Here is a 72089-nt window from a genome sequence, read left to right on the forward strand (position 1 = left end):
CAAAGACTCCGCTAAAAGGGGAACATAGCTAAGCAACACTTTCAAGTCTTAATGGAAAAGAGTTTTTTTAAAAGCCCTAAATTTAGCTATAAAATGTATATTCATCAGCACAGCTAAAAAAGTAGTTCATAAACTGATTTGTAGTATCTCAGAAAATGAACAAATTTCAAAACCAGAGCAGGGTTGTAATAATTAGGGTTGTGTTCTGGGTTCTACAGAGAAACATAATTGACAGGATACACACACACACATACACACATATATACATACATATATATGTAAATATTATAGGAATTGGCTCAGGCAACCACGGGAATGGGCAAGTCAAAATTCCATAGTGCATGCCACAAGTGGAAACTCCAAAGGTTTCAATGAATTCCCCAGGAGAAGCTCAGTGGCTGAAATAGAGATAGAAATTCTTTCTGTCTGCTGAAATCATCAGTTCTCGCTCTAAGGCCTCCAACTGATTGGATGAGACTTCTCTCTTTGTTGAAGGCAATCTCCTTTGTTGGTTATAGATGTAATCAGCCATAGATGCAATCAACTTACTGATGATTTAAATCCACAAAATATCCTCACAGTAACAATCAAGCCAGTGCTTGCTTGACCAAACAACTGGACACCACAATCCAGCCAAGCTGACACATGAACTTAACCCATTACAAGGGTATATTGAAATTCTCAAAGCTAAAATAATCTGTGATAGAGCTACAAGTCCTCTCTCCTTCTGGATCATCTACTCCATTACTTTCTACCAAACTGTGTCCCTCTTTCGCCTTCAAAACTTGTTTAATAACCGGGCTGGTGCTTACCTGGATGTGTTCATTTTATTGATCACTGAGCTACTCACTTATGATTTGTGCTGTCTACTTCAATTAAAAGAAAACCCAGCTTTATTCAAAACTCACTTTCAAGAGTCATTATCATACATGCTGATCTCATACAGGTCGCTGTATCTTCCAAATGCTTAAATATACTTATCTGTATATATTATAAGATATGTGTGTTGCCTTTACCGAAAGTTACTATACCTTCTTTGTCAACCATCTGTGTATTTTTAGTTTGTATTTATTCAGTTTTTCCTGTGAAACCTTAATTTCTTTGTCATCGCATTTGTAACTCTCCTATGTTGAGGTACTCAGTGGTGTGTTTGTTAACCAGCTCTCAAAAAAAAAAAATAAAAACAAAAAAATAGTAATACCCCTGATTTGAAATAATTGCCAATTTCTGTGGTGTAACTACTACTGCCATGGTTAATTTCAAAGTTCAAGGTTTAACAATCAGCTCAAAAAATTCCTGAGTATTTAATAATCGGTTCTCATGAACCAACATGATCCAGCTCTAGTCACAGAGCTGACAGACCAACATTTTCACTAACTGCTTATTCATTCATACCACACAAAGTTCTTCCAACTGAGGGCACAGACAATCATAACATATTTCAGTGTGGAATCAATGATGGGTGAAAATTGTTCACTCTGTGCAGCCCTGCAGAGCTAAAGCTAAATAAGCCAATTTGCTGAACTACTAAGAACAAACTATTTATTGCATCTACAAACAGCTATTTCCCACTTGTCAAGAAACGTAGTAGATCCAAGACACCAGTTGCTGTTTGTTCTCTACCACAAGTGCAGATTAAACAGAATGGTTATTCAATAAGCTGTATTAAACTGAAGAAGAACGCATTTTGAAAGGGTGAGAAGGCGATTAAACAGGCAATATTAATGTCAGAGGGAATTATGGGTATGAATAAGTTCTGCTAGTGTGTAAACCTGTCCCTGCTACAAATGTTCAGTGGCATAAACAATGACAACATAGATGGGTTTTGTTCTTAGAAGCTCAAAAAAAACAGAAAGGCGACTGAAATTTTCAATTTCAACATTTTGGAGTATAACACTTTTCTTAATCTATGGGGATGCCTATTATTTCAGCATGGACTGATTATAAAAGAACACCCACAAGAGATATAAAAATTAAAAGATCTGAAATATGGTGGGGAAAACCCTTTTCAAAAACATTGATTCTGCTAAAAATAAAAATCCACAGCTATTCTATTGTTCTAATTAAAATGGAAAATGGAGGGAAGGAATATTCTTAAAATTCTCTCCCCAAATTATTATCACTTGAAGTTTCCTCAGGCCAGAGGACAAGACTGGAACTGAATGTTAGCCCCTTCTTCTTCTCCCTTTCCTGTATCCCCTTCCCCACAATTACATTATAGCTTGAAACTGGACAATCATTTCTATGGCTTTCTTCTTGATCTTAGTCAGGGCCTCCTAAGGAGTCATGAAAACTTAGAAGGCTATCAGGTACGAATGAACCTGGGTATTATTTCAAGGGTCATGACTTATCTGATTTTTGGTCACATGTTGGAGAGATTTGGACCTGTTTTACCTACAGTGTTGGAACTGTGGTGACAGAGAAGGTTACAGCATTATGCAACTCTTAGTATATTTCACTTGTAATGTCCTTTTTCTTTCTCTTACATACATGTCTGTGCTAATCCTACCACCCACATCTGCCCTTTCCCTACTTTTCAGCTTTGTTAACCTCTTTTGCCATAGTGGGTTATGACAGTAGACTTCTTGGTGAAAGTTTCTCTGAGGTAACTAAGTCCTATTGTAATGGTATATAAACCATCAAGTTATAATTCTTTTACCATTCTTAATCCAAATTTCATGTGTATAATTAAATAAAAATGAAAACAAGTGTCACAGTTTGGGTTCTCCAGAAAGCAGTATCTGAGACAGAGTTTAATGTTCAGGGAGTGCCCTGGAGATCAACACCTGAGGAAAGGAGGTGTTCTAGTTTGCTAATGCTGCTGGAATGCAAAACACCAGAGATGGACTGGCTTTTATAAAAGGGTCTTAAGGCCATAAAGTGTCCAAGGTAATGCATCAACAATCAGGTACCTTCACTGGAGGATGGCCAAAGGTGTCTGGAAAACCTCTGTTAGCTGGGAAGGCATGCGGCTGGTATCTGCTCCAAAGTTCTGGTTTCAAAATGGCTTTCTCCCAGGATGTTCCTCTCTAGGCTGCAATTCCTCAAAAATGTCACTCTTAGTTGCTCTTGGGTTGTTTGTCCTTTCTTAGCTTCTCCAGAGCAAGAGTCTGCTTTCAACAGCTGTCCTCAAACTGTCTCTCATCTGCAGCTCCTGTGCTTTCTTCAAAGTGTCCCTCTTGGCTGTAGCTCCTCTTCAAAACATCACTCACAGCCGCACTGAGTTCCCTCTGCCTATCAGCTCATTTATATGGCTCCACTGATCAAGGCCCACCCAATGGGCAGGCCAACACTCCATGGAAATTATCCAATTAGAGTCATCACCCACAGTTGGCTGGGGCACATCTCCACAGAAACACTCCAAGAATTACAATTTAATCAACACTGATAACGTCTGCCCACACAAGATTATATCAAATATAATGGCATTTGGGGGACACAATATATTCAAACTGGCACAGGAGGGGAGAAAGTGAGATGGGGGAGAGGGAGAAGTTGAGCTGTGATACAGACTCGACAGCCTCAGCCACAGAGACTGGTATAGAAATGGCTCATCAGAGTTGTCTGACTCTGGGTCAAAATTACTGGGCCTTTATACTTTGCCGCCATCAGTCATTATATATAGGTCTTACCCTGAAGGTCATGTTCTTAGGTGAGGTTGCTCTCTGGAGCTGAGGCATTTCTTGAAGTGACTGAAAGACGGAAGCTGTTCCACTGAAACACTCACAGCAGCTGAAACAATTAAGTCTCTTCTTGATTTGAGCATTGCATCTCCATGTCCACCACATGTCTCATTACCATGAAAAATAGCTATAATGTTCCACACATCTTACATCCTTTATAATAGCATAACAGTCTACTTGGCAACATGTTAAAAACTATTTGTGACTTCAACAAATGGTGCTGGAACAATTGGACATACATAAGCAAAAAAAAAAAAAAAAATGAACCTCAGCCTAAACCTCATACCTTATACAAAAATTAACACAAAATGGATCATGGACTTAAATATAACATGTAAAACCACAAAACTTTTAGAAAAAGACATAGAAGAAAACATTGGGGATTTAAGGTTGGGCAGAGAATTCTTAGACTTGACACAAAAACATGATCCACAAAAAGAAAAATCAATAAATTGGGGTTTGTCAAACTAAAAACTTTTGTTCTTCAAAAGCACATGTAAAGAGGATCAAAAGACAAGCTACAGATGGTAGAAAATATTCACAAACTATGTATCTGACAAAGGACTAGTATCTAGAGAACAAAAGAATTCTCAAAACTCAACATTTAGAAAATGGGCAAAAGACACAGACATATATTTCACTGAAAAGGATATACAGATGGCAAATGAGCACATGAAAAGATATTCACATCACCAGCCATTAGGGAAATGCAAATTAAAACCACAGAATGACTAAAATTAACAATAGAGACACCACCAAATACTGATGAGGTTGTGGAGAAACCTGATCAATTATACATTGCTGGTCAGGATATAAAATGTTAAGGCCCTTCTGACAAACAGTTTGGCAGTTTCTTTCAAAACCAAATATGCAACTATCATATGACCCAGTAATTGCACTTCTGGGCATTTATCCCAGAGAAATAAAAACTAGTGTTCACACAAAAACCTGTATACGAATGTTTATGGCACCTTCATCTATAGTATCTGAAAACTAATGGAAACAACCCAGATGTCCCTCAACAGGTGAATGGTTAAACAGACTGTGGTACATCTAACCATGGAATACTCAGGAATAAAAATTAACGAACTATCGATCAACACAACAACTTGGATGAATCTCCAGGGAATTATGGTGAGAGGAAAGAAAGTCAATCCCAAGATTACAAACTGTATGATTCCATTTATTTAACTTTCTTGAAATGGAAAAATAATAGAAATGGAGAACAGATTGGTGGTGGCCAGGGGTTAAGACCTGAAGGGTGGTGGTATGCAGGAGGGAAGTGGGTGTTGTTTTAAGGGCTATCTGAGAGATCCCTGTGGTGAGGGAAGTGTTGTGTATCTTGATTGCATCAATGCAATATTCTGGTTGTGAAATTGTATTACATTTTGGCCAGATGTTACCACAAGGGAAAACTGGTTAACAGGTAAATGGATTTCTCTGTATTATTTCTTACAACTGTATGTGAATCTGTAATTACCTCAAATACAAAGTTGGTTTTGTTTATCCTCTCTAGCGTGTACTTATTTTTTATTTCATTAATTTCTGCTCTTATAATTTCTTTCCTTCTGCTTTCTTTGGGTTTAATTTGCTGTTCTTTTTCTACTTTCTTAGGCTTGATACTTAAGATATTCAGATCCTTAACCGGATACTCAGCCAATCTTCTTTCTTAACATAGGCACTTAAAGCTATCTATGCATTTGTGCATAAGTTTAGCTACATCTCACAAATTTTGATAAACTGTGTTTTAATTATCATTCAATTAAATTGTTTTCTTATTTCCTCCATAATCTTTTAGTTTTATTTTATTTCAAGGGTTATTTAAAAAGGTATTTCTTAATTTTCAAATATTTGGTAGTTTTCTGATTATTTGTTATTGATTCTTGTTTAATTCCACACTTTTATTATTTATTTTAATCCTTCAACATGGAGACTTGTTTTATGGCTTAGCATATGGTTAACTTTTATTACATGTTATATGCGCACTAGGATTGTGGATTTGCCTATTTTTCATCTTAGTTGTGTCAATTTTGTGTTTTATGTATATTGAGGCCATACTATTAAATACATAAATATTTGCCTCCCTTTGAGCTGGTTTCCTTTATCATTCATTATCTCTTGAAATGCTCCTTACATTAAAGTCTATTCTGTTTGATGTTAGTATAACCACATGCATGGGTTATGCATGAAAAATAAATAAATAAATAAATAAATAAATAAACAAACAAACAAACTTTTCTCACATATTGAGAAATCCAATTGTGGATAGTCCAGGCCTGGCACAGTTTTTTAGCTGAACACATTTATATCCTGAATATAATTGGGATGTTGTTAATAAGGAAAAGAGGAAAACAGACATTGGATATAACTAGCTGTGTTTGCTGTATCATTTATTCGGGAACGTGGAAAAGTTTCCTGCTTTGGCTGGGAAGTTGGTGCAAGAGATATTTAAGACGTCAACACTATTTCTATGCTGTACCATGTTATCAGCAGAGCCACACTGATCAATGAGATAAGAAGAGACCATGACAAATCTATTCTTTTCCTTATGCCCCTGTCTTATTGGGCAGGGATCTGCCAATGTATGGGGTCAGATCTTCAGTTCTCCTTGGGAGTTCCAAATTATAACAATGACAGCATATTAATCTGATTCCTTGGATTGCAAATGACAGAAACCAAAACTGAACTAGCTTAAGCAAAAGAGTGCAATTTATTGGCTCCTAGAGGAAAAACACAGCTGGGCTTCAGCGATGACCTGAGCCAAGAGCTTGAACACTGGTTTTCCCCACTGGTTTGCAGGCTAGAATCTCCCTGAGATCAGCCTAGGTCTCTCAAACCAGCTGTCTCCATCAGGCCAGCGGCTGCAGAACTAGCAGATCCCCAGTATTAGCAGCCTTACCTTCTTCTCTTAGGCTCAATTTGAAACCCTTTTAGAAAGACTTCAGTTGGCCTGGCTGAGACTATGGGCCCCACCTATGGGTACAAAGGTTGGGATGGGTTCTGTGGTTGGCAGACCTGGTTGAAATGCAAGGGGAATGACAGTTAAAAAGAGAGGAAAGGTGCTAGGGAGACTGAATAGCAACTGTCTGCTAATGGTGGTGATATTCCTACCAATTCAGGGCCAGTGAGGATGTTTGTACTTTGCAGGAGCAAAGCAGACCACAAACTCTCCATCTTCGATTTCTTTTCCTCATACACTTTCCTTAAACCACTGACTGTCCAGTCCCCAGCCTCTTTCCAACCCTTTTCTGCCAGCCTTGGAATCCATGATGCGATTCCTGGATACAGACCTCACAACTCCTTTGCTTGCTTTTCTGACCTCCTGCTATTTGCATCCTGAAATATCTATCTCTGGCTCATCCCTCACACCTATTTCTTTTCTAGAGCCAATGGCGAAAGACATGGCAACTGCAGTTGGGGATCCCAACAGGCTCATTCCCTGCAACTACAACACTACAGAAACCACGAGAAGAAAATCTTCTATTCATCTCTCTTTGACTTCTTAGCTCTCTCTATCCATAGGCTCTTCAAAACCTTCCCTCCTCTCCTCAAATTTCATCTTCTAGACAGAACAGTTCCAGACTTCTTGAACATATGAAACTTCTAGAACATTTCCTCTTTGCATACAGTTCTAGTGAACAGGGCTGCTCTGGGGCTTTACTAAAGCGTAGTCTGCTGACTGGCAGCAGGAACATGTGCATCACTAGGAGCTGGTTAGAAATGGAGAATCCTAGGCCACACTCCAGAACTATGGAGCCAGAATTTGTAATTTAACAAAATCCTCAGGAAGTCTGCATGCAGACTAGAGGCTGAGAAGCCCTAATCATGTAATTTACTTCAAGGTCCTACAGATGATTAGTGTCCAGGTCCTTTCCCCTATCATGCCTTGTCTTTTCTATTATCTCTCTGCCACATGGGCTTTCCACCTGTTTGAATACATCACTTCTTTATAACCATTTTTAGAGCAATCAAGCCATAAAGGATCTCAGAAAACTTCCCTTCCTTCATGCGCTTACCTTCATTCTGGTGTGCAAGTTCTTACTTGGCAAACCTGTGATAAAGGCCCATGAATCTGTGATGGTGGTGGTGGTACTCAGCATTTCCCCTGGGGAACCACTGTTGGGGTTTAGAAACAAAACCCAATCCTGAAACCATTGGGGCACCAGTCAACCAACTGTATGGCACACTTGATCTTGGAGGTATAATGGCAGTTTTCAGTTCTTTGTGGTCTAGAGACCATGGAGGACAGCATGCAACTTGCCTTGGTGAGGGTGTAAGGGTAAATACAAAAACAAAAGAAAAAAGAAAACAGAAAAGAAAAAAAAATAATTTTCTTTGATACAAAAAATTTTCTCTGGTGCATTTACTTTAGAAAACTTGTAATTATAAGTTCTTTCTCTGAAATATATGTAAATCTTTTTCAAAGGTTAAGTAAACCTCCTGCAAATTTCACAACTCAAGAATGTTTCCTTAAGGATAGGAGCCATTTTGTGAAATGTAATCATGAAGTAAGACAATGCCCCTATCTCCCAGTTTCCTGAGAGGAGGTGACTTCAGGTGAGCTTGGCTCCAAATTGCAAACCTATCTCCAGTCATAAAGATATATTGAGAACATGTATGTAAATGGGTTGTATCTGCTTATCTACACAAAAAAGGTGGTCCTTCTTTCTGTCTTTGCAATCTCTTTAGCTTGTTGCTTGTGATGTGTCATTCTAGCTTAATGCTAATTCCATAATAAAATTGCTTTTCTTTCTCTTCTACCTCTGTGGAGAGGTTTTCTGAGTTGGGAGAAGATTTTGTTTTTAGTTATATTTCCCCCAAAAGGGTCACACCTGACTATCAGATTGGAGAGTTCAAAGCAAGTGCTGGTGATTTCCCAACATAAGTATGGTTCAACCAAAGTGACTGGTCAGTAGGTCAACTAAAGGAAGTGGATTTGGAGGTAGGGCACCAGGTTGGCTCGAAACTCTGAGAGGTCTGCTTTCTGGGCACCATCAAAGTGCAGGGAGGCAGTGATGGAGGTCTGACTGAAGCAGTGGTTGAGGTTGGTGTAGGTGGGGCCCTCAAGGCATAGGTTGCAGTGACAAATGTTATAGTTGCCCTCAATGTCTCCCAGGAAGGCACAGTCCAAGGGTTCCAGGGTGGTGTGGTGGTCAGGAAGGAACTACAGGGCTTCATCACTGACGGCAACACATGGGGGCCGGTGAACAGCCAATGGACTTCTTGCCATAGTCAAGGACAGCTCCTCTATCAGCAGCAAGGTAAAGCCTGGGCCAGAGCTACCCCCAGAGTTTGGGAAGATCAGGAAATCCCATTGCCCTATGCATAGATCTGTCAATTTCTGAATAAACTCCAGCACTGTATCAGTGATCTTTCCTTTTACAGTGCAGTGGTCACAGGCCTAATTATCTGCAGATCTTCCCTGTCAGGGATCAACTGGTCTGGATGGAAGAACTCATCTATAAGAGCAGATTCCAGGGCCACAAAGACCTCTGGAGGGTATATGTTTGCCAGTCCAGCTTTCCAAAGGTGTTGCAGGAGTGGCTGCACTCAGTACCACTGGAACAGATACTGCGCTCCAGGCACTGGAGTACTCAGCAACTTTTCTGGCCAGTATAGAGGTGCTCCCAACATAGGTATGCTCTGAGAGGTGAAATTTACAGGGGTAGTTTCTACAGATGCACTACAAGTCTCTGGCAACACCATGAATTCACAGAAACATGTTTTTATATGTCCTGCTGCTAAGATATTTTATGTATTGGATCAAATGCAATAAAAATATTTACTAGATACTACTATGCTCAAGAAATAATGAGTGGCTTTTTTTTTAAAACCACAGAAAACACCATCCCTATCCTGAAGGAACTTCCAGTGTAGTTTAAGGGATACTTGATAATACCCATTAAAAAGCCATGACAATTATGCAAGGCTGAGAATCTGAGTGCCACATGGGTGAGAGACAGGATTACAGGGGCTCAGAGGAGAGAAAAAGAGGCTGCAGTGAGGGAGGAAGAGAATCAGGGTAGGGAACTGATGAACTGAGTCTATAATAAAGGGTAATATATGAACATTAGCTCCATTAAGGCAGGACCCCTGTTTTAAACCACTGCTTCCCAGTCCATGGAACAGAGTGGGTACATAGTTGGTACCCTAAATATGAATGGATAAATGGTAGGGGCTAATATTACAAAAGCAGGTTGTATCTGTTGCCTCAAAGGCTTGAAAACAGAACAAGAAATGCTGAGATTTATAACAGATTTAAGAACTCTTAAATACCCAAACAGGACTCTTTTCACCCCTTCCCACCCCCATATTTAGAGAGAGCAGGGTGGGGGACGAGGAGGGAAGGGACTGCGGAGCGAACTGCTACACAGTGAGTTGTAGGAACATAGGCTGAGGCACCACAGAACCTTTCAGCAAATGACCACTTTATTACTTATGCAGCACAAAGGGTCCAAAAGAGCCAGGAAGAGAGTTCATTGTAGCCATTCTCCTGGGGAGGCCAAACTGCTCAGGTCAGGGTTGATGGCACCCCACTTTAAGGAGGAGAAAGACAAATCTGTGCTGCCAGGGATCGGGTATTTATACCCCGGAGAAGGGGCTGTGCCACTGAGACTTCCCACTCTGATAAGCAGCCGGGGTTGCCAGTTCTGAGTTTCCCGGTTAAAGGCATGGTCAGGCCCTTTCATCATGCCTAACGTCTCCTGTGGGCTGGGGAATGGAAACATACTGAAACAGAAAAGGAGGCTGGGAGTTGGCCTTTAAGCATATATGTCTGTGGTTTCCCCAGCAGGGGCTTTGCTGGTTTTGGTAACATCTGTAACCCCAGCTACTAGACCAGTGCTTGGCATGTCAGTAAATACTGACTGACTAAAGGGTCCTGTGAGTGGCCCTCTCCCCTTCGCCACCCACCGGTCAAACAGCACCACGGTTACCTCATTTCCATTTGCCATTGCGGAATCCGTCAGATAATACCATGACTCTTTCAGGGAAGGGTCGCACTTCAGTTCCCAGGGTACTGCCACATACCTGGCCAGTACCCAGCACCAGATGGTCAATACCAGCGGGATTATGCATTAACACAGTTATTACTGAAATTACTACACAACCCTGCCGGGCAGGTCACACCAACACCTCTAAGTTTTGACTGTCCTAACCCGTGCTCACGCCAGAAGCACGTCGGGCGTGGTGACGTAAGCTTTGCTGCCGGGCACGCGCACCGCGCGACCGCGCGCCCCGTGAGCGAGTAGGCGGAGGACGCATGCGCGGGCGAGCAGTCTTAAGAGCGGCGGCAGCGCCTGGCAGGCCAGTCGGCCTGTCAGCCGGCTTCGAGGTAGCTGTCTCCATTCGTGCAGCGACAGCGGCCATGGCAGCCGAGGAAGAGGTGGACTCTGCGGACACTGTTGAGAGGTGAGTGCGGCCGGGTGCGTTGTAGTACTCGGTCACGCGCCCTTCGGACGGGCCTGGGTCGGGTCCGGCGGGCAGCAGCAAGAATTCGTAACTCGCCTGGCGGCTAGTGGCCGCTCATGGGTTTGGACCCAGCGCAAGCCCGGCGCGGCGGCCCAAGAGAGGAATAACCCCCGGCCCGCTCTGCCCCGGGCGGCGGTCGTCAGAGCCGGGGACCCAAGGTATCTGAGTTTAATTCCGGCCGCGCTGGCAGGCCGCCTCGAGCCCCGCGTGAGGGTGGGGGACCGCCCCGTTGTTGTATAAGCGGCTCTGCGGGGCTGGCGGCGGAGGCAGGGGTGACCAGGCACCCAAACCGGGGTTTGTTACCTGCGAAGGGTCGTCTTGGTGGCAAGGGCGGCCTTGGACCCCGGCTGTGCCCTAGCGCGTCCGACAGGCGGTGACCGGCCGCCCCTGCACCTGACTGCGAGTCACGGGAAACGGCCGAGTCACGTTGCCCACTTCCGAGCCTGGCTTCTGTCTTCAGGTACGCGCCGCGCTCTGTCCGGCCTCAGGCAAGACAGCAAGTGCCTCCGGGGCCGATCCTCCCCAAAGACTGGAGGTAGGGGCGGCGCTGCCTTGGGGGAGTATTAGATGAAGATCCCAAATTCACTCTAGAAGCAGTCGCAGATGAGAAGGTGTAGAGGGGAGGAAAAGCCCAGCGTGAGGGAAAGGGGGGTATTGGGGATGTGGGTGTATGACTTTGGGTTTCAGAAAACGTTTAACTTATAGAACATTACAGAAAGAAGATGTTATCGTGGATAACAAGGTCAAAAGTAATCTTTCAAAGGGAGATGTTCCTTTGCTTCCAATTCTCCCTCTCCTCCACTCCGCCCCCCCCCCCCCGTTTTTTTGTGGATCCGGGATTAGTTCTGATTTTACTGGAGAGAGAGGAGAGAAAGAGACTCTTAAATGACACATACATGTAGAAAACCTTATGAAAGTTGGAGAATAGATGTCTAATATGACACTTATTTTATATACAAATACAGTGTGTATTATCTGACATACAAGTAGTTTACTCTTTTTTGTTTTTACATGTAACTTCATGCCCTTATTAGTTGAATATTAGTTAATCATTGGAAGAATTAAATTGCTATGAACATTATTGCCTTATTTCTCAAGGCTAGTCATTTATTTTGGAAGGTAAGCTTATGTGCTTCCCCCATGTTTGTTTAGTTTTTGACAACAATTCTTCAGATGTCTAGAGAAGCTTGCATATGAAATATAGCCTAAATGATAGAAAATAATATGGACTACCATGAAGACAGGGGCATTTGGAATGATGCCATAGAGGAAAGGTTATGAAATATAGAAACTAGGTTCTTCCCTTGAGTTTTAATTGGATGATGAATATGTGTACTGTTTTGGTTTGTTGATGAATTTCCATGTCACGTTGATGTGGAATGCCGAATGTCATAAGGACACAAGTGGGAACCTAACTAGTAGCTTTTTCCTCGTTTGGTTTGTCACAGCATTTTTGTCCCTGTCTGAGCCTGCTTTCAGTTGAACTCTTTGGTCTCAGTGTTTCTGTGGGCCTTGGGAATTCAGGGCTCAACCTTGAAAGGAATTTTTGGCTTTGAATGATGGCAGGGGGGCCATTGGGGATAGACCATACAGATCTTTAGCAGCTGACCAGCATACCCTCTAGACAGAGATGATTCTTCTTGGGACTGTCGGCACTACAAACCCAGCAGGCAGTCTTGCCTTCAATTTGCATGCTCACAATCATTTTGCCATGTGCCATACCGCCTCTGTTTTAATACTTATCACTTTATATTGTTTGTGTTGTCAATCTCCTCCACTACACTGTGTGCTTTTTGAAGTCAGCGACTCTGGGTTGTCTGCAGTAGCAGTCCAAGTGCCTAGAACAGTGTCTGGCAAGCAGTGCATACTTAACGCACTCAATGAGTTAGATAATTCCATTGAGAAAAAGGCAAAGTGTAGATAAATATGAGTAATAGGATAGCCAACAGGTACATTCAGTTATGGCCAGCATTCAAGGTTTTTTGTGTGGAGAACATTTTTGTTTTTTTATTTGAGGATTAAGAATATATTAATATTCACTGATTGAAAAGTTTTTTAGGGCACATACTATAATCTTTTTAAGGAAGAGAAATTTGATAAATAAACCCAAAAAGGGAGCTCACAGACTTTGGGGTGCAGTCACTACCAACTTTTTAAACTGCTTTAAAAAAAGCACTCAGATTGTGTTGTAGGGCCCAATTTGTACTTGAGCAGTATCCAGCATCCAAGCTGGTATGGCAGGCAAGCAGAGATGGGAGGCCATTGCCAAGTCCCTGCTGCTGCTGGGAGTTCCCCATACTTCGTTGGATTAAACCTAAGGTCAGTCCAGTGTGGTAGATACTATTGTTCACATTTTTCTGGTGAAGCTGTGACTGGGAAGCCTGCTAGCACCATTCCAGCAAGTAGCTGAGCTGGATTGGAGCTCCCCTGGTGTCAGGAGCTTTCCCCATAGATCTGCTGCCTCTCCCTGGGATCAGGACTTGTGTAGGATGTGTTTGGCTCTTGTTTCTTTTGCTTACCCAACTGACACTTTATTATTTAATCCTAGCATTGACAAAGAACTCACAGTTTTTTAAAAATTTGGTTAACAATAGAATTATCCCAAGAATGAAATGGGTTGTAGAAAAAAAGAGTCTTGGAAGTTCCCTGTTCTTAAGACATTTCAGGTTTAGATGGGCAAACGATATTAACAGTGGAAAACAACTATAAAACTGTCATCTCAAGGCTTTCTGGAGCATGTTAAGTATTGTCTTTTTCTTTGTGACTGTCAGTTAAGACAGATCGGCCATTTTGCTTTCAACATCCTACCCTTTTCATTTGCAATAGAGTTGAGAAAGCTAAATGGAGCAGGAGTAGGTCAGACTTCTGTGAATTGCTGCAAGGTTTTCTCACAGAATGATTAAGTATCAGTTGAGTTTAGAGGAAAGCTGCCACATAATAAGAGTTGCTCTATTGCAGAGTAGATCATAAAAGAAGTGGTTTCTAGTATGCTAGAGTTGGCTTGTACTGGCAAGCCATTGCTAAATTTTCAGAAATTTTGCCAACTGTTGGCTACTTGAAATTGGCCATGGTGCGAGTATTTACATCATGGAAATCATCAGATGCTATAAGCAAAGGGATATTCTGTGTTATTATTTTTTTTTTTTCTGAAGAGTCAGTATACCATCACATTAATGGGTTTACGTTAGAATTTCAATATAGTTCTATGCGTTGGAGATTTCTCTATCTTATTAGCCCTTTAAAAGACTGCCAGGCTTCTGGGAAGATAAACGTCTTCCTCCCTGCTGCCATTGCCGCTTCCCAAACTCTTGCCACCTGACTTCTTAAAAATCACAGAACTCAATGCCAGAACCCATGGCCTTTTATTTTTCTCAGTACTTACCCTTCTTGGGTCCTTTTCTGTGTTTGACACTGTAATGATAGCTCCTCCTTTTAAAACTCTTTATCTAGCTTTATTAGCATTTTGGTTCTTGCCCAACCTCAGACCAATAGTAACTTCCGTTGGGTCATCTTCTTTTTCCCATTCTCTAAATACAGTCATTCTCCAAAATTCTGTCTTTACCTTTGATTTTATTCTTTGTCTTATTTACTCACACTCTGAAAACTCTCCCATCTGGAGATGCCTGAAATCTTATCCTCATTCTAGAGTCATCTTCTGTTCTCTAGTGATGTTTCTAATTGTATGTGGATATTTAGATCTAATATATCCAGACCAGGATCTTATTTGTAGCTTCCTTCTTCCAAACTAATCAGTACAAAAAGCTCAATTCTTCCCCTGAGTTCCCTGTTTTTATTAGGGCACTTATGTTCTTCAGGTCATCCAGATTAAAAAACCATGGCATTCTTTTGACTCCTTCCCATCCCTTCATTGCCCCTAAATAACAAATCCTGTAGATGCTATGTCTACGACATTTCCTTTCCATGCTCACTGACTCCTGTTCCAGACTTTCCTTATTCTCTTTCCTGAATTATTATTTCCTGTGCTCTCAGCATAGCTCATTTCATTAATTACTTTTATATTCCCACAAGTCATAGTCTTATTTGTAGTACAGCCACACACAGTGGCTTTATTATTTGTCCTCAGCCTGCCTTCAAAACCCTTGGCAGACAGTGTGGCCCCAGCTTAGCTTTGGAGTCTTATATTTTCTCTGTGCACTGGACTCTAACCCAGCTGTATCTTTCATTGTTTCTTAAACATGCTCCTTGTTCACCCTCATCTTCCCATTGCTTGGATCACATTGTTTTCCCTGATCCAGACAGATTGCATACTCTCTTCTCTAAAGGTCCATGATATTTTTCTAAATTTTCTTTATGGTACTTATATTAGATTGGTTTTTTTTTAATTCAATTTTGTTGAGATATATTCACATACCATACAGTCATACAAAGCGTACAATCAGTTGTTCACAGTACCATTGTATAGTTGTGCATTCATCACCAAAATTAATTTTTGGACATTTTCATTAGCACACACACAAAAATAATAAGAATAAAAATTAAAGCGAAAAAGAACATGTGTTAGGTTTTGTAGTATAGTTATTTGTATATTTATTTTGTCAGTTCATTGAGGACAAGGTTTTGTCTTGCTCAAATATCTATAGAGCGTAAAGGGACTTTATAAATAGTAAGCTTCAGTAATTTTTTGTTGAATTAAGTAATTATTTAACTATTAAATTTATGCACAAACATTAAGATCAAAAACTTAGTAGTTGATTATACATTTTGTGGCTCTGTGACTTATTTTTTTATCATGAGATATTTTGAAAAGTTTGAATTGGAGTAGGGCAATAATTAGGTTCATGAACTTAAATTTGAATTGTATTGGGGAGCTTGGGAGTAGGATTCTATTTCTTGACCTTGGATGAAGCATTCCATGCTTCACTGTTTAACCTTTTCTTCAAAATGCTAATCACAGACCATCAAGTGAAGATTTCAGTCATGTGACAATGAACTTGTTAACAAAAGATTGTAAAGTCCCAGTACCCAGGTATAGTCTACTTAATTGAAAATGACAATGGAAAATAAATTTCAGAATTACCAAGTCTCTGAATGAGTCCTTAAAGATTTGATCTATATTATTTGTAATAGCTGTTTTGAAACATTATATTGGTTTCAACATAGTCTTGACTAATTGCTATATTTCAGTCTAGTCACCTGGTCCTATAATTCTCCACTCTTGGTTCTGAATCACAAAAATGGTGTGAAAATATGATTTTATTAAAATGATTATTTAGTTTGAGACCTAGGATTTTTAGTCATCTGTTTTTTACTCTTTATTGTTTATATAGATGAACTTACTTTAGAGCTGACACAAAGAAATGTTCCTCTCACTTGTTAAGCTTAAGCAGTATAAATCTAAAAGTACACATACAGCTTTTTTTAAGAGAAATTGTGAGTTTACAGAAAAATTATGTATAAAATGCAAAAAAAAAAATCAGTGCATTACCACCTGTTATTAACACTGTGCATTCACATGGTACATTTGTTAAAATTGGTGAAAGCACATTTTTTAAATTGTACTGTTAATTGTAGTCCATGATTCAACTTAGGGCTCACTGTGTTGTGAGTTTCCATGGATTTTTAAAAAAATGTTTATTCTAATAACATATATGCAACGTAATATGTCCCTTTTTAACCACATTCAAATATATATTTCATTTCTGTTGATTACACTCACCATGTTGTGCTTCCATCACCACCCAAACTTTTCCATCATCCCAAATATAAATTCTGTTCATCCTTAATTCATATTCCCTACCCCAGTCCCATCCCCTGGTAAACCTGTATTCTAGATTCTGAATCTATGAGTTTGCTTTTTCTGATTATTTCGTATCAGTTAGATCATACTATATTTGCCCTTTTGTATCTGGCTTATGTTACTCAACATGATGTCTTCAGGGTTCATCCATTTGTCACATGTATCAGAACTTCATTCATTTTTATGGATGAATAATATGCCATTGTATGTGTATACCACATTTTGTTTAGCCATTCATCAGTTGATGGACACTTGGGTTGCTTCCATCTTTTAGCACTTGTGGATAATGACACTATGAACATCAGTGTACAGATTTCTGTTCATGTCCCTGCTTTAAATTCACTTAGGTTTATACCTAGAAGTGGGATGCCCAGGTCATATGATGATTCTACTCTTAACTTTCTGAGGAACTGCCAAACTGTCTTCCACAGTGGTTGCACCATTTTACATTCCCACCATCAATGAATGAGTGTCCTATTTCTCCACATCCTCTCCAACGCTTGTAACGTTCAGGCTTTTTAATAGTAGCCATTCTAGTGAATGTGAAATGGTATCTCATTGTGGTTATGATTTGCATTTCCTTAATGGCTAATTAACGTTGTGCATCTTTTCATGTGCTTTATGGCTATTTGTATATCTTTTTTGAAGAAATGTCTATTCAAATCACTTGCCTATTTTTAAATTGGGTTGTTTGTCTTTTTGTTATTTTGTTGAAGAATTTCTTTATATAATCCAGATAGTAAACCCTTATTGGACATGTGGTTTCCAAATATTTTCTATTTGCTATTTAGTCTTTGTAAGTCTTATGCCTTTTTTTCCGCTCAAGTTTTTCATTAATGCCTACTTTCATATTTATTTTATTTTTTTGTATTTTACCATATTGAGACCCTTCACATTTCTATCTGCATATATTTTTCATATATTTTCCTTGTGGTTACCATGGGATTAAAATTTAACATCCTAAATCTGTAACAATCTATAACAATTTGATAGTACCGTCGTTTATAATTTACCTTTACGGGAAATCTTTATTTCCTTGTGCCACTTTGAACCACTGGTGTCCTTTCCTTTCAGTCTGAAGAACTTCCTTTTGCATAGCTTGTAAGTAAGGCAGATTAGTGTTGATGAACTCCCTCAGCTTTTGTTTATCTGGAAATGTCTCAATCTCTCCCTCGTTTTTGAAAGTAAGTCTCACTGGATATAAAATTCTTGGTATTTCAGCCCACTGCCTTCTTGCCTCCATGGTTTCTGATGAGAAATCAGCCCTTAATCTAATTGAAACTCCCTTGTACGCAACACATTGCTTTTCTCTTGCATCTTTCTGAACTCTCTCCTTGTTCTTGGCATTCGGCAATTTTATCCGTATGTGACAGAGCATATTTTTCTTCAAGTTTATCCTGTGAGGTGTTCTCTGGGCTTCCTGGATGTACATATTCACATTTTTTACTAAATTTCGGACATTCTCTGCAATTGTTTCTTTGAATATTCCTTCTGCCACTTTCTCTTCTTCTCCTTCTGGGACCCCCATAATGCATGTATTGGTATACTTGATGTTGTCTCAGAGGTCTCTTAGGCTATTTTCATTTTTTGTAATTATTTTTTCTTTCTACTCTTTGGCTTGACTCATTTCAATTGTCTTGCCTTTGCCTTAGCTGATTGTTTCTTCTGCCTGCTCCCATCGGCTGTTGAAACCCTCCTGGGAATGTTTCATTTCAGTTATTGTAGTCTTCTACTCCAATAGTTCTGTTTGGTTCCTTTTAAAATTTTCTATCTCTAATAAGATTCTCATATTCTTCATTCATTGTTTCTTGATATCTTTTAGTTCTTTCTCTATATTTCCCTTCATTTCCTTGCACATATTGAAGATCATTTTTTTAAAGAGTTTGTCTAGGATGTTCACAATTTCATCATCTTTATTGATTTTTTTGTTTTTATTCTCTTCCTTTGGATGGGTCATCATTTCCTATTTCTGTTTTGGTCTTGTAATCTTTTGTTGCACACTGTACATTTTAAATTTTAAAATATTAACTGTGGAATTTATTCCCTGAGATTTCTGTATCTTGAGTTTGTAAGCAGCTGGTGATATGACAGATTTTCTTGAGTGTCAGCACTCCTATCAGAAGGCAAATGTAAAGTGCAATATCCTCCCTTGCTTTCTGGACCTGTGTCTTTTCCTGGGCCTGTGCTTCCTAGTGGCCTTAGGAGTTCCTCTGTTTACAGGAGTTTGAATACCCCCTCTACTTCTCAGGAAACAGACTTGCCTCTCCTGGATGTTCTATTTCCAGACTTAGAGCAGATAAGCTGTTGCCCCAGGCTGTCTGCCTCAGTTGCTTCTTAAGCTGCTTTTATTTTCTCAAGCAGTTTTTGCCTGGAAGGTAAATTCTGGGAGGGGGGACGTTCCTGAGAGGAGTTTCCCAGGTCATTCTTTCCCAGCTGGAACAAGGCCAGGGACCCACAAAGGGAGTGCTGGGCTGAGGGAGAGGCCAGGAAGGGCACTAGCAGCTTCTTTCATGGTTCCCCAAAGCTGTGCTTTCTTGACTCAGCCCCAGTCCAGAAAATGCAGCCCTTCACTTGTTCTCCGCAGCTCTAAGGGGGCACACCATCTTTAAGTCTCCTCTTCCGCCTTTGTCCGGGATGGATTGGAACAATGGCCACCCTCAGAGTCGTGCCTCCAGCAATCCAAAGTGGCCAGTCCAAAAGCTGTGATCAGTGACTGCCCGTGCCCACCCCAGGTGTTGGAAAAGTAGATCCTTATGTCCCTCTCTAGTACCAGCAAGCTGTGCCAGGGGCCGGACCCCACTGCTGCCTGCTACTTGAGTGGAGGTTGGGAGACAGTAACCACCGCAAGTAGAGAGCAATTTACTGGAATCATTTGTCATTTATCAGCCTATTTCTCCTACTCTTCCCTGGATGCTGTACACTGTTTTACTGGACTCTGGAGTTTTGAAATAGTCGATTCAGATAGTTCCTGCCTGTTTAATAATTGTTCTGGTGGAGGGACTGACTCCTAGAGTTTCCTACTCTGCCCCATCTTCCCACAGTCCTCCCCCATGTAGCTTTTTTAAGTGTGTTTCATGATGTACTCATGTAAATGTCTGACTCCAAAATGGTTTATTAACTGTGTGAGGGAAGGAAGGGAACAATTGTGGGAGAAATATTACTGGCACTGACTGTCTAAAATAGTGATTCTCTAACTGTGCGTTTTAAAAGTTATGGGTTAGAAATGAAGAAAAACAAGTTAAGATTACTGATTAATTTCTTAAAATATACTGATTAATTTCTTAAAATATATTATCATTAATTATACTAATGATTAATGATAATTTGAGGCATTTAATTATCACTTATCTAAAAGAAAGTGGATTGCCAGTCACTTAAATTGTAGTTGTATGAATTTTTTTTTTTAATCTTTCTCAAGAGTGAAATTTAAGAAGTCAGTGTCTGGGAGAGAAGGCCTTTATTTGCCCAAGTGTTATAATTTCCAATTCAGAAGTTTTCAGTCCTTCATTGTTTGAGGAATTATTTCAGAGGAATATATGTATTCATACCCCTAATTAATTTGGATATTTATAATAAAAATCTAAACTTCATAGTTTCTCTACATGAGATAGAATACTATGCTTAAAGAAGTTTATAGAGAGCAGTGATAAAATTATTTACCAATATATGGATGGAGGCCACTTTAAAAAAAATTGTAATATAATGAAATATTCTTTACTTATAACCTAATTAGAAATGTTATTTAAGTAGCCGAGAGTGTGTGGAAATTGTCCAGACTGCTGTACATATTCTTCAGAATACTTTGAAACCTCTTTCACTGTTTCACAATATTTATGGATTGTGCAATTTAGGTTTAGTAATACTATAGATCGTCAAATGCCCTTAGAAAACAAAACAGAGATTACCAGTAAATGTTAATGGCATAGGATATAAGTACAATATATACTTATATGAAGATATTCTTTAGAATGATATTCTTTTTTAAAATTAGATAGAAATTTAAGGAAAAAAATTCAGAGTCTTATCTCAAACTTGGGATTCTTAAAATCAGATTCTTAGGTAAAGTCTATTATGTAAGCACAATTTGTCTTTTTTTCTATTAGCGTCCTTCTGAATTGCCACCTCTATCTGGTGTGGTGTTTTAAAGCTTTTTTCCTTCAAAGCCTGCTCACTAAAGAGATTCTTTCTCTTTACTTCTACAGTGGTTATAAAGCACAATTCCTTTTATTTAGTTTTGAGATTCCATGCTTTAGGGCTTGGATCCTCAGCCTTGCTAATAACGCAGTGCCCAAGTAATGGAGCTGTGTAAAAAACCTTTTGAGGCACATTGGTAAGGTAAGCTTTCCTGTTGTCATTTCTGGAAACAGTTATTCCCTTTGGTGAGTGGCTTTTCTTTATATTACCATTGACATTTTCTCTTGTGAAGTTAGGGCCTCAGCAATGTATGATAGTGTTCACTGATGATCTGTTTAAAAAAAATAGAAAAATTAGGTTTTGTTTTTCTGTTTATTCTCCAAAGCTATGGGGAGGAAGCTGTGTATCTTGTTTATTGTTTTGTAATTTTTTCCTTGGATTTTGTGACTTCAGAAGAATGGCTGGATATCTGAGAGGCTTTAGTCTCAAATCCTTAGTTCATTTCTCGTGTCCTTAGTTCCAGTCTTCCCCACACTAAGCCTAGGAATGCAGAACAGCATTGAATGGCATAGGAGACCCTGGGGAAGGTCCCAAAGACAGGAGATAGGGTTGGATGGATAAATTTTAGAGGGTTGAAGTAATAGGGGTGGCAGGATAAGCTTTGGGAACTCTTACACAAAGAGTAATCAACTAAAGAATGAAAAAGAAGGACCCCTGCTTTTCACGCTTCAGAAATATTCCTTTGAGCCTATTATGTGCATAGCACCCAATTCTGCCGAGTATGTCTAGGAAGTAGCAGAGAGTTTCTGTAAAACATTTTGTCATATGGTTATGGTAAAATTGATTGGACAGAAACGTTATCAGGGCTTAGGTGAAGAGTGTTATCTTTACAGCTTATTAAGAGTGAAAACAAAATATTTTACTATGTTTTTTGGGAGGGTTTTTTAAAGTTACTTTAGAAAATCTCCACTTAAACAAATTATCCACTTTGATGAAAAGGCTTTTGTGAACCTAAAGAGTATTGGTTCCTGTGGTTAGAGCCCTAAATTTTGACGTAATGCACTAGCTTGCAGATATGAAAACATTATTTTGCCCTTTCTCTATGAGTTCAGTGGGTCAGTAGGAGGCAAAAGTCGTGGACAAGACAATCCTCTACTTTGAAAGTTTGTTTTGTGATAAGTGGTAAATTGGTAGAAATAGGCATAATTCCTGTATTATGTGCTGCTATATAACATTTTAAACACTAGTGCCTTGTACATAGTAGGTATTCAGGTATTGTTTTGAATGTAATAGGTTTTAGGGTTTTTGTTTTTTTGCTTTTCATAAAGACTGAAACAAAGATTGCATTTGTGTTTTCTTTGCCCCAACTTATCAATGATCTCTTTTGGACCAATAGTAGATTATGGTTCAGTTCGCTTTATTTTTTGTACTGATCTCTGATTCTCTTTGGCAAAGAATCTGCTATGATTTGAGGAATATATAAGAAAAAAAATGATGAAATTGAATTGTAAGTAACTTCCCATAGGTACTAGTTCATATTCTTGTGGTCAAACATAGTCCTTGATGACCATTCCTGGTCAAGGACAAAGAGTTTCATCTTAATAATAGTTTACTTTTTATTTTAAAGCTCTAAAGATCATGAGCGTCTCATACTTTAATTACCTCTAAACTAACTGCCTTTTTCAACAATTCAAAAATTCATTGTTGAAGGCTTGAATCATTTTTCCTTGATAATTTGTAAACAGGTTTATAAGTTTACAAAGAGAGTAACATCAATAATGTTTTCAATTATGTTTATACGTTGATAATAAGTTATATGTAACATTTGTGCTGGATAGCCAGAGGTGTTGTCATCTAATAATGCTGGTTTGAAACTGGTAGCAGAGACTATTAAATATTAAAGTAAAGCCTCATTCATTATAATACAGGTTATGATGTATCTGCAACCATTTTTTTCTTCAAATAATATCTCCAAAATATAACCATGTCATGAAAACCTGACTGAATACATAGGCTTGCTGTTCTGTCCGTTAATCCTATTTATGAATTTGTGTGTTTGTATGTCTCTGTATATGAATGTGTGTTTATACTTATTAGGAAATTTTTATGTTTAATGACAAAAAGAGACGGGAAGAAAGTTGACTCGATAGATAAAAAGTAATAATTTATATGAAAAAAAGTGTGGGCATTAGGTTACTGTGCTTTTGACCTACCTTACTTTATTATTCATACTGTTGATTACCTTTTCCTGATTCACCTCTTTGCATTAACAATTAGTTTTTTCACTTTTCGTGTTTTGGGAGGAGATGTTCAGGTCTTTGTCCTGTCCGCATCCCATTTGTAGTTCTGTAAGTGCTTTCTGCCTATAGAAACAAACTCCATCTGCCTTACTTCTGTAATTGCTGCTGTTTCTTATGACCAGGGCCTTTAGTTCAAAAACAGTCATCAAACCCTCACATGGCCATCGGCCCTTAGTGTGTTTGGTATTGGGGAAATAAATATTGGGGATATAAGGATGACTTACGCAAGTCTGGCATTCAGGGTGCTCGTGGTGTGGTAGGGCAGATAAATTTGTCAACAACCACAGCATTAGTAACTACCTGTAACAAAGGCCAAAGAATTGATGACCTCTGCCCTTGGCATCAGGGTCAGGGGCAGTATCTCAGAAGAAATGAGGCAAGGCATTCTGGGCAGAGGGAAGAGCTGTGCAAAGCCATAGAGGTGTAATATAATATGAAGTTGGGGGAACTGCAAAGTACTGGAAAAGTACAATGTGCAAGAGACAAGATGGGGAAAGGGTTAGTAAGGGAAGCACCTTTTGGGCAGGTCTAAAGAATGTGGACTTTATCCTGGAGGTACTGGTCAGTGCTTCACATTTTAGAAAGGTATCCCACCTGAGTAAAAAGGGCTTTACAGTCATCAGAATTGAATTCAAATCTATACTTGTGTCACTTACTTATTAGTGTGTACTCTTGATCCTGGTGCTTAACATTTCTGAACCTCAGTTTTCATGCCTATGAAATGGGCAATAAGTTGTACTGGGAATACTCTGGACATTGTATCAACAAACATAATTTATTGAGTTCCTTTTATACATTATGCACAGAGAAATTCTACAGGGAAGGAAAATTTAATAGGATGAGACTACAAAAAGCTTAGAAAACCTGGATACCTAATCAGTGCTTCCAAAACTTAACACATTTTTTCTATTCACACCTGTTCTTATTCCTGTGTTCTCTATTGTTATTGGTGGCACCTAAGACAGAAACCTGGGAGTCTTTCTCTATTATACCTTCTTTACACCTAACCAATTACAAATCCAGCACATCTCACTTTTAAATACTACTTGGCCTCATCTCCTCTCCATCCCTTTTTCCATAGCCTTGTTCACGCCCTTCTGTGGAATCTGGAATCACCGTAGTTGTCCTCTCTTCCTCTTCTGATTTATTTTCTCTCTCACTAGAATGTTCTCCTTTTAAATAATAACCTCCCTATGTTGAGCCCTAGCTAACTGTCATATGATGTGTTGAAGCTGTATGTTATCTCAGATCATTTGAATAACCCTGTGCTCTGCTGTCACCTGTCCACTAGTCTCACCTCTTCTTGGTTTGCTACTAGCAAAGTTTGTTAGTTCCAACCTCCCCTTTGACCTTTCCTCTACCATTGCCTCAGGCCTCCTTCCTTTTCTTTGTTCAGGTGACTTCTGACAGATGCATGGGTCGTTCTTTTCATCCGGTTTGCTGGAATCCAAAGTTTTGTTGTTTTCCATTAATAACTAATGAATTCTTCCTATACAAATAGAGTACCTGCGAGCCCCCTGTGTTTATATAGGAGTATGTTACTGTTGTTTCCCATGAGATGTCTTTTTTTTTTTTCCTATCTCAGATTTTAGTAAGATTTCTCTCAACTCTCTCAGCTGTGAGCCTGCCATTCAAATGAATAAAGACTATTCATAGTCTAACTATTTTGCAATTCCACCCTGATAGGCTGTGTTGCAGCAGGTGGGGAGAATGCCTTTTTGTCTTTTCTTGTTCTGCCCATTTTACTTTTTATTTTTTATTTTTTATTAAATTCAGTTTTATTGAAATACATTCACACACTATACAATCATCCATGGTATACAATCCACTGTCCACAGTATGATAACATAGTTATGCATTCATCACCACAATCTATCTCTGAACATTTTCCTTACATCAGAAAGAACCAGAATAAGAATAAAAAATAAAAGTGAAAAAAGAACACTCAAATCATCCCCCCATCCCACCCCGTTTGTCCTTTAGTTTTTATCTCCAGTCCTCCACTCATCCATACACTAGATAAAGGGGGTGTGATCCACAAGGTCTTCACAATCACACTGTCACCCCTTGTAATCTACATTATTATATAATTGTCTTCAGGAGTCCAGACTGCTGGGTTGGAGTTTGGTAGTTTCAGGTATTTACTTCTAGCTATTCCAATACATTAAAGCCTAAGAGGTGTTATCTATATAGTGCATAAGAATGTCCACCAGAGTGACCTCTCGACTCCATTTGGAATCTCTCAGCCACTGAAACTATTTCGTCTCATTTTGCATCCCCCTTTTGTTCAAGAAGATACTCTCGGTCCTACGATGCCGGGTCCACATTCATCCCCGGGAGTCATACTCTGCGTTGCCAGGGAGATTTACACCCCTGGGAGTCGGGTCCCATGTAGCGGGGAGGGCAGCGAGTTCACCTGTCGAGATGGCTCAGTTAGAGAGAGAGAGGGCCACATCTGAGCAACAAAGAGGTACTCAGGGGGAGACTCTTAGGCACAATTACATACAAGTTTAGACTCTCCTTTGTGGTAATGAGCTTCATAAGGTGTTCTGCCCATTTTAATCCCTACTTGATTATATGGAATCTGATTATCCATGAAGATAAGATGGACTTTGATATCTAGTTATAGGTACCAAGGCTGAGGTTGAATATCCTGTATCCCAGGACTAAACCACAGTGCTTTGCTTTGCACCTGTTAGGTGAATTTTGTCACATATAACATCACCATCACACAGACACTAACTGCCCTATTCTGCTTTTCTTGTCTGTAGATACACTTGGGAGTCGAAAAAAGCATTAACTCACCTATTTGTATTTTGTTTTTGATGCTCTAGGTCAGGATGGCTAACTGGTTGGCTTCCTACATGGTGCCCTACGTCTACATCACACCTTAAAGAAGCTGAAGAGAAAATGTTAAAATGTAAGGTTTTACGTTTAACTGATCTATTTACAAAACAGGTCCAATATACTGCATTTCCTTGAAATTTGGAGATAAGAATCTGGTGTGTTAGGTGTTAGCAGTCGAACTTTCTTCTTCTTCTTGTCATCAGCAAGTGCAGAAATGTATAGGTCAGTGGTTCTCAAACTTTTTGGTCTTAGGATGCTTTTATACTGTACTCTTAAGTTAGTAAGGACCCCAGAGAACTTTGCTTATGAGTTATAGCCAGCTATTAAATATTTACCATATTAGAAATTAGAACAGTGACTGAAAATATGTTAGTTTATTAATTCATTTAAAAATAATTGTAACAAACCCATTACAGATCAAAATAAATAGTATATTTATAAAAATAACTATTTCTAAATAAAAATTTAGTGAGAAGAAGAGCATTGTTTACATGTTTGTAAATCTCTTTAATGTCTGTCTGAATATAAGGCAGCTTAGATTCTCAGATCTGCTTCTTTATTCTGTCTGTCACATGTCATGTGACCTCTGGAAAACTCCACTGCATACTCATGAGAGAGTGATAGTGGAAAAGGCAAATGAGTCTTAGTATTATTATGAAAATGGCTTTGACTTTGTGAACCTCCTGAAAGGGTCTCAGGGATCCCCTAGAGGTTCCCAGACTTTGGGAACAGATTCTATGTGAGTTTCAGTGTTCCATCCATAGCAGGTGGTTCCTTGCTGTGGCATCTGGTGCTGAAAGAGGCAGTCATGTATAGGGGAACAAACACCAAACTGCAATCAGGTAACCTGGGAACCGGGAAAAAAAGGGGGTAGATGATTCTTAGTATTCCTTCTGATGTTAGCATTCTAGGAATCTTTGACTATGCATTTCCAGTACTGTGGAAACCTTTCTTCCTTTCTTAAGAACACTGAAATTTACTCAGACTTGTATTGTCAGGTTTATCTGGTTTTGCTTTTAAGCAGCTGTGTTCATTGTATAATTTTATCCTGCGTATACGGTTTAGAGGAATGGATTAAGTGATGCAGTTCACGTATGTAGTTATGTATTTGTATTTGTCCACCCTCTTTTCTACAGGTTCACTTATGGTAATTTGAGTTGAGAATTTGACCACAAATTAATTTTCTTCTTTGTGCATTGGAATGATTCAGTAATAAATGACCATAACTGGATATATCTATAGGAAGGGAAAATTAGCCATTTTAACATGGATTTTTAACATGAAAATAAATTTCTTCTCACTCCATATACTTGGGTAATTTTGTTCTCTATAAAGCTGGCAAAGTTGTTAATTGTGCTTTTACCAAAATAGATTCTTGTCAGGAGATAGGATGCCCAATTCATCCATTTAACAAACATACTGATTTCCTAGTCTGTGTTAAGTACCTGCCAGTTTCTACGGATGGAAGTAGGAGTGAGAATTGGCCTCTGCTTCAATTGTAAGTCCCATGAAAGTCAAGTACTAATAGGGTGAGGTGAGCTCTCTAATAGATATTACAAATGGTTTTTATGAGAATACACAGATATCCGTGATCAAAGTACCGAAGTCGTTTGGCTTGGCGCTAATGTTAGATCACCTCTTTTTCTAAAATGGTGGCATTTACCCCCTTGGGGGCCTGGGCTATGTTGATATTCTGAATGAATGCTGGGTTTCCTCTTTGCTGCCACTATCTGGAAACAAAACTTGAGATTATTTCCTTAGTTAAAGGGCAGAAACTCCTGGTTCATCTGTGTTTTGTGCACTGCAGATGAATATATACGTATAATTAAAAGAGTATGTCTACCCAGGGGAATGAATCTCCCTGGCAACATGGAATATGACTCCCGGGGAGGAATGTAGACCTGGCATCGTGGGACGGAGAACATCTTCTTGACCAAAAGGGGGATGTGAAAGGAAATGAAATAAGCTTCAGTGGCAGAGAGATTCCAAAAGGAGCTGAGAGGTCACTCTGGTGGGCACTCTTATGCACACTTTCGACAACCCTTTTTAGGTTCTAAAGAATTGGGGTAGCTGGTGGTGGATACCTGAAACTATCAAACTACAACCCAGAACCCATGAATCTCGAAGACAGTTGTATAAAAATGTAGCTTATGAGGGGTGACAATGGGATTGGGAAAGCCATAAGGACCACACTCCACTTTGTCTAGTTTATGGATGGATGAGTAGAAAAATAGGGGAAGGAAACAAACAGACAAAGGTACCCAGTGTTCTTTTTTACTTCAATTGCTCTTTTTCACTCTAATTATTATTCTTGTTATTTTTGTGTGTGTGCTAATGAAGGTGTCAGGGATTGATTTGGGTGATGAATGTACCACTATGTAATGGTACTGTAAACAATCGAAAGTACAATTTGTTTTGTATGACTGCGTGGTATGTGAATATATCTCAATAAAATGAAGATTAAAAAAAATAATAATAAAAATTAAAAAAATAAAAGAGTATGTCTAATATGTAGCTATTCCATTTTGATATTTTAATGTGAGTGAATATCAAATTAGTTTCATCTTTGGTCAATTTGGAGAGGGGCTTAAAGTAAGTATTAGTCCCACAACACTGATAACAGGTAAGAGCTTTATCTACAAAATTATGATTATTTGCGTTTTCTAGGGAGATTGTGGGACTTGAACTCAGATTACCTGGCACCTCATGCTGAGGAGTTCCTACCATATCCTGAGCCTTCTTTTCTGCTAAATTTTGAAAGGACTGAAAATTTAAATTGCATCTTAATACAGATACTGTTAATCCTAAATGATTATTTTTTAGGGAAAAATATTTTCTTCAAGTCTGTCATCAATCTTAAATGCTTAATTTGTCAAGTGTTCTACAAATTCAAGGTGGTATTTTTTGTTATTGTCTGCAAAGCTAGGAACCTTAAAATAATGGATCCAGTGACCACAAAAGCCCTCTCAGTTCTAGGACTATATTAATACCCTTATTTGATAGATATGGAAAGAAGTCCAAGGAGGTGACATGAATTGCCAAAAAACCTTTGCCACAGGAAATATTTGATGTGTAACTGAGGTTGGTCTTCCTACTTAGATATAAAACATAGTCATTAAGAATTATTACTTGCTTCAATAAAATATGTACTTTTTAGGGCCAATATAAATTAGTAAAGGCCAAAATCATATTTCTGGATACCAGATAGTTTGTAGATTATTATTTTTTTATTTCACTGAGAATATTCCCCTTCTCAGAAGTAGTGAAGCTAAGCAGAATTTTTCTTTTGTTTTCATTAGGTGTCCCCTGCTCATACAAAAAAGAACCTGTTCGTATATCTAATGGAAATAAAATATGGACACTGAAGTTCTCTCATAATATTTCAAATAAGACCCCACTTGTCCTCCTCCATGGTTTTGGAGGAGGTCTTGGACTCTGGGCACTAAATTTTGGAGATCTTTGCAGAAATAGGCCTGTCTATGCTTTTGACCTGTTGGGCTTTGGACGAAGTAGTAGACCCAGGTTTGACAGTGATGCAGAAGAAGTGGAGAACCAGTTTGTGGAATCCATTGAAGAGTGGAGATGTGCCCTAAGATTGGACAAAGTGATCTTGCTTGGACACAACCTGGGTGGGTTCTTGGCTGCTGCTTATTCATTGAGGTATCCATCACGGTAAGTGAAAGTGACAGAAAAGAGAGATTATAAGTGTGACATCTGAGTGTTAGTTCCGTTTCCCCTCTTTGGCAGCTATTTCTGTGAGCCTTTCAAAATAGGCATTCCATTAAAAAGGCCTCATAGACCAAACGGCTGCAACTGGTGGTCTACTTAGTAGCGGAAATAATGATGTTGAATTTTCCTATTATATGCCTTGGTGGAAGGCTTGATAAAGGACTTTTTATTTATTAGAATGTATAAAAATTAAGCCTCAAGAAAAATTATGTTGTTATTGTTTGTAGTTATTATCATTAAACCTATGGGTCCAGCAGGCTTTTCTAACCTTCTCTAAGTTATAGTAAGCTGTGATGGGAAATCAGAAGGCCAGAAAATATATCTGCCTAGTTTTTAATTATACTATGCCCTAATTTTTATCATTTTAGAACTGTTTTCAGAGTTATTGAATTAATGAGTGTTTGCTTCAGAATCTTTCTAGCAGTCTTCTTTCTTTGCCTTACTTTCTTATGCTGTTTCCTAATACTTATATTACTCTGAGGAGAGGTCACATTTGAGTGTTAAGAAAATAGAAGGAAAGTTCATCTTTGTTTTGCTCATCTTTTGGAAAGAAACAACAACAAAAATGAATATCAACATGTTTCTGTTACCAGTGCATTTTTCCATTGATCTTACTTTTAATTCCAAAATTGCCACCAACTTTGACATTAAGGTCTGTGAATAAGAGATGGGATGATGAAGGTTATTTTCAGAGTGCATTGCATATGCTTCTGAGGCTGCCCATTGCACAACCCTAGGCGTACTACTGACAGAATTTGACATGCGTAGCAACAGCCTGTGTACCTGAGCTTTTCTCCCTCTGGAATAGTCAACTTTTTCTGTACAGATTCTTTATCTAAATTTCAGCATTTGCACCTGATTTTTCTAAAGAGTTCATAGTCCTACATGTGCTAGACAGAAATAGGCTTGTCAACTGGCAGACCTGGTCTTTCAAAAGAAACCCAAGATTTCTTTTACTTGGCTTTTTGAGGTTACAGTTCATAGTCCTACATGTGCTAGACAGAAATAGGCTTGTCAACTGGCAGACCTGGTCTTTCAAAAGAAACCCAAGATTTCTTTTACTTGGCTTTTTGAGGTTACTATGTTTATTGTGTCCTTCGTTCAGTGAAATATACTTAACTGTGTTTGTAGGGAAGGGAGAAGGAAGTGAATACTTTTCTCATATAAAACAACAGGGTACTTTGCAGGTGTTAGGCTTCATTTGTTTCTATCAGGTACTTATTGTGCATCTGTTTTGTGGTATTTATCCCCCAGAGATGTGGTGTGGCAAGGGATTCCCTGGGATAGACCCTTCATGGCTGTCTACTAATTAGGTCATTGGTGAGATGTTCATTTGCAATTGTGAAATCCTCTAAAGAAAGAGGGTGCCTCGGGGGTTCAGAGGGAATTGCCACATTAAAACCATCTAAACAAGGAAATAGCAGCATATTTTGAATGACATGTGGGGCAGACCAAGTATCTAAACCAAAGCCAGTGATCTTGCATTAGACTGTGTTTTAGAAAATAATTTTTGAATGTTTGTGCCTAAAGCTAGAAATAAAACTAGAGTACTGTCTCAGGACTAAGAACCACTAAGTATTAGCAGCAGATGGATATAAGAATACTTGAAATAATCAGCATGTTTAGATTAGGCTAGTTGCCACCAAATATTGAGTGGAACTCTACAGAGTGTATTGGGCATTCAAGCCATTATTAACTACATTATTAAACACTGCGGGTAGCTGAGCTTGTGCCTCGACTTACCAGGCCTGGGCCAGGGGACCTGATCACCCCCTGGGGAGGGTAGTAGGTACGGGCGTGAGTGCCCTCTGCAGCCCCCCCGAGCCTGAGGAGCGAGGTCAAGGCAGCTCCCTTTTCCTCACCCAAAATGCCACTGGCAGGGGAGGCTTGCCGGAGGAAACCGCCTTTCTCCCAACTGCCCTTTCCCCACTTCCTTATCTTACCCACATACTCCCTTGTGCCAAGGCCACTCCTGCCACCGCCAGTGCGCATGCACCGTGGCCAAAACAACCCCCGCCCGTTGCAACGGCTCCTGCGTCCTCTCAGAACCAATCCTAGCCCCTCTCCCTTCAATATTGCCATTTTAGGCTACTTCACCTCCTTTCCAGCCCTGCCCCTCTTACCAGCCTATATAACCTGTAATCACCCCTGAATAAATCTCTCTCTTTGGCGCATACTCCTACTGGATGAAGAGTGTTTTTGTCCTTATCGCCGCCCTCCACACCTTGCACGCCTCTCGCCGAGGACCCTGGCCACGTCCTCCGCCTCGCCCTCGCCTCCGGGAAAGAGCCCCCGCCGCCGGTACCCTTTAAGCAGCCCCGAGAGCTGAGGGCTCGGCTACCGGCCGCCACTCCCCCTAGAAACAGTAACCCCGACCGCAAAACACAAGTTAAATTTTGAAATAATGAGGTTCTTTGGGTTTTCAGAGATCCCAAATCGTAAATGAAGTCAGTTGGTCAGCAAACCAGGCCTGGCACATAGTGGGTACCCAGTAAATATTTCTTAAGTAGATGAATACAAAAAAGAGAATTGTAAGTTAATTAAATTCATCCTCAGTCTTTACATGTTCTTTTTTCTGCTTTCCCTTTCTATCTTGTATTAAAGTATCAAGAGATAACATCTGGTTGTGTTATTCCTTTCTAATTTCTTCATGGGAGAAAAATGGGTTTCAGATATCAAGTGTAAGCAGGGAAAAAATAAGTTTCATTCCTTTTGGCTAGTTAACTTACGTCTTAAGTTGTTAGTGTGACTCATAAAGACAAATTATGGTGAAGATAAAGTTGGGATCATTTTGTGTGTGAGAGAAAAAGATAGAATAGGTAAGTAAATAAATAAATGTATATTTTGCATAATTAAATAAATTAACCTTTTAAACCAACAACTTTAGATAATTTTTGAGTGTGCTAAATCTGCAAAATAAAAATAAGGTTTTAAAGTTTATCTTTTTCTTCCTATTCTTACAGACCAAATACCTCACGGTAGCACATAGTACAGGAAGACAGGAGTTACCAATCTCTTGGGCCTCCTCTTTTCCCTAGCTTTTTTCTCCTTTGTTTTTCAGGATGGCTTCCCTTGTGGCACTTCTTTTAATGGAGAGAAAAGGGATAAGTAAATAAGAATGTCTCTTTTATTTCCTGTAATGTACATCATACTCCTTTGGTGCACATAGTCCTCACTGACAACATGTTTAATCAGGTTACTATTAATATTTCTCAAAATTTTTGTTATTTCTTGCCTTAAGAGAAATCTTTCCTGCTTGATCCTGACTGGGCAGATTCATATAAATTTAGATAGGTGCTCTGATTTTATGGTTAATAGAACTGTTTAGTAGACTCACAGGTCCAAGTATAGTTAAATATAGTTCATTACTAGAAGTGTGTTTATAATTATAGCAAACTTTATATTAAGCGAGGCTTAGTGTTAAGTATTTCTTCAAGTGATGTTTAGTGTTAGGTGTTTCTTCAAGCCAGCACTCACACTAAGCAGACTTGATGGTTGTCAAGGTCTCCATTTCTGTGATCTGGAATGTTTTACCTGAGTTAGAAGAGCTTCCTGGCACATATACATTCTCTTTGCTCAAATGCAATACTGCAGTCCATTTACTATCAACTAAGCAATTAAAGAACTACCTCCTCTCAATTAATATCTCTTACACAACTTTCATTTGGTTCTGGAACCATTTTTACTATGCTGTCATGAGATTAAAATGAATCTTTGAGTTTCAGAAAGTTTTTTGGGGGATGAGGAGAGGTGAAAAAGTTGGTTTAATAGAGGCTAAATGGAATTCAGTTAATTTCCTTCCCTCACTGTGCATCTCTTCTCATCTCTTTATTTTTTCCAGATGATCTTTGAGAATGTTACTTTGTTTTTGTTTGGTTTTTTTTTTTTTTTTTTTTGACTTCTTAGATATGACAACTGAATTGCTTTTTTTTTTCTCTTAAGTAAGCAATTTAACTAGAGCCCCTTCATTTTTATTGTTTTTAAGGATGAAGGGAAAAAAACAAACCCACAAAAACAAAATTGTCTTATTTGTTGGGACTTAGTGTCCCAATCCATACCTTTTTCTGTCCATGTATTTTATGGGCAGCTGCATTCTTCCATTCTTTGTTCTTTTTTCCAAGTTTGAGGAAAAGAATAAAACTACCTAGCTTAGTTTGATCATTAAGGAAGAACTTCTATGATAGAGAGCTAATAAAAACTGATCAATTTTTACCACATTAGGTCAGCATGCATTGCTCATCTCTGTGACCAGAAACTGTCTTTGTCCTTAAAGGTTGTTTTATAGCCTAACTTATGGCAGTGATCCCATATTTTCCCCCATATTCTTGATACTGATTAAGAATTGAGTACTAAGCATTTGTGATACTTTATGTACATGTACCTGGATGATTCCACCATTGAAATATTGGTAATGAAAGAAATACTCTTAACATTATTTTCCATCAGGTTGGTTGTGTTTAAATGTTGAGTGACTTTGTGTTTTGGACCATTTTAATTCATTTTCTTTGAAAATAAAATGCTTACAGAGGCTCCTGGGCTCTGGTCATATCTATCTTTTAAAAATATGGTTAATCATGCCTTAATTAAAGAAATACCCCTTTGCTCCATCATGTGCCCTGTTCATTCATCCATCAGATGTGTGCCAGGTATTATGCTATGAGCTGGATTCAGTGGTGAGTGACAGGGAACAAAGCACAGAGACCTTGTGCTTATAAGGCTTAATGTCTTTTGGGGAAAGAGATACAAATTAAATAGCCACATAAGTAGCGTGACAGCTGTAATGAGTGCTGTGAAGGGAAGGTGGGTGGTGCTTTGAGGACTCTTGATGAGAACCTGACCCAGTCTGAGAGTCTAGTAATAGTATCCTGAAGAGGTGCAGCTGGAGCTGAGGTCAAAAAGGGCAATAGTGGTTGGTAGGAGAGCATTTTAGGCTGTTGGGACAGAAATTGCCAAAACCCTGTGCTAGGAGAATGCCTGGTCCAGTCTGGAAAGGCCAGTGGACAGAGAGGTTATGTGCTTAGTAGATGATGATGTACCCAAATAGGGGCACAACTCTCAACACTCCTTCCAAAAAAATTACCTTAGTTCATCCAAGTGATCCTACCACAGTATATAATATTAGAAATGGTGTCTGAAATTTCATTTGTAGATTAATGTGCTGGGTCACAAATGGTAGGGCCACTCACTGTGTGAGGTATCTTGGAGCTTCTAGTCTGTAAAACCCTCTTCATTGAGCAATGTCTCATATCCTTTAGATGGGAATGAAAGGAGGTAGAGTTAATAGAGTAATAATAACAAAAGATATTGTCTCCTTTCTTTAAGCTGTATGCCTAGTTTTTTTTGTTTGTTTATTTTTTTAATTTTTCTTTCCTGCTGGCCCCTGCTGCTTAGGATTTCATACAAATGCTATCTGTGTTTTATAGGCATTTATATAATCTTAGGAAAAAGGAGACTATAGAAAATTCTGTTGATTTAGAAAGCTTTTAACAAAGAGATCCACTACAAATTGCAATAGAATAGGTTACAACCAGTCTTTACTTTTCCAGTAAAAGGTTTTTAGATCATCTTATCTTGAACAAATTTATGTAAGAAATTATGTTATGGGCTGGTTTTAGTATTTTATTTTTAGGCTATGTATTATTTTCCATTTTGACATTACCTGATTCTGTCTCCCAACCATGCAAACCTGAGCTGAGCAATTCTCATCAGCCCCGTTTGAGAAGAAAGGCTCTACTACTTGACCTGAGCTGGAGGTATTTAGTTTGTTATTCTCTGGGCTTCTCCCATTCTCCCCCAGTGGTTGGGAGCCAATAGGAGATATCTAGGGCCAACTTCATCTTGAGGATGCCTCCTTTGTGCAGTGGCTAGAGCTCTTTCTGGTTCCTGACATCAGGAAATGATGTTCCTTTCCTTGTTCCAAATGTATGTCCTGTAGGCTCCCTAGTACATGTTGGTTCTTCTCATCATTCATCTTGTTGCATAATTTCTGGCTCATGGCTGACTTCAAATCTCATAAAGGTTACATTTATATACCCTGGCTGGCATTTAGACACTGCTGTTCCAGTATGTTGAAGGCAGGTGTTTTGTACTGGTTTACTTTTGGTATGTAATCTGCTCTCCATCTTCAACTTCAAGACCTAATCTGTTGACTAACCTGAAGAAGAATGTCTTTTTCTGTTTTGAAAATGATGGGCTGTTCTTTTGTTCCTGCTCTGCGAGTTTGTTGTTTTTCCTGTAGTTGAATCAGTCTCTGATTCTTGACAAAGATGCCTGATAGGATGACTCATATGCTGTTTGGCTAGACTTAAACCTATCCCTAACCCGAGATGTGAACTAACAATTTTATCAGGCTATCCTCTCTGAAATATTAGAGGGTAGAGTCTGGATTATTATAATTATTAAATCATATACGTTAGAACCAGATAACTTCAATCAGGTGAAGTGATAATCTTTTCACTGGAAGAGGAGCTGAGAAGATAGCAAGTTAAATTACTAGCTGCTCATATGGTTTTGGCCATTATCTTCCCATGTTTCATGGAATAAATTCTACTCTAGAAGTCATTCTATTTTTGCTGCTATGACTAGCTAAAGTCTTACAGGAGCCACCAACTAAGTGCTTTGCATGACCTATCTCATTTTAAATCCTCACAACCCAAAATAAGCAATATTATTTTCTGAAGTTTTTTTCTTTTTTACATGTAATGGAAGCAAATGATATGTAACTAAAGTTTAGACATTGTTGTAGCACTTTATAAAATTACTTTCAAGCTTTTTGGACCAATACTGTTTAGGAAGAATTATATATATATGTAAGTGAGTATCTGAAACAAAAGTACTGTGAAATAATTACACAGTATATCTTTCTATTCCAAACTATACTATTTTATTAAAACAAACTGGTTCTGACCTCCTAAATGAATTTTACATCCCACTAATGAGTGATGACCTGGAGAATTAGTATGAGAAAAAACAGTAATGTTCTGTCATCTGGGGCACCAGAAGAATCCTAACTGGACTAACTCCTGTGCTTATTCTATGATTATACTTTATAAAATTTTTAAATCCTTATAGGCAAAGACCAAAAGGAAGCATAGAAACACATAATAATCCTTAATTTACATGCTAAGCACCATGCTAGGTGTTCAAGATAAAAGATTGAACAAGTGGGGATGCAGCCCTCCCTTTCCAAACATAAAAAGTCATTTTTGTAGTATGTAGACTTTGCATATTGTAATCTTTACCTAGGGACAGTTATTTTGAAGATCCATATTAAACAGTGCAGGCCAAAACTAAGGCAAAACCAAAACAATCACTTAATTAGAAATAGGTAAGATTTTCCTTCCTACAAGTTTTCTTTTGTGCTCTCCCTTCTTGGGTTAGCAGGTTAGTAAGAACCTAGAGCAGACTAGGCAAATTCTCTTTACAAACAAATGTAAAAGTCTTTTAGAGTAGGCTATGTTTTTTTTCTTTTTTTTAATAAATTCAATTTTATTGAAATACATTCATATACCATGCAATCATCCATGGTGTATAATCAACTGTTCACGTCTCTATCATATAGTCATGGCTTACATCAGAAAGAATCAGAATAAGGATAAAAAATAAAAGTAAAAAAGAATACCCAAATCATCCCCCCCATCCCACCCTATTTTTTATTCAGTTTTTGTCCCCATTTTTCTACTCATCCATCCATACACTGGATAAAGGGAGTGCAATCCACAAGGTTTCCACAATCACACTGTCACCCCTTGTAATCTACATTGTTATACAGTCACCTACAGGAGTCCAGACTACTGGGTTGGAGTTTGATAGTTTCAGGTATTTACTTCTAGCTATTCCAGTACATTAAAACTTAAGAGGTGTTATCTATATAGTGTGTAAGAATGTCCACCAGAGTGACCTCTCGACTCCATTTGAAATCTCTCAGCCACTGAAACTGTTTCATTTCATTTCGCATACCCCTTTTGATCAAGAAGATACTCTCAGTCCCATGATGCCGGGCCCAGGTTCATCCCCGAGGGTCATATCCTGTGTTGCCAGGGAGATTTACGCCCCTGGGAGTCAGGTCCCACGTAGTGGGGAGGGCAGTGAGTTCACCTGAAGGTAGGCTATGTTTTAATCAAGATTTCATTTTTCTTTTTAGGAGGTAGATCAATAGTGAATAATACTAGTTGTTTCCTAAATATAAATCTTTCCTGTTTTCTGCTAGTTGGCAATTTCATTAATTTTGCTGACACCCCTGGCATGCTTCCCACCCCAGCCCTCACCACCCCATATCTCACTTAACTATAATAAAAGAAATTTAGGAAGGGGTCAAAATATAAGAGAGAGACTCTGCCATTTTAAAAGAAATACTCATTTCTTCACCTCTCCCTATACTCTATTGGCAAATAGGCTCAAATAAAACTTGTAGGGGGTGAAAGCACACTATATAGAACTTTCCCATATCACTCATCTCCACATAGACTCATAGTTACATTCTATACTTTGGTTTAGTTTTGAGTACAAGAGGTTTGAAAAAGCCTTTTTTTTTTTAACAAGAGAAGTACAGGATTCCCATATAGCACCCTGTTATTAACACCTTGCATTGATGTGGTACATTTGTTACAATTGATAAAAGCACATTTTTTGTTTGTACTATCAACTATAGTCCAAGGTTTAATTTAGGGTTCATTGTTTGTGTTGTATGGTTCCTTGGATTTTTTTAAAAAAAATTTATTTTAGTAACATATATACAGTCTAACATTTCTCCTTTTAACCACATTCAAATATATGTTTCAGTGTGTTAATTATATTCCCAGTGTTGTGCTACCATTACAACCAAACATTACCAAAACTTTTCCATTGTCCCAGATACAAATTCTGTACACCTTAAGCCTTAACTCTTGTTCCCTACTCTCACCCCCATCCCCTCGTGACCCATATTCTAGATTCTAACTCTATGACCGTGCTTATTCTTATTTCATATCAGTGAGATCATACAATTTTTGCTCTTTTGTGTCTGGCTTATTTCACTCAACACGATGTCTTCAGAGTTCATCCATCTTGTCACATGTATCAAAACTTCATTCATTTTTACAGCTGAATAATATTCCACTGTGTGTATATACCACATTTTATTTATCCATTCATCAGTTGATGGATACTTGAGTTGTTTTCATCTTTTTGGCAATTGTGAATAATGCCAATATGAACATCAGTGTGCAAATAACTGTTCGTGTCCCTGCTATCAGTTATTTTGGGTACATACCTAGAAGTGTGATTGCTGCATCCTGTAGTAATACTATACTTAACTTTCTGAGGAACTGCCAAATTGTCTTCCACAGTGGCTGCACCATTTTACATTGCCACAGCACTGAATGAGTGATCCTATTTCTCCACATCCTCTCCAACATTGTAACTTTCCTTCTTTAAAATAGTAGCCATTCTAGTGAGTGTGAAATGATATCTCACTGAGGTTATAATTTGTATTTCCCTAATGATGTTGAGCATCTTTTCATGTGCTTTTTAGCCAATTGTATATCTTCTTTGCAGAAATGTCTATTCAGGCCTTTTGCTCATTTTTTAAATTGGGTTGTATTTTTCTTGTTTAGTTGAATGATTTCTGTGTATATCCTGTATATTAGACACTTATCTGAAATGTGATTTCCAAATAATTTCTCCCATTATCAAGGTTGTCATTTTACTTTTATGATAAAGTCCTTTGATGTGCAAAACATTTTAATTTTGATGAGGTCTCATTTATCTGTTTTTTCTTTTTTTATTGTGCTTTTGGTGTAAAGTCTAAGAAACCGTTACTTCCCTACGTTTTCTTCTAGGAGTTTTATAGTTCTGGTTCTTATATTTAGGTCTTTGATTTATTTTGAGTTAATTGTTGTATATAGTGTGAGGTAGAAGTCCACATTCTTTTGCAAACGGAGGTTGTTTTCCCAGCACCATTTGTTGAAGAGACTATTCTTTGTCTGATTTTTCCACCATCTGGTCTTTTTCATTGATGTTTCTGGATTTTTCTCCTCTTTCTTTGGATAGGCCATTATTTCCTGTTTCTTTGTCTTATAATCTTTTGTTGTACACTGTACATTTTAATATTTTTAAATGTTAACTCTGGGATTTATTCCCTGAAATGTCTGTTTCTTGAGTTTGTAACCAGTTGGTCATACAACAGAGATTTTCTTGAGTGTCAGAAACTAACAAAACCAAATAAACCTAAGCAAAAAAATACCTTTCCTCAGTTTTGCAAATGGTTTTGCATTGGCTTGTGCTTTCAGTCAGAGTTCTGCCCTCCTATCAGGAAGGTCAGTCCAAGGCTAATGCAAAGTCCACAGGATCCTCCCTGTCTTTTCTAAGCCTGTATCTTTTCCTGAACTTGGGCTTGCCTGTAGCCTTAGGAATTCCCCTGTTTACAGGAGTTAGAATGCTGCCTTCTCTACTTCTCAGGAAACAGACCTCCTGCTCCATTCCACTGCTATACTTAAGGCAGGTTGCCCCAGGTTGTCCACCTCAATTGTTTCTTACACTGCTTTTGTTTTCTCAAGGTCTTTTTTGCCTGGAGGGAAAATTCTGGAAGTGAGGACACACTGGAGAGCAGTTTCCTAAATCATTCTTTCCCGGACAGAACAAGGCCGGGGCCCCAAAGGGAGCATTGGCTGGCTCCTAACTCCCCTCAGGAGGGGATGATGGAGGAGCCAGGAAGGGTGCCAGGAGCTTCTTCCATGACTCCCCAAAGCTGCACTTTCTCGACTTGGCCCCTGCCCAGCAAATGCAGCCCTTCTGCAGCTCAGAGGAGGCATACTGTCTTTAAGTCTCCTCCACCATGTTTGTCTGGCATAGGTTAGAACAATGGCTGCCCTCAGAACTGGGCCCCCAGTGATCTGAAGTAGCTAATTAAAAGCAGTGATCAGTGGTTGGCCCTCGCCCTTCTGGATCTCAGAAAAGTGGATTTTTATGTTCCTCTCTGGCACCAAAAAAGCTACACCAGGGGCCAGACCCCACTGCTGCCTGCCACGAGAGTACAAATGGGTATGGTAACTGCCTCATGGAGAGAGCAGTTTACTGGTATTTACCATAATTTACCAGCCTCTTCCTCCCGCTCCTCCCTAGATGCTGTACAGTGTTCTACTGGCTTCTAGAGTTTTGAAATAGTTGATTCAGACAGTTCCTGCCTGTTTAATAGTCGTTCTGGTGGAGAAACTGATTCCTGGAGCCTCCTACTGTACCATCTTTCCCCCTTGGGAAAGATTTTATCTTTTCAGTGTTATGAAAGCTAAAGTATGGTGTTAGGACTGACTCAGAGTTGTTAAAAATTAAGCTTTACCTTTATTAATATGTTTCTCTTATGTTGCTTAGCCTATTCTTAGGAGAGAAGCCCTTTGCTCAATGTCTTGTTGGTATCTGTTAGTATTTTGGATTTGGGAAACACGCCTTTTAGCCCTATTTCCCTATTCAGTAGTTTTGCATCTTGGGGTGGGTCACTTAGTGCATCTTCGTCTCCTTCTAATCTGGGAGATGAAAGATTGGACTGAATATTCTCCAGCGGCCCTTAATGCTCTGTGCTCTGGGTCTATGCTCTGAAGGTTTGTTTCTGAGAAGATGCAATCAAAGTAAGGGACTCGTTACTAACTCATCCTTATCTGTGCTGACAAAAGTAAAAAAGCATCTTATATGAAGAATAATAACTATCTGTGCCTGTGTTCTGGTTTCTTTACCGTTTCATTTCAGTTGTGACTTAGGAAAGGGACTTGAGCATCATTGTCAGTTCATCATTGGGAGACTTTTGCTGGCATTTGTTGGCTATTTTTGGTAACAGTTGGACATTGCATTGTTTTAGGAAGACCTTTATGCTTTGTTTAGAATTTTGGTGCTAATATAAAAAGATGATGCAGGCACATAGAAGTATGCTGCGGATAGTTCTGGTTTTCCCTCTTCAGGAACGGGCTTCATAAGATGGAAAAATTGAAACTGTTAGTGATATGAAGTGATTTTTTTTTTATATGAGGTTGGACTGAAGATTTTCTCTCTTTTTGATAGAAAATTGGGAAAGGATTAGAAGCAGAATTGAATCCCAGTATATCATGATGTCATGGGTAGGGTAGAGGTGCTTCTGCTCACCAAATTCCTGTATCCCAAAAGTAGCCCATATTACATTGTCCTTGTGTTTGTAAAAAGTTTAGTTTAGAAAGTCCTGTTGAATCCACCTAAAGTCCCAACTTCCCTAATTTTTAGGAGTGATTGATTTATTAGTGATAACTTAGTTGGTATCTAGAACTAATTTATGAGTATAATATTAATCTTTAGCCATTTCTGCATTGTCACCCTCAACATACATGGAGCTATTGGGTTTTTCTGAGTGGGCAATGATTTTTATCATCTGACAGGGTATAGCTTAAACAACAGACACTCTCTTTTCTTCTTTCTGAAGAATGGTCTCACAGTATCACATACGCTACTTTCATACATCTTTTTATTATCCAGATTTAGATATATCAAAAATAAGGCCCTCTTCCTACCATCTCAAAGTCTATGTATAATAAGAGCATGCTGTAATCTGTTCAGCCATTAGTCTTTTCTTTAATGGAAGAGTTTTCAAAGATGGCTCATTCTACCTTTACTTTATAAATGTTATTAGTTCCTTATAGTCTTAGGGTAAATTTATCAAGTGGACTAAGATCTGTTCATTCCCCAACAGGGTTAATCATCTCATTTTAGTGGAGCCTTGGGGTTTTCCTGAGCGACCAGACCTTGCTGATGAAGACAGACCAATTCCAGTTTGGATCAGAGCCTTGGGAGCAGCGCTGACTCCCTTTAACCCTTTAGCTGGCCTCAGGATTGCAGGACCTTTTGGTGAGTGCTTATGCCCCAGGAAAGCAAAATGTTCATAGGTTAGCAGTAGAGGAGTATTTACCACTTACCTTTCTTTGTTCATCAAAATCTTAAAAACAAACAATAAAACTGAACTCTTACTTTGTACCACTCCTCCTAAAATTAGTACTAGTCTGTGTGCAAAGATGAATAAAACCAAGCCCTTCTCCTTGAAGAGGAGTCTTTATATTGTAAACAGTACAAGTGATTAGCAAAGCAAAGGGAAAGAAATGCTGAGGATGGGGTTTGTCAAACTTTAATATGCTGAAAAAGGCCGAGCAAGAAGAATGTCTCTCAGGAAGTGTATCTGCTAGCAGAGGGCATGGGGAAAAGAAGCATGGTATGTTGATCTGTTGGTGAGCACTAGAGAGCTATTGGCTAGTTGATATCCTTACCACCACACTTGTAGATTCTTTCCTTGCCTCATAATCTCAAAGTGTTCGGAAGATAGCTTTTTCAAAATTTGGGGGACTCCTGATTTATATTTCATGTCATATTTTGAGGCACTCGTGTTTATGTTTAAATTCATTTCACACTCAGCTCCTCTGCCTGTGCCTCATTGCCACCAGAATTTTCTTCCCTCAGTGTCACACAGGGCGATGGTCTGGACCGCCGCGTTCCATGTTATAAATTGTATCATTTAGGAGCATTTTTAGCTTCAAGTAACTGAATACCCAAGTGGCTTAAACCATAGGACTTTTATCATTTCCTTAACAACCAGTCTGGAGGCAGGCAGTTTTAATATTTATTCTAGGGTAGCTCATCGATGTTAGGGTTTGACTTTGTGTCTGTGACACTCTCGGTCTTTCCCCTCATGGTTGTAAGGTTACTACCATGGCATGAAGAACTATTTCAAAACACAGCACCCTAAGCAAGAAGAAAGGAAAGCCTGGAAAGTAGGCTTTCTCTCCACAGTGCTCTTTTACTAGGGAAGGCGTATTCCCTGGAAGGCTCCAGCAGACCTTCCCGTATGTCTCTGCCCACCCCTAGTTCTTCCACCTGCACAGAAGAATAAATTTCTGACCAATCATTATTTGTTCCCATGGTAGGCAGGGCTACTTTCCTGGGTGCATTGCTTCCTATCTGCTATTATAGAATAAAGTTCTGGTGGCAAGAAAAGAAGAGAGGCATGGGAGGTAGGCATGGGAAATAACTGCTGCATAGGTGATTGCTGATACTGCTCCCCTCTGCCCAGCCTGGCCCCTCTTTGTCCGAGTGTCATCCCTTTGGGTGGGGAGAGCAGAGGAACTGCAAGAATCAGAAGAGGGCAGAATGGATGAATTGATTAACACATTACATTCCCTCAGTGCTATTAGAAGTGACATTTTTTCCCCTACTCCTAATCTTTTCAACTGTCCCTTGTAGAGCCACACTTTCTTTCTTTAATGAACTACTCAAGAGATTCATTTAGTCTATATGGCCCTTAAATATAAATGGATTTTATTGACTCACAGGTACATAAATAGCAATTATGGGAAAACTAAAGTATGAAAAGAAATCAAGAGGCAATGATGGGAGAGGGAAGATGCCTAAGAGAGAATTTTTAAAGTCATACCCTCTGTCTTAGTATCCCAGCTGCTAAAACAAATGCCAGATGTCACACAGTGGACTGGCTTAAATACCAGGAATTTATTGGCTCACAGTTTTGAGGTTAGGACGCGTCCAAAATTGAAGTGTCAGCAAGGCGATGCATTTTCCTGAAGATTGGCATTCTAGGGCTGGCTGCTGATAACCCTTGGGTCCTTGGCTTTTCTGTCACATGCCAGTGCACACGGCACAATGTCTTTTCCTTTCTCTTCTAGGTTTTGTTGACTTCCAGCTTCTTTTCCTCCATATAGCTTTCTATTCATAAACCTCCAGTAATAAGATTAAGGCCTACCTTCATTCAGTTGGGCCATACCATAACTAAAAGTAACATCTTCTAAAGGTCCTATTTAGAATGGATTCACACCCACAGGAATGGTTTAAGATTAAGAACATGGTTTTTTTTTTTTCTGGGCTATATAATCCAACCTCCCACTCCCTCTGTCTCCTGTTATTGCTTGTACTTGGGAGGCTGATGTAAGAAAAATATCAATTGCCTCATAAAAATTCTTGGTAGGACTGTATAATTCCTTAGAGATAGGAAGATAATGTCAGTAAAGAAGTAAAACCTTGCTAGAATAATGGGTTGTGGTAGCAGAAAGGGAAACTGACCAGTCCCAGGGACCCCTGAATGGAAAATATTGACCAGAAAAAGGCTTCAGCTCCTCATCTTCTTTTCCTTTGGGGCCCTTGCCCCTGCCTGTCACCTCAGGAGAGTGGGGCCCTGCAAGTCATCATGGATGGCCTGCCAGGGGATGTTGCTAGTGTCCCAAGTACAAACTCTGAATCTCTTTCCTCATAGAATTTTTATATATCCCAATCCACTTCATATAGATACTATGTGGTAACTATGAAAGAAAAATAAATTAGCAAGTTAATTTTATTTATGAGCTTCTCTACGCAACTACCATGTTTAATAGAATTTATTTTCTCACAGAAACAAGTTTTAACAAACTTAACTTACATGTTTTTGAGCTCCTAAAGTACACCTGAGAGTTAATATACAACACTGTTTAATTGTTTTAACCTCTTAGGGAACTTGAGGAGAGCAATGTCTAGGATCTGTGCTTTTTTCCCACCTAGAATATATTTGTGCATACCAAATCTATTATGTAAATATATGTACATAACACTCAAACAAGCACTAAAACTTTACATATTTTTAGACTATAAGTTAATTGTAATTTAAACCATAAATGTTTTCATTTCCTGTTAAATAGGTTTAAGTCTAGTACAACGTTTAAGGCCTGATTTCAAGCGAAAGTATTCTTCAATGTTTGAAGATGATACTGTGACAGAATATATCTACCACTGTAATGTACAGACTCCGAGGTAAGGGTTATGATTCTAAACTTACTGTGTTTGCTTTTAGGCTTTCCTTTTTTGGAAATATGTGAGAAGTCCAGAAGATTTTTATCAGTAGTTAAATGGCCAAACTTAAAAGGATAAGTGCCTAATACTTCTTACGTTACTCATCTATTCATGGTGAACATATTATGTAAAACATTGTGCTGTGTTCCTGTGGGGGATTAAAAAGTAAGATGTACTTTCTTCCCTTTAAGTGCTTATGGATGAGCTGAGGAAGCCTTGGTCTTGGGCATTTCTAGGAGATGATTTGAGTCATGAGAGAAAGACTTTTGCAGTGAAGTGGGTTTTCTCAAACAGGGTATGAATGTTCCACACAACATGGATTAAACACTTATAAATGGTTTTCTATATTGTGGATTGTCTCAGAACCTTCACTATGCTGAAGAGTGTTAAATCTTCCAAGTATGTAGGAGATTGGTGTGCCACATTTTCCAAGTTCATTTGATAATTGTATTCCTCTTCCTTTAAGCAGCTCTTAAGTTTGTTGAATCAGTGTGGGAAACACTGCTATTGCAGGGGATGAGGAGTGAGGGTTGTATAGAGGGGGAGGGATAGAAGGCATTCTGTGTATATTTTGACAGCAAATAGAAGGAGGTAGAGAGAAAGCATACTAACCAGGGGGAACCAGAGAGCCAATCAAAGGTGTTTCTTATTTAAAAATGTATATAAATATGACTTGAGGGTGTTGGGTAGAGGATACCAGTAGAGAACACAGAACCTGAATATAGTGGGAAACAGGGAAGAAACTGAAAGACAAGGCCCTGGAGTTGCTAGAGAGAGCATCAAGAATGGAATGTGTACATGAGAGCTCCAGTTCCCATGTTCTTTTGTGCATCAGAATCATTGGGGAAGCTTGTCAAAAATCTGATTCCTGAGACCTGTATCTAAGATTCTGATTTAGCAGTTCTAGGGTCCATGGACCACTCTTTAAAAACTAAAAGTGGCATGTCATCCTTTCAAAAATTGAGACATGGATGAAGGTTGAGACATGAGAGACAGGCCCCCCCCCTTTTTAAATCTCCCTCCATTTTGACAGAGAATGTATCCACCTACTTTATTAAAAAGATCAAGGCCATTGGCGCTATTGAGGTGTAAGTATAGTCACAATCTTTTTAATAAAATAGGTTAAAGGTCCTGTGCCAAGAGTGAGGGAGGCTGAAAGGCTAGGGTCCTTGAGAGATGAATGTTTTGTGACTCACTAGGCAGTTGGTTCTAATGATGTAGGTCTATGCACTTTGACCTGTTTAAATAGTTTTTGGCAGTTCTGTTGCGGGAACATGATCCATTTTCCTGCATGGTCTTGGCATTTTACTCTTCACTTATGCACATTTCATGATACATGTTCCTGTGCAGTCCTAATTTATTGTCTTTCTTGTGGTGGAATTTGAATTCTTCATAAAAGGCAATCCACGATTCTGCCTGGTACTGCAAAAATAGTAGAAATGACAGCAAAATGTACTATCTTGAGAGTTTGCAAAGAAGACTTAATCTGAGTTTTCCCACTGCAGAGAACAAGCTAGTGTCATAGAAAAATGGAGACAAAAACGAAATGAGAAATGGAGGGTGGGGGCAGGGGGATGATTTGGGTGTTCTTTTTTACTTTCATTTTTTATTCTTATTTTTACTTTTTCTGGTATGAGGAAAATGTTAAAAAAAAATAGATTGGGGCACAACTACATGATGGTACGGTGAGAAGAGTTGATTGTAAGCCACGGATGATTGTATGATATATGAATATATTTCAATAAAACTGAATTTTTAAAAAAATGCTTTTTCAAAAATTTACATCCCCTACTCCCTATATTAACTTCTAAAATTATTATAAACACAGTAAGTACATTACAGAAAAAATAGCTGTATTTCTACAGCTATCAAAAAAATAAAACCACATTGAAAGCGAAAAAAAAAAAAAAAAAAAAAAGCTGGTGTCATAAACCCTTAGCAAACATTTGAAATGTTTCAGTCTCTGTGAAATCAGTGTGAAATAAATCAGAGTGAAAAATTGTATTTAAGAAATAATTTAATACTTTATTGATAGAGAATTAGGGTTGCATGTTTGGTTTAGAAGAAGAAAATTTTTTTCTAGTCAACTGGAATTTAGACTTGCTTTGTTTATCTAATAGTACAATGATAAAATCTTCCATGGAGTTTCTTTCTTACACTTTCTAGTAAGTTATTTTTTATAAATTGAGGTTTTTTTCTTAAATGTAAGAGAAGCTAAATTTGAGTATTTTGACAAAAGTAAGAGTGTAGTACATACTAATCCCCAAAAACCAAACATGATTTTCTCCTCTCCCTTTAAGTGGTGAGACAGCTTTCAAAAATATGACTATTCCTTATGGATGGGCAAAAAGACCAATGCTCCAACGAATTGGTAAAATGCACCCTGACATTCCCATTTCGGTGATCTTCGGCGCCCGATCCTGCATAGATGGCAATTCTGGCACCAGCATCCAGTCATTACGACCACATTCATATGTGAGGACGATAGTAAGTGTGGGGCTTGATTTTGGTTTTCGGTTTTAGATGAAGTCTTTTTTATTATCTTTGCCTTCAATGAGGTTTCTGGTCATCCCTGTGATTTCACATCTGAGCTGCACCTGCAGCATCAGTCAGAGACCTGATGTCACATGTGATGGTGGCAGAGTTTGACCTATACATGTCCAGTGATCAGCTTTCTTAGGGGTCTTTCCTCCCTAGAGCCACAGCATTTCAGAGTTTGGAGAGACTGAAAGAAGGACTGGCTTAGTAGCACTCAACTGACTCCGACCTCACAAGGGAGCACATTCTCATTGTATTCAGCTTTTCTATTAGCCCCTATCATTAGTGGTCAATTTTGACTGAATCATTTTTTGCATATTAAAATCTTTTTAAGATTGAGTAGATTTTTCTGTTTATTCCCAGGTCCTTTATTTGATAGAAACACATAATAGTTACTACCGATCAGTGTTGCTTATTCCTTTACCTTGTGTTTTATTTAAATATAGATTATCTTACTTTTATGCTAAGTGTTTTTGCTTTGATCATTATGTTTTATTAAATGCTTATACTCATTTACTGACTGCTTTTCCTTACCCAGGCCATTCTTGGGGCAGGACATTATGTGTATGCAGATCAACCAGAGGAGTTCAACCAGAAAGTAAAGGAGATCTGTGACAGCGTGGACTGAGCTCATTGAGGCCATTGTGGGGAAACCAGTGACTCATACGATTCTTCAGCAATAATTTATAGTCTCCAATGAAGAGTAAGGAATACGACACAAGAACCAGGCAGTCTCCTTGACTGTACTTGACACATGTTTTCTTTATGAAGTTGTTTGCAAATTTAAAACAGTTAGTGCCTTCTAGAAAAACAGCTTTCCTTTCTGGAAATTCACAGAATCTCCAGATCTCATAGGTTTCAGTAAAAGGTTATTTGTCTGTCAGATGTACTGAAAAATTGTAGTTTTTCAACTGAAAATTGTTTTCATTTCTATCTAACTTTACTAAGTTGGGTACATTTTATATTGCAATCTATATTGCCAATTTAAAGACGTGATTTCTGGGTCTGTTATGTTATATACTTTTCTTTGTCTGCATGTATTTACCATGTCTAATAACTGATATAGTTAATCCAAATTCATTGTGTTTTTATGTAAAAATTTGTCAGTTTAGAATACTTTGTTTTTTGAAATGGAATGACAAAACAGGTTTTCAGTTAAAAGATGGGGAATTGGTCACTAGCATTAATTTTTCTTGTCTTCTTTCCTCTGTTCTGTATTTAAGACTGTAAAAGCCATGATCAATATTTTAAATATGATCTATCCTGACATACAATCTGCAACATAACTCCTTGGTACTTTCTGTATGTGATATAATTCTACACTTCTAAGGAAGCGTAACTTAAATTCTTCAGTGATTTAAGTACTGAAAAGCCTTAACTAAAAGTCTGTCCTTTTTTTTTTCCTATTAAACTTATCTTTTCCATGAACCAGGATGTAGCAAACCAAACAGATTTCCTCACTGAGGGAATATTAAGACTGTTACCTTTCAGTAAGCCAAGACATATCATGTTTTCATTAACATCTAACTCATGTAGATGGGTGCTAAAACTGGATTTTATTACCACTGAAATATAAAAATGGGTAGCGCTGTTACATCTCATGGCACCAGAGATGAGCTGGCACTTGTGTTTATTTTTAAAGAGATTTTTGTTGATTAAATAATTTATATACTTGAAGTTACATTACAAAAATTGTTAAGGTGTCCCACACTTGAGTGAAGTATTTGACAATAACTACTATCAAGTACAGTACTTTTTGCAGTTTTAAAATGAGGAAAACTTTGAAACTGTGAAAATAAACTCCATGTGGTAACTGGCTGTTGAGAAGACCCTCCACAAAAGAAAATTGAATAGGGTTTCAGCAGCAAGGCATCTTTGCCTTATGTTTTGCTTAATGTTGCTTGTCTAGGAGAAAGACAGTTATGTAAATAAAAACAGTGAACTAGAGGAAATAATGAGTTAATTGTTTTGGCTATTGTATTTTTAAATGGCTAATTAGGAAATTTGTCATTGTTAAGAAACAAAGTTATATTACTGTTGATTAACTGCTAGAAAGAACTAATATTATATTTTCCACATTATCTCCCTTAAACAAGAATAGGTAAATTATATTGAAGCATGAACAGCTTCCTAATGAACAGTTTGTCTCACTTGTCAGTTTAACTAGGTTAGTTCAGGAAGGTGACGTGAGAGCCAAGATGTGTTTTCAGATTTCTCTACCTTAAGAGCAAAAATAGCCATTACTTTTTAATTAGTTTCTTTGCTGACCAGATTCAAGTCTATAAGCAGCATAAATAATTTGGGTAATGTTTTTGTTTTTTGTTTTGACACAGTCTCCGTTTTCCCTTAATTATATTTTGCTGGGCAGGAAGGTTTCTGCACAGGAAACTTGGTCCAAGCCCCTGGAGGGAAGCTACTTGATTCATTTAGTAAATGGAGTTTCTGGCCACAGATGTGCCAGGTGATTCAGGAAAAAAAAAAGTACCCAGCTGTCAAGTGGAACTTAGTTTCTTAGCAACTGCATTTGCTTTATTTGAAAAATGCCGTAACTTTTTAAAAAGTTAAATTTTACTTTGGGGAATAGTATATGTAATTTTGGGAAGATTTAGCAAGCAGAGAAAGTCACAAGCTTCCAAATCCTGAAAGACAATGGGTGCTAAACATTTTCTTAAAAAAAAAAAAAAAAAAAAAAAAACCTCTTACAGTATTTGATCCTGCTAAATTATGCACAATGTACTTTAATTTTATTATACAGAATAAACTTTATTGTGATGGCCGTAACTAGACTGCTGTATATTTTATTGAGTCTTTACTGTGGACCTGTCTGTTTGTAATAGTTATTATAGGACCATGGGTCCAGTAAGTAGTCCATAAACATCTGGTTGGCATTTTGGCATTCTGAAGGAAGGCCATGCCCTCTATACCTGACTTTATCAGTGTCCACACATTCTCTAGACCTCACTTGCTTAGTTTGATTTCTGTTTTTTTTTTCCTTGTTCTAAAACCAATTTTCGAAAAAAGTTTGCATAGGGTTAGTTTCAGAATATTGTTTAGAAAACATTTTGGAAAATCTATATATATATATTTTTATATTTAAAAGGGGCATATCAGATCCCAATAAAAAAGAATTTTTTTCTTGTGTCAAGGTCATTAGGAAGAATAAACAAGAATAGCCAGAAGAACCTTGAAAAAGAACAATGGGGAAGGAAGGCTAACCCTACCAGAAATCACAACATAAAATAAACAGAATAGAGAAAGCCCAGGAATTTAGTATATGATAAAGGAAACATCTTATTGATAGGGAAAAGACTTTTTAAAAATGTTGTTGGGACAAATGTGGTTAACCATATGGAAAAAAATAAAATTGAATGCATTTTTCACACTGTACACAAGGATAAAATCCAAATGGATCAGAGACCCGGTAGTATAAACAAAACCCTCTAAGTACTAGAATTTGGGAGAGGGAAAAGCTTTCCTATGATTGAAAATCCAGAATCAATAAAAAGAAAAGTTTATATCTTTGACTAACTGAAAATAAAAGTTTTGGATGGCCAAAAAAGCAAAGTTAAAAGATAACAAACTGGCAAAAATATTTGCAACATTATCACAAAGGGTGAATGTAGCCCTCATTTATAAAGACTTTCTAAACTTTGAGAAGAACCTGAAAGAAGAATGGGCAAAAAGATATGAACAGACAGTTCACAGAAAATAAAATGCAAATGGCCCTTGAACATTTGAAGATAATGCATAATAAGAGAAATGCAAATAAGAATTACCGAGATACCATTTCTTACCTGTCAGATTGGGAGAAATCCAAGTTCACCAATCCATTATATTAGCAAGACAGTAGGAAAACAGGAACTTTGAAGAGAATAAATTCCTCTGGATGGTATTTGTTAATAACTAGCAAAATTAAATGTGTTTATTCTTCAACCTAGCAGTCCCACTTCTAAGAATCTGCGATGCACTGGCAAAAATATAAAATGGTATGTGCACAAAGATCTTCACTCCTGCAGTTCCTTTTATAAGGTAAATATTGGAAACCACTCAAGTCTTCATTGATAGGGGTTAATGGAAGAAACCATGGTGTATCCATACATTCCTTTAAAAGGAATGGGAACTTTTCTGTTTTGAGTTCTGAATGATCTCTAGGGAAATTGAAAAAAAAAAAGTGCAAAACAGGATGCATGGTGTGCTACCTATTGTGTAAGAAAGGAGACAAATGAAAAATTACATATGATATGCTTTTCCTTCTTTAAAGAAAAAAGCAATGGTAGGCTATACCAATAACCAATAAAACAGTTCTCAAGTGTGTGTGTGGAAGGAGGAGCTGGACAGGGATGGCAGCTAGATCTGTATCTTGTACTTTTTATTTTGAGACCCTGTCAATGTTTTCTATAATTAAAAAAAAAAATCAACTCTGAAAACTAAACCAAACTTAACGATTAAATAGGTTGGGTAACCATATATAGACAAATTACTTCAAGTGACATTATAGCCCAGGATTTTGTCTGCAATTTCCTAAAGTAATATATCCTACAGATGAAAGAAACAAAAAAAAATCTTAAACTGGGTTCAGTAGTTTATTCTAGCAATGATACTGGCACTGTGCTTTTGAAACTATTGTGTGTGTTCATGTGTGTATGTATGTGTGTATCTTGTCTCTCTGTGATAGAGCAAATATTTACTTATGACAGTGAAATTAAGCAATATTTTCAGGGTAAGTGAGAAGATACAAGAATAAAATCAAGTAAATACCCTGTAATTTTATATTTGAGTTGGAGATACTTGTAAAATCCTGTGATTTTTCTCTTTCTGAAAAACACATATTGCCTAGCTTTAATTGACAAGGCCTAGAATCAATCACAACCCACCCTAGCTACCTAACTATCCCACTAAAGGATTCAGGGCTCCTTGGAGAAATGCTGATTCCAGGTTGGAGCAGGGAAGAGACAAGATGAGTCTGAAACATCTTATGTCAGAAAACAAGGAAGCAGTTAGAGTAAGGTCATGTCAAAAGGACCCAGGGGCCAATTTGAAGGGGCTTCCATTGACCAGAGATGGGACAATTTGAGCATCAGAAAGAATAATAGATTGAAACATGAAATAGATAAAAATTCTGAGATTCTAATGGTTATATATTAACTAATAGGTCACCATCAGAGGTTACTAGGGCACCAACAGTAAAGCATTTATCCTGACTTCTTTGTGCATCAGGTAACCTGATAAGGGAAAGTTTTTCTTCACATAAGTATCATAGCTAAGCGCCAGAAGAAAGAGAATTAGGGAAACACCATTTTTCCACCACCAATGACATAATGGATCTAGGCTGCTAGAAGCATTAGGTGAAAAGTTGATGGGCAGCATTTTATTGGACAGCTCAAACTGATAACATCTGAACCCAGTGACCAATAATCTTTAACTGAACAAGGAATAAGCAGACATTATATGCCTCTGATGTGTTGCAACAGCAAGAATCCAACACTAGCCATGAAAAATTATTGCCTCCAAACAGACAAACAGAATTCAACTGTTTAAACAGGTTGTATTAAACAGAATCTAATCAAGTTTCTGCACTGAATGATCAGTTTGTAAAAACACAGGAATTGAAGATAATATTAAACAACATTGCTAAATCTAGAATATGCAAAATTCCAAAGGACAAATGATCCAGTTTCTTCCACAAATTGAGGATGTAAAATTAAGGTGGTGGTGTGGTACTTAAAAGATTGGAGAGACTTTAAGGACCTTGTTTGACTCGGAACAAAACCAACTTAAAAGACATTTTTGAGACAACTGGAGAAAAGTTGAAAATGATTAGGTTTTCAGATGATATTAAGGAATTACTAATTTTGTTGAGTGAAATATTGGTATAGTGGCTGTTTGCTGTTGTTTTTAAGCTTTTATCTGTTATAGATATGTACTGATATATTTATCATTGAAATTATGACTAGATTTACTTGAAAATACTCCAGGACAAACACAAAAAAGGCAGGAAATAGATTAAATGTAAACAGCAGAATTTTATGTTAAAACTGGGTAATGGATGCATAGGTGTTTATGTATGGGTTTACTATTCTATTTCTTCTACTTTTATGCATGTTTGAAAATTCCATAATAAGAATTTAAAGAATAAAAGAGAATAGGAAGAGAGGTTGGAGACTGCCAGTATAGATGACTTTTTCTAGGAGATTCCCTTTAAAATATGAGAGCAGACAAATATTTAGAGGAGGAAGCAGAGTTAGATATTTTGTAAGTTTGTTAAAATGGAAGAAATAGCCTCATGTTTGTAAGCCAATGAATAACTCAGCAGAGAGGGGAGAAATGAGGACACAGGAGAGAATGGTTGGGATGGTATATTAGGAAGGGTAAGGATAAATAGGCATTCTCATACATTATTGGTGGGATGGTTAATTGGTCCCACATCCTTTTGACAAGTAATTTAGCAATATATGGCAAAATTATAAGTGTTCTATACCACTTGACACAGTGATTTTGTTTCTAAGATTCTATCCTATGAATAAAGCAGCATGGATGTGCAAAGACACCTGCAAGAGAGTTATTACAACATTGTAATATTGGAAGTCTGGAACCAAATATATGCCTTGTTTAATTATGGTACATCCGTTCACTGGAATATTACACATCCTTAAAAATGAGATCTGTAAGTGACAATGTGGAAAATTTCCAATATATTCTTAATGGAAAACCAAAATGCAGAATAGTATTTGTATATATGTGTATGCATCTCATTTCTGTACTTAGTTTACTTATCAGTCTACTGTGGCCACATCTGACAATCTATAGGTGTTCTACTTTACTCCAGAAATGTAAGCAAGAATTATCCAATGCAGGAAAAGTGATGTAGTATTTGCACTGCTTTTAAATAATGAGGTCCCAAACTTAGCTGAGATGAAAACCAAATATAGTTTGCAGTCAGTATCTCATCTGGAAATTGCCATTTCTGTCTTGTCTCTCTAAAGCAGCTTTTTTTTTTTTTTTGAACTGTAGATTGTTTTTTGTTAAATAGACGGTTATATCTTTAACCTAAAGGCTATGAATGTTTGATCAAGATAATTTTTACTCCTAGCCCTAGCTTAATTTCCTTCCCAATTAAATTATGAGCATATGGCAAGGTGATATGAAGGGCATGCCATCTGTGGTTTTTTTTTAAATTCAATTTGTTGAGATATATTCACACACCATACAAACCATCCGAAGTATACAATCAATGGCTGACAGTATCATCACATAGTTGTGCAGATATCCCCAGGATCAATTTTAGAACATTTTCATTACTCCAGAAAAGAAATAAAAAGAAAAAAGAAAACCTGAATCCCCCTATACCCCTATTATTGATGTGTATTGGTGTGGTACCTCTGTTATTGTTGATGAAAGAAGATTAAAATACTACCGTTAACTATAGTGCATTGTTTGCAATAGTTATATTTTTTTCAATATACTTCTGTTATGAACTCCTTGTAATAGTATTGTACATTTTTCTAGTTCATGAAAGAACATTTTAATATTTGTACAGTCAATCACAGTCATTGTCCACCACAAGATTCACTGTGTATTACATTCCCATGTTTTAACTGTCAGCTTTCCTTCTGGTGCCATACATAACTCTAAACTACCCCTTTTCATCACATTCACACACTGTTCAATACTGTTAATTACTGTATTCTCACAAAAACATGCTATCATCACCTCTTTCCATTTTTAAACATTCTTCGCATACTAAGCAACTGTTCCCCATTCTTTAGCCTCATTCTATATGCTGATAATCTATAGTCTATATTTTCTGTCTATGAGTTTACATATTATAATTAGTTCATATCCATGAGATCATACAATATTTGTCCTTTTGTGTCTGACTTAACATAATGTCCTCAAGGTTCATCCATGTTGTTGCATGCTTCAGGACTCCATTCCTTCTTAGTGCTGAATAATATTCCATCTTATGTATATACCACATTTTGTTTATCCGTTTGTCTGTTGATGGACACTTGGGTTGTTTCCATCTTTCGGCAATTGTGAACAATGCCGCTATGAACACTGGTATGCAAATGTCTGTTCCCATCCCTGCTTTCAGATCTTCTGGGTATATCTGGATCAGCAGGATTGATGGGTCATAAGGCAACTGTATACTTAAGCAACTTCCTTTTAATTCCTCTCTCTTTAGCTTGTGCTGGCCTATAGGCATCACTTACCTGCCCACCAGTGACTCCAGAAGTTTGCAACATTTTGTTGGTCCATTGTTTCTGAGGCATCTGCCATCTCTGGGACTGTTTTACTGACACTTCTGGTTGGAGCCATGTTGGTTCACTGTAATCCAATAATCCTAGTGTTGTAAATTTTTACCAAGTCAACAAAAGCAAAATGATTAAATTCTTAGAAAGTGTCAAATTCTCTTATACAAATCTTTTCAGATAGCAAAGACCCTCAATATTCTGCATTACTCAAAACCCCTGGGTACCAACTATACGAGTCTGGAAGTCAGCAAAGTCTTGAGGGGTGAGTGTTTTACAACTATTGCATTGCTGATGTGAACCCTTCAGGGTTCCCTAAAACTAACCCATAAGTAACCTTAAAATGATTCTCCCGATAGACTCCCCCACGTGTTCACTGTCCACTGCTGATAAAAAAGGAATTTGAAAACAATAAGCTGACACTAATAAGGGGTTTATTTACTGCTCAGAGACTGAGGAAGTGGTGACTTGTGAATTTTTGCTCTGACATCTGACTCATTGTCCATTAATCTTTGGCCTGGTGGGAAAGAAGCCAACCATGAAGTAAGTCAGGTGTCACACACATACCTACCGAGCAACCTCCACGACTGGAGACACAGCTGAGGACTAAGGAAGAAGGAAGTGAGCATCTACAACGGATGCCACCAAATCTTGCACATAAAGTCTGTGCGCTTCCTGGTGGTAGGGATGACTCAGAGATCCTCCCTCAGCATTTAAATAGTTGGCATTCTCTCTGTACTTATAAATTGCTCTTTTTACTCTGCTGGGTAAGGGTTACCTGGTTCCTAACATGTTTGGTGGGAGAGAAATGGAGCAGCAAGGAATAGGCCAGTTCATTTTAAAATAGCCTTCAGCTTTTAAAGTTTTTATATCAACTTGAACCATAATGGCCTGGAATGGAGCTGTCAAGAGATCACTCTTGTGGAAAACAGTAGGTTCACTCCCTGATAATGACTGGATTTAAAAGGATACACAAAGCAGCGACCTCCTGATGAGGCTGGCAGAGGAAATAAGATTGGGAACCTAGTGTGTTGGAGGAATGGAAAGAAGGTCTTTTCAGACAATAGGAAGAAAATGGCATTCTGTGGATGAAAACAGAAAAAGCAGATCAGAATGTGAGAGCACTGTACTTTCACAAAAGATGCTACAAATACCTTATTTCATCCTTATTGCCTGTTCTGTGTACTACAGAAGGTTTTGGATTTCATCCTAAGGGCAACAAACAGATGTGGGAGTGTATAGGGGAAGGGTAGGCCATGGAGCCAGGTACATTTAAAAGGTGCCACCAAAAACCTTCTTCATATTACTGTAACTGAGAAGTTAAGATTTAAGGACTGATTATGATTACTGAATCATTATATAGCTATTCCTTTCTACTTTCTGGTATATTAGAGAGACAGTGGAAACTACCTGAAACATGAATTATAACCCAGCTGTCTTGATGTTTGATGTTTGTATAGCCTTTATCTTGTGCCCTTGTGATTGTAAAAACCTTGTGACTAACCTTCACTTGTACCCATGTATCCAGTTTTTCGACTTTAAGTCTTGTGATCACTGAAGACAGCTCCTAATGTTTATTAATGAAGGGTCTTGGGTCAGCCCAGAACTAACCCATCCCAAGTCCAAAATTATCTTGATAACCAAAGCTGGATCTAACCAAAATGGGCCTGCCTGACATGTACAGTAGCTTAGACTTTAACCTACAAGTCACCTATACCTCATTATAATACTAAAAATCATGTCCATCATCATATTAAGGCCACCATTTTCTTATAAATGTTCTGTGACTAAGCATGTAATGAGTCTGGGCATGCTCAACAGTTAGATCACTTCTAATTACATAATCTGGCTGCCATTGTACTCATCCTAAAATCTGCTCATCTTTTGATGCTATAAAACTATCAGAATTTCTGCTGTTCAGGGAGACAGGTTTTGGACCAATAGGCCATGTGTTCTGTTTCGCGCCTAGTAATAAAACTCTTTCTCTCTTTGAAACCCCAGTGTCTCAGGAATTGGGCATTTGAGCGCATTGGGCAAAAAGAATCCACCGCCTTGGTCTGGTAACATTACAAAGGAGGAAAATGAAGCCCAGAGACGTGAAGTGACTTGTCCAAGGTCACACAGCTAATGAGTGGTCAGCCAAGACGTTGGAACCAAAATAGTTTTATTCCCTTTAGAGTTCTTTTCATTCCGACTTCCTCTGCATATTGTTGCCAAATATAAACAATAATGTAGGGTTGGGCTCCCATGTGTTAGAACAGGCAGGATATTTGCAGAAAATCAGATATGAAAAAGTTAGATAACACAGCATGGTTTTCTAACCAAGGCAGAATTAGGAATATTTAGAATAATAATAAGTTGCTTTACAATAAAAGGTGCTCGAATATATGTTATAAAAGCACAGGCCTCCACTGTCTGCAATGCGGAGAGAATCCAGTCAAGAAAATGACTAAGGTGTGGACTCTTTCCTACTGGGCCCTAAGACATTTGGGAGATATTTCTGCCCATTGTTCCTTTGTGACTTTAGTTAACTATAGTGTAAGGTAAACATACTGTATTTATTGTGTTGCAAAGGGAAAGATATTGCAACTAGCCTGCATCTGGCCATGGGGAATCAGGAAAGCTGAACTAAGAAGTGACGTTTGAGTTAAGAAGCCAGTATTTAAATTTTGTCTTTTGTGAAAACAAGCACTGATGGAATACTTACTACATTCTATGAACTTTGCAATACTGTTTTATTTAATCCTCATAACACTGTGGGGAAGGTACTATTGTTTCCCAGAAGAGGAAACTGAGATTCAGAGAGTTAACTTGTTAGAACAGATGCTGATGCTGGACCTTGCTGAGACAGTTCCTGCGGGCATTGGCTGCTAACAGGCTCACACCTGCTTTCCCCAGAAGGCTGTTCTTGACTGGAGATGTAAACTGAAAGGCAAAGTCAAGGAAACCTCCAGTCCGCCAGAGAGAGAAAATATGAAAAAGAAGCTGACGTGGGTTCCTGGATTTATCTTACATCTAATAGAGATTCTGAAAACTTTTTTTTTCTTTAATTTTAATGAGGAATAGAAAATAATACATTTTTTAAAGGAAATTTCATTTAGGTGCCCCAGGTGCTGAGCAGCAAATGTGGGGAAAATTCACACATGGGCATCACCTAGTGAAATTTCGACCTCTTAAGGGTAAAGAGAATATTCTACAAGTTTTCAGAGGGAGACACACACACAAACAAACTTTCAACAATTGGACTGGCACCTGATTACTTAGCTTCAAAATGAGAACTATCTACAAATTTCTGAAGGAAAATAATTTTGAACCTAGAATTCTATACCCATTTGACTATCACTAAGCATGAGAGCAAAATAACAGTGTTCTTGAATATGCAGAAACCCAGATAGGACCGAAGACACAATTTGTGCAAAATAAAAATATGGTGCCCCTTGTTCAATAGTTGTTAAGAATTTTGAGGCTGTTATAGCAGAGCATTAAAGTAAGCATGGGACCCTTCTAAGCGCAGGATCTTGTGCAACCACACCAGTTGCACACCCATGGAATTGGCCCTGGACAAGGAAAGCTCACCATGCATGAACTCTTTCTGGAAAAAATTGTATTCTATCAAAATAAATATTAATTCAAAAAAGAGATGAACAAAAAAATTACTAATAACAAATAGGATCAAACAAAACCAAAAACCCAAAATACTGTCCCAATAACACTTATGAAAAAGTATTATCTGTGACATAGCACAGTCATCCCTCAACAGAGGATCCGGGGTGCACAGCCTGGAAGAGGGGCCCACTTGCAAGTCTCAGGAGCCATACGCCAATACCAAGGACTTGTGGGTCAGTGGCAGAGACAAACTGTGGCAGGACTGAACTGAAGGATTAGACTATTGCAACAGCTTTAAAACTCTAGGATCACCAGGGAGATTTGATTGTTAGAGCCACCCCCCCTCCCTGACTGCCCAGAAACACGCCCCATATACAGGGCAGGCAACACCAATTACACACGCAAGCTTCATACACCAATTGGACCCCACAAGACTCACTCCCCCACTCACCACAAAGGCTAAGCAGGGGAGAACTGGCTTGTGGAGAACAGGTGGCTCGTGGACGCCACCTGCTGGTTAGTTAGAGAAAGTGTACTCCACGAAGCTGTAGATCTGATAAATTAGAGATAAAGACTTCAATTGGTCTACAAATCCTAAAAGAACCCTATCAAGTTCAGCAAATGCCAAGAGGCCAAAAACAACAGAAAATTATAAAGCATATAAAAAAACCAGACGATACGGATAACCCAAGCCCAAGCACCCAAATCAAAAGATCAGAAGAGACATAGCACCTAGAGCAGCTACTCAAAGAACTAAAGATGAACAAAGTACGGGATACAAAGGATATCAAGAAGACCCTAGAAGAGCATAAAGAACACATTGCAAGACTAAATAAAAAAATGGATGATCTTATGGAAATTAAAGAAACTGTTGACCAAATTAAAAAGATTCTGGACACTAATAGTACAAGACTAGAGGAAGTTGAACAATGAATCAGTGAACTGGAAGATGACAGAATGGAAAATGAAAGCATAAAAGAAAGAATGGGGAAAAAAATTGAAAAAATCGAAATGGACATCAGGGATATGACAGATAATATGAAACGTCCGAACATAAGACTCATTGGTGTTCCAGCAGGGGAAGAAAAGGGTAAAGGTCTAGGAAGAGTATTCAAAGAAATTGTTGGGGAAAACTTCCCAAATCTTCTAAACAACATAAATACACAAATCATAAATGCTCAGCGAACTCCAAATAGAATAAATCCAAATAAACCCACTCCGAGACATATTCTGGTCACACTGTCAAACATGGAAGAGAAGGAGCAAGTTCTGAAAGCAGCAAGAGAAAAGCAATTCACCACATACAAAGGAAACAGCATAAGACTAAGTAGTGACTACTCAGCAGCCACCATGGAGGTGAGAAGGCAGTGGCACGATATATTTAAAATTCTGAGTGAGAAAAATTTCCAGCCAAGAATACTTTATCCAGCAAAGCTCTCCTTCAAATTTGAGGGAGAGCTTAAATTTTTCACAGACAAACAAATGCTGAGAGAATTTGCTAACAAGAGCCCTGCCCTACTGGAGATACTAAAGGGAGCCCTACAGACAGAGAAACAAAGAAAGGACAGAGAGACTTGGAGAAAGGTTCAGTACTAAAGAGATTCGGTATGGGTACAATAAAGGATATTAATAGACAGAGGGGAAAAATATGACAAACATAAACCAAAGGATAAGATGGCCGATTCAAGAAATGCCTTCACGGTTATAACGTTGAATGTAAATGGATTAAACTCCCCAATTAAAAGATATAGATTCGCAGAATGGATCAAAAAAAATGAACCATCAATAGGTTGCATACAAGAGACTCATCTTAGACACAGGGACACAAAGAAACTGAAAGTGAAAGGATGGAAAAAAATATTTCATGCAAGCTACAGCCAAAAGAAAGCAGGTGTAGCAATATTAATCTCAGATAAAATAGACTTTAAATGCAGGGATGTTTTGAGAGACAAAGAAGGCCACTACATACTAATAAAAGGGGCAATTCAGCAAGAAGAAATAACAATCGTAAATGTCTATGCACCCAATCAAGGTGCCACAAAATACATGAGAGAAACACTGGCAAAACTAAAGGAAGCAATTGATGTTTCCACAATAATTGTGGGAGACTTCAACACATCACTCTCTCCTATAGATAGATCAACCAGACAGAAGACCAATCAGGAAATTGAAAACCTAAACAATCTGATAAATGAATTAGATTTAACAGACATATACAGGACATTACATCCCAAATCACCAGGATACACATACTTTTCTACTGCTCACGGAACTTTCTCCAGAATAGATCATATGCTGGGACATAAAAAAAGCCTCAATAAATTTAAAAAGATTGAAATTTTTCAAAGCACATTCTCTGACCACAATGGAATACAATTAGAAGTCAATAACCATCAGAGACTTAGAAAATTCACAAATACCTGGAGGTTAAACAACACACTTCTAAACAATCAGTGGGTTAACGAAGAAATAGCAAGAGAAATTGCTAAATATATAGAGACGAACGAAAATGAGAACACAACATACAAAAACCTATGGGATGCAGCAAAAGCAGTGCTAAGGGGGAAATTTATAGCACTAAACGCATATATTAAAAAGGAAGAAAGAGCCAAAATCAAAGAACTAATGGATCAACTGAAGAAGCTAGAAAATGAACAGCAAACCAATCCTAAACCAAGTAGAAGAAAAGAAATAACAAGGATTAAAGCAGAAATAAATGACATAGAGAACAAAAAAACAATAGAGAGGATAAATATCACCAAAAGTTGGTTCTTTGAGAAGATCAACAAGATTGACAAGCCCCTAGCTAGACTGACAAAATCAAAAAGAGAGAAGACCCATAGAAACAAAATAATGAATGAAAAAGGTGACATAACTGCAGATCCTGAAGAAATTAAAAAAATTATAAGAGGATGTTATGAACAACTGTATGGCAACAAACTGGATAATGTAGAAGAAATGGACAATTTCCTGGAAACATACGAACACCTAGACTGACCAGAGAAGAAATAGAAGACCTCAACCAACCCATCACAAGCAAAGAGATCCAATCAGTCATCAAAAATCTTCCTACAAATAAATGCCCAGGGCCAGATGGCTTCACAGGGGAATTCTACCAAACTTTCCAGAAAGAACTGACACCAATCTTACTCAAACTCTTTCAAAACATTGAAGAAAATGGAACACTACCTAACTCATTTTATGAAGCTAACATCAGTCTAATACCAAAACCAGGCAAAGATGCTACAAAAAAGGAAAACTACCGGCCAATCTCCCTAATGAATATAGATGCAAAAATCCTCAACAAAATACTTGCAAATCGAATCCAAAGACACATTAAAAAAATCATACACCATGACCAAGTGGGGTTCATTCCAGGCATGCAAGGATGGTTCAACATAAGAAAATCAATCAATGTATTACAACACATTAACAAGTCAAAAGGGAAAAATCAATTGATCATCTCAATAGATGCTGAAAAAGCATTTGACAAAATCCAACATCCCTTTTTGATAAAAACACTTCAAAAGGTAGGAATTGAAGGAAACTTCCTCAACATGATAAAGAGCACATATGAAAAACCCACAGCCAGCATAGTACTCAATGGTGAGAGACTGAAAGCCTTCCCTCTAAGATCAGGAACAAGACAAGGATGCCCGCTGTCACCACTGTTATTCAACATTGTGCTGGAAGTGCTAGCCAGGGCAATCCAGCAAGACAAAGAAATAAAAGGCATCCAAATTGGAAAAGAAGAAGTAAAACTGTCATTGTTTGCAGATGATATGATCTTATATCTAGAAAACCCTGAGAAATCAACGATACACCTACTAGAGCTAATAAACAAATTTAGCAAAGTAGCGGGATACAAGATTAATGCACATAAGTCAGTAATGTTTCTATATGCTAGAAATGAACAAACTGAAGAGACACTCAAGAAAAAGATACCATTTTCAATAGCAACTAAAAAAATCAAGTACCTAGGAATAAACTTAACCAAAGATGTAAAAGACCTATACAAAGAAAACTACATAACTCTACTAAAAGAAATAGAAGGGGACCTTAAAAGATGGAAAAATATTCCATGTTCATGGATAGGAAGACTAAATGTCATTAAGATGTCAATTCTACCCAAACTCATCTACAGATTCAATGCAATCCCAATCAAAATTCCAACAACCTACTCTGCAGACTTGGAAAAGCTAGTTATCAAATTTATTTGGAAAGGGAAGATGCCTCGAATTGCTAAAGACACTCTAAAAAAGAAAAACGAAGTGGGAGGACTTACACTCCCTGACTTTGAAGCTTATTATAAAGCCACAGTTGCCAAAACAGCATGGTACTGGCACAAAGATAGACATATAGATCAATGGAATTGAATTGAGAATTCAGAGATAGACCCTCAGATCTATGGCCGACTGATCTTTGATAAGGCCCCCAAAGTCACTGAACTGAGTCATAATGGTCTTTTCAACAAATGGGGCTGGGAGAGTTGGATATCCATATCCAAAAGAATGAAAGAGGACCCCTACCTCACCCCCTACACAAAAATTAACTCAAAATGGATGAAAGATCTCAATATAAAAGAAAGTACCATAAAACTCCTAGAAGATAATGTAGGAAAACATCTTCAAGACCTTGTATTAGGCGGCCACTTCCTAGACTTTACACCCAAAGCACAAGCAACAAAAGAGAAAATAGATAAATGGGAACTCCTCAAGCTTAGAAGTTTCTGCACCTCAAAGGAATTTCTCAAAAAGGTAAAGAGGCAGCCAACTCAATGGGAAAAAATTTTTGGAAACCATGTATCTGACAAAAGACTGATATCTTGCATATATAAAGAAATCCTACAACTCAATGACAATAGTACAGACAGCCCAATTATAAAATGGGCAAAAGATATGAAAAGACAGTTCTCTGAAGAGGAAATACAAATGGCCAAGAAACACATGAAAAAATGTTCAGCTTCACTAGCTATTAGAGAGATGCAAATTAAGACCACAATGACATACCATCTAACACCGATTAGAATGGCTGCCATTAAACAAACAGGAAACTACAAATGCTGGAGGGGATGTGGAGAAATTGGAACTCTTATTCATTGTTGGTGGGACTGTATAATGGTTCAGCCACTCTGGAAGTCAGTCTGGCAGTTCCTTAGAAAACTAGATATAGAGTTACCATTCGATCCAGCGATTGCACTTCTCGGTATATACCCGGAAGATCGGAAAGCAGTGACACGAACAGATATCTGTACGCCAATGTTCATAGCAGCATTATTCACAATTGCCAAGAGATGGAAACAACCCAAATGTCCTTCAACAGATGAGTGGATAAATAAAATGTGGTATATACACACGATGGAATACTACGCGGCAGTTAAGAAGGAACGATCTCGTGAAACATATGACAACATGGATGAACCTTGAAGACATAATGCTGAGCGAAATAAGCCAGGCACAAAAAGAGAAATATTATGTGCTACCACTAATGTGAACTTTGAAAAATGTAAAACAAATGGTTTATAATGTAGAATGTAGGGGAACTAGCAATAGAGAGCAATTAAGGAAGGGGGAACAATAATCCAAGAAGAACAGATAAGCTATTTAACATTCTGGGGATGCTCAGGAATGACTATGGTCTGTTAATTTCTGATGGATATAGTAGGAACAATTTCACAGAAATGTTGCTGTATTAGGTAACTTTCTTGGGGTAAAGTAGGAACATGTTGGAAGTTAAGCAGTTATCTTAGGTTAGTTGTCTTTTTCTTACTCCCTTGTTATGGTCTCTTTGAAATGTTCTTTTATTGTATGTTTGTTTTCTTTTTAACTTTTTTTTCATACAGTTGATTTAAAAAAGAAGGGAAAGTTAAAAAAAAAAAAAAAGAAAAGCAAGGAAAAAAAGATGTAGTGCCCCCTTTAGGAGCCTGTGGAGAATGCAGGGGTATTCGCCTACCCCACCTCCATGGTTGCTAACATGACCACAGACATAGGGGACTGGTGGTTTCATGGGTTGAGCCGTCTACCATAGGTTTTACCCTTGGGAAGACGGTTGCTGCAAAGGAGAGGGTAGGCCTCCCTATGGTTGTGCCTAAGAGCCTCCTCCCGAATGCCTCTTTGTTGCTCAGATGTGGCCCTCTCTCTCTGGCTAAGCCAACTTGAAAGGTGAAATCACTGCCCTCCCCCTACGTGGGATCAGACACCCAAGGGAGTGAATCTCCCTGGCAACGTGGAATATGACTCCCGGGGAGGAATGTAGACCCGGCATCGTGGGACGGAGAACATCTTCTTGACCAAAAGGGGGATGTGAAAGGAAATGAAATAAGCTTCAGTAGCAGAGATATTCCAAAAGGAGCCGAGAGTTCACTCTGGTGGGCACTCTTACGCACACTTTAGACAACCCTTTTTAGGTTCTAAAGAATTGGGGTAGCTGGTGGTGGATACCTGAAACTATCAAACTACAACCCAGAACCCATGAATCTCGAAGACAGTTGTATAAAAATGTAGCTTATGAGGGGTGACAATGGGATTGGGAAAGCCATAAGGACCACACTCCACTTTGTCTAGTTTATGGATGGATGAGTAGAAAAATAGGGGAAGGAAACAAACAGACAAAGGTACCCAGTGTTCTTTTTTACTTCAATTGCTCTTTTTCACTCTAATTATTATTCTTGTTATTTTTGTGTGTGTGCTAATGAAGGTGTCAGGGATTGATTTAGGTGATGAATGTACAACTATGTAATGGTACTGTGAACAATCGAAAGTACGATTTGTTTTGTATGACTGCGTGGTATGTGAATATATCTCAATAAAATGAAGATAAAAAAAAATTGCATACTGAGTTTTGAAGACTTAGTAAAAAAAAAAGCTGTAAAAAAAAAAAAGTATTATCTAACTATAATGTTCTCTGTAAAGCTTATTTTTAAAAATACCATTAAAAAGCAGAAGGAAATTATTTAAAAATCATGCATTAAAACTTCAGATTTCAACAAAATGAAAGAAATGAGTGAGAGGAAAGAAAAGTAAAAGCATGCTAAATGACTTGTGATGTTCAGGGCAGGGAATGTTTTAGATACTGACTGATTCTTCCCTTCATTGGAAAAAATATAGTATTAAAATTTATTTTCACTATAAAAGGTATATACTAGATGCATACAGGATTCCAAACTTCAAAGCCATTAGAAAGGAAGAGGGAAAAAAAATAGGTATGCAAAATAAAAGAAAATATTAAAAAATCATAAATAGGAAACAAAATGCAAAAAATTAATTAAAACATCTCAAATACAATAGCATATATGAATGGGTTAAATCCTTCCGTGCCAGGCAGAATAATGGTTCCACAAAGATGGCCAATCTTAATCATCGGAACCTGTGAGAATGTTATGTTATATGGCAAAGGGAAATTTTTTTTTTTTTTTTAATCATCATTTTATTGAGATATATTCACATACCACGCAGTCATACAAAACAAATTGTACTTTCGATTGTTTACAGTACCATTACATAGTTGTACATTCATCACCTAAATCAATCCCTGACACCTTCATTAGCACACACACAAAAATAACAAGAATAATAATTAGAGTGAAAAAGAGCAATTGAAGTAAAAAAGAACACTAGGTACCTTTGTCTGTTTGTTTGCTTCCCCTACTTTTCTACACATCGATCCATAAACTAGACAAAGTGGAGTTTGGTCCTTATGGCATTCCCAATCCCACTGTCACCCCTCATAAGCTACATTTTTATACAACTGTCTTCGAGATTCATGGGTTCTGGGTTGTAGTTTAATAGTTTCAGGTATCCACCACCAGCTACCCCAATTCTTTAGAACCTAAAAAAGGTTGTCTAAAGTGTGCGTAAGAGTGCCCACCAGAGTGATCTCTCGGCTCGTTTTGGAATCTCTCTGCCACTGAAGCTTATTTCATTTCCTTTCACATCCCCCTTTTGGTCAAGAAGATGTTCTCCATCCCACGATGCCGGGTCTACATTCCTCCCCGGGAGTCATATTCCACGTTGCCAGGGAGATTCACTTCCCTGGGTGTCTGATCCCACGTAGGGGGGAGGGCAGTGATTTCACCTTTCAAGTTGGCTTAGCCAGAGAGAGAGGGCCACATCTGAGCAACAAAGAGGCATTCAGGAGGAGACTCTTAGGCACAAATACAGGGAGGCCTAGCCTCTCCGGCAAAGGGAAATTAAGGTAGCAGATGGAACTGAGGTTGCTAATTGGCTGTCTTTAAAACATAGAAATCATCCTGGATTATCTTTGTGGACCCAAACTAATCCCATGGCCGTTGGAAGTTAAATGGAGTCACAGGGCGGTCAGAGTGAGAGTGGTGGGATGTGAGAGAGACTTGCTTGGCCATTGCTGGATTTGAATTTGGAGGAAGAGGCCATGGAGTGAGGGCAGCCTCTAGGAGCTAAAAAAAGGCAAGGATGTGGATTCTCCCGTAGAGCCTCCAGAAAGCAGCATAGCCCTGCTGGCACCTTAATTTTAGCCTAGTGAGACCCATTTTGGACTTTTGACCTCCCATAATCGTAAGATAATAAATTTCTGTTGTTTTTTAAACCACTAAATTTGTGGTCATTTGTTATGGCAGCAATAGGAAACTATTGCACCCTCAGTTAGAAAGACAGATTCTCAGCATAAAATCAAAACCAAGATAGAACAAATGAAAAATCCTAAAACAGGAGCTTAAATTCAGCTATATGCAGTTATAAAAGAAAAAAAAACCTAAACAAATTGTGAAGGGTTATTTATTCCTTCAAAAGTATGTGTTGTGTTGTGTGTTGAATGTGTGCCAGCCATTGAGCTAAAAAAAAAAAAAAAATAGTTAACCAAATACCCTCCTTGTCCACATGATACTTTAAGTTAAAAGGCACTTAACTTGGATATAAGTAAAATAATTAACAACTCTCAATAAGTTTTATGAAGGATATCAACAGGGTACTGAGATTGAGACAACATGTCAGGTTGTTGGGGAAACTGCAAGAAGTGAGATTTAAGCTGAAACAAGGGGCTGCAGGATAAAAAGTCCTCACTCTTCAGAAAAGGATGGGGTGGCCATGGAGGATCGTTGCTCAGATCGCCTCCTATGGGGATATATTGACTGCCAGCTCCAGTAGCTGCTCCCTAGATTCACCTCTCGGTTCCAGTAAGGACCACACTTACCCCAGTCTGCTCCCAGCCCATGACTGAGCAGGGTGGGGTGCTAGAACCAGGCCCTGTCTGCCCAATGCAGGTCTCCTCTCACAGACACCTTCAGCTCAGGGACCCCTCATCTGCCTGGCAAAAATGTTCTTGGAACTGTGTTGCTGTCTGAGCCCCTTTGTGCCCAGTCTTCCTTCCTTCCTCCTCTCCTTTTACAGGCATCAGCTCCTCCTTCCTACTCCAGCTCCCTCCCTTTTATCCTTCGGAGCTTTCCCCAACAAATCTCCTGCACATCTATTGCTGAGTAACAAATGGCCACAAACTTAGTGACTTACAACACAAATCTATTCTTCTGTTAGAAGAGCAACAAACATCATCTTTCTGTATGAAAGTATAAATTGTATGGTTTCAAATACATCTTTGTGATAGGAACTAAGGCAAGTGGAAACTTTGTACTTTCTAGGTTATTGTTGTATGTGCTGTATGTATAGTTTGTTTTAAAGCTAATAAAATTAGGGTCAGCAAGCAAAACAAAACCAGCAACAACAAACTATCTCACAGTTCTGTGGATCAACAACCCAGGCATGGCTTAGCTGGGTCCTCTACTTTACAGTCTTTCCCAAAGCTGCAGTCATGGTGACAGACAGGGCTGGGCTCTCATCTGAAAGTTTGGGGAAGTACCATTCTTCCAAGTTCACGTGGTCATTGGTGAGGTTCGGTTTCTTCCAGCCTGTTGCAAGAAGTTCTCAGTTCCTAGCTAGCTGTTGGCTGAAGGTGGCCTTCGGTTCCTTGCCACAGGAACTTTCCCAGGCTGATTGCTTGCTTCATCAAAGCCTATAAGCCAAGAAGGTGAAAGAGAATTTGCTGGCAAGGCAGAATATGTGTAATGTCATCACAGAAGTGTTAGCCCTCACCTTTGCTGTCTTTTGTTGGTTAGAAGGAAATTCACAGGTCCCACCCCCATTCAAGGGGAGGGAATTACACAAGGGCAGAATTGTGAGGAGACAGAGATCTTTGCAGGCCATCTTAGAGCCTTTGCCACACATGCATTCACAACAGTCTTCAGATATGGGAGACTTGGGATGCACTCGGTTTACCTAAAGCCTCAAAGCTCAAAATGTTAGCCTTTTAATATGCAAGGATGCCAAATCAGTTTTATAATGCCAAATCGAATGCACAAGAATTCCTGTCACAAACTCTAGCTCTAGGGACCCTGATCTAAGAAGGGTGCTGTGGAGAGGGGGTCCTGGATGTGGGGTTTCCTGAGTTTGCCTAAGGGTGCAAGGTTGTTATGAAAATGAATGCTGAGGGGTAGAAAAGGAGAGAGAGCCTTTAACTGAAGCGCTAGGTATGCATAAACAAATATAAGACCTACCCTTTATATCCTACATTTGAGGAGATATTGGAACCTCTAAGTAGAAACATCAGCTCATGCCTCGCTCAGAGTGGGAACCCAATGAAAAATTACTGAATTAAATAAAATTGAAAACTTAAGAAGAGACCTAGAATTCTTGTATGAATCTTGAGCTGTAGGAGGGAAGACTTTGGGGACCATAAAGGAGAGAGGAGAGAGTCCAAAGGAAAATCGGCTGTCCATAGTTGAGAGAGTGTTATCCTTTGCTAATTCTTGCTTTTCAATAAGTATCAGTAACTGGTTTCAATATTGTCATCATATAATCAATATTTGTTGAATGAATATATCAATTTCCTGCAAATGAGAGCAGTTTTAAAAAACAGAGTTTGGCACCATTAATGAGTTATTTTTAATTTGCATTATAAAACTGATTTGGCAGCTTTGCATATTAAAAGGCTAACATTTTGAGCCATGCAAGATAAAAAAAAAAAAAGAGCTTAAACATTCCAGAATAAAATTTTCCACAGGATACCCTTGTGTTTGCCTTTCACATCTGGACTGTTGTCATAGTCTTGCGGTCCCCAGCCATTTGTATTTGGATCACGTTTCTCTCTTGAAGAAACTCAAGCAAGTACAGTACTTCCTTCTAAATGTCCTTTACTCAAGGGGAAAACTGACTTCTGAGTACATAGATGCTTTTCCACAAACATACTGGCATAAATTTTAAAATACTGTGTACAAATGGGCAGTGACTGCATTATGCTAACCCCCTCAGCTGATGTCTTTAAGATGACCTTACTGAGAAATTATTCATTTATATCGTTACCACTTTTCCTTGGCACAAGAACAGCCTATGCTTGTTCTGCAAAGCCACGCCTGAGAGTCAGGAAGTCGAGGTTCTTGTCCCAGGCCTACCACAAATGAGCAGAGTGGCCTTGGCAAGTCGTCCTCTCTTTCTGCACCACATTCTAGTCTGCAGAATGATGGATATGGATGAGTAACCTCTCAATATATGCAGGGCTCTGTCACTCCATCATGGGCTCTCAGGGGTGACCGTGATGACGAGCTGCAGTGGACACTGCGGGGTCCCACCCAGAGACTCTTTACTGGGCTGATGTAATCATCCCTGACTGTGGGGAAGGAGGCCACCAGCTGCTCTTCTGCCTCCTTCTCTGGAGAATTGCCCCTGGTGCCTGGGAGATTACACCCCTGTACACCATGACTGACTGACATGGGGGTGCAAAAGCCAGCTGCCTTGGCTTGATGGGGGACCAACTCTGTGGTGCATTTCAGCCAAAATCACAATCTTGCTCAGCTCTTTCCCCCACTCCATCCTACTTCCCTCTCTCCCCTTCTCCTGGGCAACCCCCAAATCAAATGCACAAGAATTCCTGTCACAGGCTCTAGTTCTAGGAATCCTGATCTAAGAAGGGTACTGGGGAGGGGGCTGCTCCTGGATGT

At 38.4% G+C, this 72089-nt stretch overlaps 1 protein-coding gene and 1 long non-coding RNA gene across 2 annotated transcripts; one reads left to right on the forward strand and one right to left on the reverse strand.

The window, feature by feature from the left end:
- Positions 1-3402: 3402 nt before the first annotated feature.
- Positions 3403-11666, reverse strand: LOC119543632. The gene is made up of 3 exons (XR_005218671.1): positions 10619-11666; positions 7700-7944; positions 3403-3732 (listed from the first exon to the last, which is right to left on the reverse strand). It is a non-coding gene; the product is annotated as an uncharacterized LOC119543632 (long non-coding RNA).
- Positions 10967-50988, forward strand: ABHD5 (abhydrolase domain containing 5, lysophosphatidic acid acyltransferase). The gene is made up of 7 exons (XM_037848507.1): positions 10967-11093; positions 26180-26265; positions 29492-29864; positions 42607-42761; positions 45584-45695; positions 48035-48221; positions 48811-50988. The coding sequence occupies exons 1-7, from the start codon at positions 11050-11052 to the stop codon at positions 48898-48900; spliced, it is 1047 nt and encodes a 348-aa protein (XP_037704435.1). The 5' UTR covers positions 10967-11049; the 3' UTR covers positions 48901-50988.
- The last annotated feature ends 21101 nt before the right edge of the window (positions 50989-72089 follow it).

This window comes from Choloepus didactylus, chromosome 1 (assembly GCF_015220235.1).
Source record: "Choloepus didactylus isolate mChoDid1 chromosome 1, mChoDid1.pri, whole genome shotgun sequence".
In the NCBI taxonomy this organism is placed as follows: domain Eukaryota; kingdom Metazoa; phylum Chordata; class Mammalia; order Pilosa; family Megalonychidae; genus Choloepus; species Choloepus didactylus.

Coding starts and splice junctions, on each gene's coding strand:
- ABHD5 (XM_037848507.1), top strand. CDS start 11,050: ATGGCAGCCGAGGAAGAGGTGGACTCTGCGGACACTGTTGAGAG. Junction 45,696..48,034: donor TGTAATGTACAGACTCCGAG/GTAAGGGTTATG, acceptor TCTCCCTTTAAG/TGGTGAGACAGCTTTCAAAA. Junction 48,222..48,810: donor ATTCATATGTGAGGACGATA/GTAAGTGTGGGG, acceptor TTCCTTACCCAG/GCCATTCTTGGGGCAGGACA.